The sequence below is a fragment of the Patella vulgata genome, chromosome 4 (assembly GCF_932274485.2).
Source record: "Patella vulgata chromosome 4, xgPatVulg1.2, whole genome shotgun sequence".
Lineage (NCBI taxonomy): Eukaryota > Metazoa > Mollusca > Gastropoda > Patellidae > Patella > Patella vulgata.
Window position 1 is genome coordinate 49224731 of NC_065882.2, and position 54766 is coordinate 49279496.

The 54766-nt window shown below is 35.2% G+C and overlaps 2 protein-coding genes and 1 long non-coding RNA gene across 4 annotated transcripts; 2 read left to right on the top strand and 1 right to left on the bottom strand.

The window, feature by feature from the left end:
* Window positions 1-3445: 3445 nt before the first annotated feature.
* LOC126817716 (uncharacterized) lies at window positions 3446-4709 on the bottom strand. The gene is made up of 4 exons (XR_007679113.1): window positions 4574-4709; window positions 4306-4435; window positions 3805-3979; window positions 3446-3574 (listed from the first exon to the last, which is right to left on the bottom strand). It is a non-coding gene; the product is annotated as an uncharacterized LOC126817716 (long non-coding RNA).
* A 4382-nt stretch (window positions 4710-9091) lies between these two features.
* Window positions 9092-37098, top strand: LOC126819665 (uncharacterized). Of its 2 annotated transcripts, XM_050547826.2 has the most exons (23): window positions 9092-9231; window positions 11081-11468; window positions 12123-12276; window positions 13146-13276; window positions 13734-13884; window positions 14684-14820; window positions 15864-16014; window positions 18598-18731; window positions 19310-19433; window positions 20001-20122; window positions 20339-20468; window positions 20746-20879; window positions 21435-21588; window positions 26261-26462; window positions 27166-27311; window positions 28124-28339; window positions 28531-28754; window positions 31132-31363; window positions 32294-32567; window positions 33912-34171; window positions 34588-34828; window positions 35202-35308; window positions 36094-37098. In XM_050547826.2, the coding sequence occupies exons 2-23, from the start codon at window positions 11227-11229 to the stop codon at window positions 36835-36837; spliced, it is 4410 nt and encodes a 1469-aa protein (XP_050403783.1). In that variant the 5' UTR covers window positions 9092-9231; window positions 11081-11226; the 3' UTR covers window positions 36838-37098. The 2 variants fall into 2 exon arrangements, with proteins under 2 accessions (XP_050403783.1, XP_050403784.1); XM_050547827.2 differs by lacking the exons at window positions 9092-9231; window positions 11081-11468; window positions 12123-12276; ... (8 more) ...; window positions 20746-20879; window positions 21435-21588 and having other exon boundaries at window positions 25496-26462.
* A 10115-nt stretch (window positions 37099-47213) lies between these two features.
* LOC126819666 (DNA repair protein complementing XP-A cells homolog) lies at window positions 47214-52553 on the top strand. The gene is made up of 8 exons (XM_050547829.2): window positions 47214-47306; window positions 48418-48552; window positions 49037-49175; window positions 49812-49921; window positions 50186-50291; window positions 51287-51455; window positions 51906-52023; window positions 52138-52553. The coding sequence occupies exons 2-8, from the start codon at window positions 48531-48533 to the stop codon at window positions 52287-52289; spliced, it is 816 nt and encodes a 271-aa protein (XP_050403786.1). The 5' UTR covers window positions 47214-47306; window positions 48418-48530; the 3' UTR covers window positions 52290-52553.
* The last annotated feature ends 2213 nt before the right edge of the window (window positions 52554-54766 follow it).

A 54766-nucleotide genomic window follows, 5' to 3' on the forward strand; every position in this document is an offset into this window, starting at 1 on the left:
CCCCCATAGCACACTGCGTGGCGTATGCCCGCCCTCATTAGCCCTTCGAGGCAGAACAATGAGACGTTAAACCCCGTTTCATTTCATTCCAGATTATGGTGTAGATGTATACATTTTTAATGCTGATTTCAATTTGAAATGAAAACACCCCATTCACAACAATTCACAATGATGTTTAGGGCTGTACAAATATATTTTGCTGAGGCGTTGGTACAGATGTGATACTACTCCAGGCGTCCCTATAAATATCAATTCTATATATCAATTTATTCATGATCTGTGAATCTTGTCGTAGCTAGGTCAGACACAGATGTCGGAATAGGATATCCAGTTTGTTTCTAATTTTCGACTACAATTTTGGTTTTCAGGACTATATTTACATTTATCCGTTTATACACCTGTATATCGCCATTTCTTGATATTGATATGAGTTGCCTATACCCATTATAACAAAGACGCATATTGATTTTCAATAATGCTTTCAAATTTATCCCCACCCACTCCACTTTGTAACGAATTCTTGTTACCCGATCTTTCTTAAATTTTATATTTTTGTCTATCCTATTGAAAGAAAGACCCTAGTTGCTTGTCAACGATTTTCGATAATGAATAGAGTTTCCCCCTCTTTTACAAAATATCATTGTCATCTTAGAGACTTATTTATTTTTCGAATTTTATTTAATTCATTCAAAGAAAGAATCTTTCAGATTTTCAGTTACTCCCCTTTTCTGTGACGTCTACGACCTACGTCGGTCTGTTTGTCATATATCTTCGGAAATTAAACCGGTTTGTCGGTCCTATTAAAAAATAAGAAAGCTGTGCATTTTCAATTATTCCCCTTGTTCCGACATTTTGATTGCTGTACAAGTTCAGTTATGATTCAAAATGCATATTGGTTGTCTGTTGAAAGAAAATAAACCTATCGATTTTCGATAATAACTTACACGGTTCTTTCCTTTTATAGGCTACAAATTTAAACCCCTTTCTCGTTTTTATATGTCCACATTTTCATGTGGACGTATATTGTCGTCGCCCCTGTCCTTTCGTCCACAATTTGTTTGAGGACACTCTACAGGTCACAATTTTTTTTCGAGTTTGACGAATCTCCCAAAGATCTCGGTTCCTTTCGGTATTGGCATATATCAGACCATAACTTCATGAAGTATGCACTGTAACAAAAATTTCCGTGAAAAAACGTACAAAATTCCGGAAACAAAAATTACCAGGAAAATTTTATCCGTATTTGTTTTTCCTGTAATTTACAGAAATTCCTTCAATTAACATAAATTCCATTTTCAAATTCAGAAAAAAAAATCCTGGTAAATTTTCTTTCCTGAGCATGAAGATGATAAAAATTTCATTGAATTAACCATTGACTTTATACCCGTGCGTCAAATAGGTTTATCTAACGTCCGCTTCCACCGAAGTGATATCGCAGATAATCTTTAAACATAACCTCTTTTCGCTAATTTATGAATCGAGAGCAAGGTATCACAACCCGCCACTGGTTGGAGGCTTTCAGTGGTGGACTCTGCTATAGAGACAACCTGACTTACACTGGCCAACGGGTTGTACTATCTGGATTTAAGCCTGCTTGATTACCAGATATTACAACCTTACCTCACGAGGCATTAAAACATATTTTTACATATTTATGAAAATACTTACAATCTGATTTCCGTATGATGAATAACAATACACTTTATAGATCTTATAAATAATGGAAATTAGATATACATTTCAATTAATATACCAAACGTTACAAAATATGATTCTTCATATTATGGTTAATCCATTGAAATGAATACTATAACATGATCATTATTATAAATGATTATATATGTATATGATTACTTATCGTTGTACCGCTTATCCCATAAAATAACAGAATTAAGTCCATTACAGAACGGAATAAAACATTTTATCCCTAAATTTCACGGAACTTCCTTGTCATTCCACCGTTTATTCCGTAAAATAACAGGATTAAGTCCATTATAGAAGGGAATAAAACATTTTATCCCTAAATTTCACGGAAAGTTCCTGTTAAATACTGAATATTCCACAGAAATATATAAAACACGTAATTTGAAGAAATAATTCATGCTTTTAACACAATTTTACCAAAAAAATCCTTCGATTATCGGCCACATCAAAAATGGATATTTTTTTACAGTGTGGCCCCTGATTGTACGAAAAATCACGTTTTTAGCTTGTGGACACTCTAGAGGTCACAATTTTTATCTGATTTTGATTAAACTTGAAATGCATGTTTATAACCCAAAGATCTTGGTTTCTTTCGATATCGGATCGTAACTTCCTCAATTATGACCCTTGATTGTACGAAAAATCACGTTCTTAGCTTGTGGTCCCGCTAGTGGGATTATTTCACCGTTACACCCTAATTTCGTGGAAATTGAACGAAAATGGCCGGACAAAATGGCCGCCCCTCGTACGCAAATAGTGTAAATATATGGTATATCAAGGTTGTGGACCCTCTAGAAGTCACGATGTTGATCCAATTTTGTGAAACTTGAAATATATCTTTATAACCCAAAGATCTTGGTTCCTGTCGATATTCGCACATATCAGATCGTAACTTCCTGAATTATGGCTCTTGATTGTACGAAAAATCGCGTTTTTGTTTAGCTTGTTCTCTATCCATCTCTTATTCATTGTCTGTCTGTCTTTTTAAAAGGTAGAATTCTATTGATTTTCCCCGATTTTGAACATAACTTCAATTGTTATTCTAAATTTTGTTAGATCTATTAGGCTTTAATTGTGATTTGATTGCATTGAATTGTTGTGAATTGCTTTGCTCATAACTGTCTGTATGACATTGGGCTCATGCTTCGTTGCCTGGCAACCTTTTATTTGCTTAGTTCCACTAATATTTACTGTTAAAAGATTCATAGCTGTAATGATTCTCTCACACAGTGGCGAATATGGTAGCGAATGTGCTTACGATACAATTCGCCACTAATTCGCAATGACCACAAGGTGGTCTCCAGACATTTGTAGGTGTTCGTGAGCATTCGCGTTGGTACATGGGGTGTTAGGAATATTCGCAACACCTTCGTAAGTAATTACAAGCCATTATAATTGATGGCAAGGCATTTGTAGTGATTGTAGGGATATGTAAAGATTTACCTTTCTTCCCCGTACAAAATGGCTAAATACTTTCGAAGGGAAACAAAAACAATGCACACTTCCCGGAGATGGGTAGGACGTGGGGTCGAGAGTTCTTTTAAGTGTAAGCCAGTGCATGCACGATCTATCCTTTACTTTTCGTCTCATCCGAACGACTAAAAATTAACAGAACTAAAAGAGATATTTCATGATAATATGTATGTACAAAATGATTTTATTTCAACAAATTTTACAAATGAACCAAATAAGAATTTATGCGATTTTTTTTAACCAGACTTCGTTGTGTCTGTTAGTTTTAACTGAAGGACTATCGTAGGTGGCGGTCATGAAGAAATTATCGTCGTATGATTGAGGATTGTTGATGTTGTTCACCAATGTTTGTAATTCTGTCATAAATTTCTGACCATTAGCATATCCACCAAAAGACCTGAAAAAACGTAATGATGAAAAGTAGGCTTTAAAATGTGTAATACTCAAAAATTGTTTATGTTGTTCATTTTAATTTGGGAAGTAAAAGTGAATTTTTTTACCTATTGTTTTCACTACTACAAACATTTTGCATGAAAAATGCCAACATTTCTGAGATCTTGTGCATTCATTTAACTGAAATGGTTTAGTTCAACATATAACATGTTGATAATTATGTTGATAACTTACCTGATATAGTAAGTAGCTGGTGGGATAGTCATTAAACTAACAGTTGGATCAACTGGTCCAGGGATATTACGAGAATTACTAGCAGGAATCATAAAATGCATTGTGTATTTAGTTCCAGTTTGACCCGCACTCTCAATTCTTGTTAAAACTGGTACCGTCATTGGCATTACTTGTCCTGAAATTATTTTGGATTGAATGCTATTGATAAATATTATTAGATTGTCTCTATATATATAGTACGGTTATTTCGTTGAGTAAGGAGAACTAGAAGATTCATCTAATATGTAATGCCTTGGCAAAACATAGAATGATAGGCAACAGGAAATATATACGCACTTGGAAATGAGGTAACAGCAATTTAGCTGATTTGCAATACGTCAATATATGAAAATAAATGATAAATTACCTTTAAAACGTCAGGCAGTAAAGTCAAATCTAATTTATTTCCTTTTCGATCTCTAAGTAAGATGATTGTCAAAATTTCAATAAATTAATACTTACCCAAAGTATTGTTTCCCTGGATATAATTAAACAAACGACCAAACAATTCTCCAAGAATATTAGATTTCCATTGTCCAACAAAAGATGTAGTTGCCCATGTTAATGGTCCATATTGTCTGATGGCATAGTTCTGAAAATGGTTAAATTGTTCATTAATTTATTAATTCGGTATAATAAAAGTTTTACAATAATCCCCACTGCAATGCCTCTATGTCCATTCTATGTTTTATATGCCCATATATATGAATACAAGAAAACAACGTCTTACCTGATTTGATGATAGGGTAGTAAACTGGGGACATTCAGCATTTTTACAAAAAGCCGGCGCTTGAGCAGATACATATCCTCCCGATACACACAAAACGGCAACCAGTAAATACATCATGGTTATTGGTAGAATTCTGAAATGTTAGAAATATTTTATGACAGGTATTGGCGAAGTTGATGAACTTATAAGTTTCTGTGTTTGAATTATTAAATGGTTACTGTTCAAGTTGATAGAAGTGTGCATGAGATATGACAGGATTAATACTCTTTCAAAAATCATGAAAATTTGGCCTGTCCAACTAATTCAGAAATTAAAGAATGACATACCTTCTTGTCCGAGAGTCAACGATATATACTAATCCTAAACTTTTGCCCTCTTATATATAAGTCAAGTCACGTGAGGGCGGAGTTTTGTTTATTTTGATATATTAGGTAAAATGGCATATTTTCTGTTGGTAAAATCATCGGCTGTCACTCACGTACATTTCATAATAACGACAGACTGGTCAATCCTACCTATATCGTATAGTATAAATTGTATGTTATTTTACAATAAATTAAAAATGAGAAGATAAATGGTACACTTTGTCCAATATTACCGCATCAATTTTCTTGTTTTATTAATGGGCACATCACATTACGTCATCGTCATGCTGTGATGGATTTTGTCAAGTTACCGATTATAACTCACAGTATCTCAGACGTCGCCATTACAATATACGACAATCTCCGTATATTTTTGATTAGTTTGTTTGTTGTCCTATTTGATTTGGGTAAAATATATAATTTGCAATTTACTGTATTGATTTGTGGCAATATTAAACTTTTAATAATTCAATTTAGGGTTATGGTTAAAGAGGTAAAAATGGTAAACATAATTGAAAAATTACTTTCCAAAACGAAATAAGCACCATTCAGACTTTCCCCGTTTTAAAGCTTTATTTTTATTCCTTGCACCTAACACATGAATAAATGAAACAAAAAACATTAAACATACATTATGTAAGAGCTAAATCTCCCTATTGTAGGTCTTTCTTAAAGGGCCAATGGCGATAATATTTTGGAGAATAAATTTGTGTTAAAATCCCTTAAAATCATCTCTACCTTTGGGCCAAGCAACTAACTCAATATATGTGATACGTTTTCAAGCAACTTAAATCCGTCAGTCTCCATCTGTAAATGGAGACCAGTGTCCCAAGCTGTATTATATGGTGTCTGGATAAAACCAGACTTTTATTTTATAAGAATAAGGTGTAGGTGAAATTTACCTTTCGTTATCAAGTACAGCACATGTATCATTCACGGTATAGACATCTAAAGAAACCGGAAACCGATTATCAGGTCACCCATTGAAAAAATTGACCCGAAATCTTAAAAGGGTTACGTGTCCGAATAAGCAGTTTTGACGTTCACGTCCAAACGACTCCATATTTTGAGCTGAAATTTTGAGAAAAGGTAGATACACCACTCCTCGATATTTTGGCGCTTAAATTCCATACGTACTCGGACTTTTATTTGTAAGACTCTGTTCAAATTTAAACTATTAATTAGACTTTTATTAACATGGCAAGACCATAATTAACTCTCCATGTCATCGGATATCTTCGATATTAAGTAGATCTGAAAGGTTCAGCCATATTTTGATTTAATCTAAAAAAAAATGGTGAAGCGAGGCTAAGCTTCGAACAACCAGTGCGGTGGTGGCAATCAATGCACACATCTTGTCAAACCTTCAAACGCTAATATTTTCAATAAATTCATTTTGCATAATCTATTTTCGAACTATTATAGTAAGAATGGCCAACACTTTATCTAAATATAACATAATGTATCATCTTTAATATAACAGCATAATCATTTTGCTGTTGATATTTTCAAAACAATGATAGTTGTAAAATAGATAGCGTTTTACAAAAGTTCTCCTCAAGTTTTGCGCTTTGAATTCCTCTGATAGATTTGAGTTAAAAAAAAATGAAAGGAAGCGAAATGGGGTTTAACTTCACACCTTTCAGCACAAACCGGGGTGATGACGGTGGGTATACACTATATACTATATGGTATAATTAGTCAACGTAGGGTAATAAAGAGAAATAAAAATGCATTTCAAGATTTCTTGAATCAGTATCAACAATAGCGCGAATTTCTAGTCCATATAGCTAATTAAGTGGCTGTTGTATTAATATGGTATATTTGTGGAATAATTAATATCTTCACATACATATTTAGGAAAATTTATTTTATATTTACTGTCAAATTAACAGAATAATTTCAGATTATCTCATTACCTTAATAAATTATTAAGGAAAATAGATAAATGTGCTGGAAGTATATCTGGATAAAGATATTTTAGAGGTAACAGGGTATGTTAGTAACAGGCCAATTGCCTATACATGAACATAAACAGTTCACATGCAAGGGTGGCTTATCTGACGGCCCCATTTCACTCGCAAAGAGATACACTGTCAAAAGCGATAATGGGCGTTTTTTATTTTTGTCTTAATAATGAGTAATTGCTCCACCAATCCTCAGACGTTGAGCAATTAGCCGTGGCATGCTCAACCGTCCACCGTCCAATCACGATTTGGGACAATCTGACCCACTCCTCTTGCAGTGCCACGGCCAATTCTTGCAGTGTTGTCGGTTGACGTTGACGTCGACGGACACATCTCCCGATCATGTCCCAGACATGCTCTATAGGGGAAAGGTCAGGACACTGGATTTATCATCTTGAAAGATGAAACGTCGACCTGCACGTTGAGCAAAGGGTAGAACTACCGGTGCCAGGATGTGGTCACGGTAGTACACACCAGTGACCCTTCCTTGAACAATATGCAAATCCGTTGTGCCAGTCATGGTGTTTCCTTCCCACACCATAACAGACCCACGCCCGAATCTGTCATGCTCTCTGACGTTAACGTTAGCATGACGCTCATTTACACACCTCCAAACGCGAGCACGCCTATCTGTGAAATTCAGAGTAAATCTGGACTCATCTGAGAACATTACACGCGCCCATCGACGATTACCTCAATTTCTACGCTGCATACACCATTGACGCAAAGATACGCTAAACAGTAAATCTTATGCAAGAACCGATAGGAAAGCAAACATGGATAGGATAAACCAGCACGCGGCAGTTTTCATCAACCCTTCCTTGAAGTGTCAAATTTGACAATGAACCCCTCCCACGTGTATGGCGCTATTGCGTGTCGCAGGTGCAGCTCTGTGGTTCTGTTGGGGCGATAAGTTCTTCATCTGTGAACATACTCTCAAAGCATGTCAAGTGTCCATGACTATTTATCATATCACAACCTGCATAGATATTTGCATTTCAATATCTCTTACTTTTTTTGAAGAGTATAACACAACATATTTCTATGGATAACAATCACTATACACACGACGTTTCGACAAGATTTCACTGTAGTATGCGAGGGCGAAAAATGAGTAAAAAACACCAATTATGCCCTGACTAACTTATGTTACTACGTCTGATATAAACAACGCACATGCTATCGACGCTTTTGATGTGACGAAGACCTATTCTGCACGCAAACTTAAAGGTCTTTTGCAATACGTCTGAGAAACATAGACCTAATCTATTTAAAATATAATACCGACATCTTAACAATTTGTATCTGTGGTATTATGTAATATTAGTTAAAATATTTGTCCTTCTTTTATGATTATTATTATACCCAATTTGCAGCTAATTTTAATTAACCATGTTCGACTCGTCGATTAAACAAAAGAGTTAACTGTATTATAGCACCATGGGTCGTTTGTCAGACATGGAGAGCGGTCGACGCTAAACCCGGTCGCCACATCGGCGTATAACCCATGCATCGTTTCTTACTACATATTTAGGAACAGCCCTTGATCATCTAGGTGTTGGTTGGCTCTAAGTCTGACCTGGCTACTATTGTGTTTTCTTACGATACAGAAATCAAATAATATAAATAACAGGAACAACCATAGGTTTTTGCTTTACGTTTTTATGTCACAACAGTAACACAATAGTCGACATTAAAATATTTAAAATTAACATCACTTTCTCTCAACCCCACTCTTGTAAAAGTCTAACCAGCGTGCCTAGACTCAAGAAACCACTTATACATTGTGAAATGGTCGTCTAAAGAACCCAATGCGTGTCTGATCCCTAAAGAATCCAATGCGAGTCTAAAAAATTATTCTAGCCCCGCTCTCTCTTATAGGTGCCGAATGGCGTAGACTAATTCGTAATTTTTAACTCATGTGTATTTCAAACAATAACAACTTATCCTTGAAAAATGCATATGACCAACATGTTTACTAAACTATAGCTGCGTTAACGTATCTAAATAACCAGCATACTTTCTATATTTTTGGTTATGAACTTAGAATCAGTAATATTATGAAAGATAACACTATCGTTTCCGCCATCATATTTCTCCATCCGTTGTCTTTAGACCCCATGTCCTGTTATTGTCACAATATGTCATAAACATTTATTCAGCTTCTGGCGTGATATTATAAATTCAATAGCATTACTAGCTTAATGTGCGGTTTCTTGTCTCTAATATTGTCGAGTTATGAAAAGAGCGAGATTTTACATTTCCACTATTAGCCACCATAAAAACAGCCCCATCTGTTAGCATATTTGGGAATACAATTACGAAAGTAAGTTGTCCAGTATATTCTTTAATATGTAAGTAAGATGTTGCATGCAATGTAGCAATCATATTAGCATATGCACTTAAACTGTTCGGAGTTAAAATTGTGTTCTGCATTTCGCTCCATATGTTTTAACATTTAAAAGTACATTAGTAAATTAGAATAATCATAATATAATATATTTCAAATTCGAATAAATCGCCAATTTAATTACTATTCTATGTAAGTGAGAAGTTACGTGCATTGAAGTAAACACGCATTGGCACACGCATTAATAGGTTAAGAGTTTTAATTAGGCCCTATGTCGTTAATTCTGTGTCATACATATAGATAGCTACAGCGAACACGTCTTTATTTTCAATGTATAGATGTTTATGTTGTTGCTAAGTAGTATGTGAATGCGACCGCCATTGACAAGCTAATAATTATATACTATTTGACCGCCTACAGCCCGTCTAATTGATCGGCTGCTCATAAGCGGTGTCAAGGTAAAATACACACCCACATATTACCCCCTATCTTAGCATGGTAAAATTACGAGATGTAAAATCCATATTTATATTAAAAGATGCTATTGTTTCGAAAACCAAATAACCACAGTTCGCTTTGTAACCATTTGTTATAATGAATAGGCCTTTGGTCGGACCTGCCACCTATATCGGTTAATAGGGTTGCGGTCATTTTGAACTGGGGGTAAATATTAGGTCATCATAAAGTAACAGAAAAAAATACAGGTAAGAAACCTTATGTAAACTCTTTGAGTCAATGATGTATATTTTTTAATCTATTTTGATTTCGTTTCATTGCGTCGTGGCTTTTGTACAACGTTCAATTTATACCAGTAAACTGATTGTAGCAGACCTAGGTCGATTTTTCACACCCGTTTTGTTTACATGTAACCAATGTATTTAGATAAGTACACATGGTCAGAATTAAAGCTGAACTGTGCTTGACAAGGTGTATATACTGGATGTGGGCGTGTGTGTGTAAAATTACTTTATTTAACGTCCGCTTCCACCGAAGTGATATCGCAAGCGAATAGCCTGCCTATCTTCTTATACCCGTCATCTACAGTCGATATGTTTGTTCTACAAATTGAATACAAGTATGGCGACTTTTATGATTATTTATTCAACCCATTGAAAACTGTATTAAAGGTGCGATGGTTTTACAGATATCTCAAAAATAAAACAAATATATATTATATACTGTACGAAATTATAGGTCACAATGATTATTAGTTTAACTGTATTTACCTTGATGTGCAATCAATAGAAGCAAATGTAAGCTTCAAAATGGCCATGACTAAAGTTAGAGTACCAATTTGTTTTTATTGTGTATATGTACGTAAACTCAATATATCATTTTATGAATACAAATATGTCTATGCTTAAAGATACATTATGGGAGATTAGATGAAGAGATGAAAATTCTCACTATAATAGTTCAAAACTAGATAAAGTAAAGGGAATTTGCTGAAAATTTCAGTCAAACTGATCCAATCTGAACCGAGAATTTAGCGATTGAATTTTAGGCCTAGCCTCGATCATCATTACTAAAGTCGGTACCATTAAAGTCGGTACCATAAAAAACAGTCTCGATTATCCATTTTTTAAAAAATTTAATCATCAATGAGCGTTGAGCAGCAGATCGGATTCTAATCCAGTAAATATCGTAGGCTAGCGATGACATCGAGAGTTGATTATAGTCTGGATACGTTAATTAATGTTTAATTAATAATTTAGATAACATTTCAGGCCTAAAGAAAGACCTGTAATAGGCAGATTTAGCTCTCATATAATGTATGTTTAATAAAACAGTTCAATTTAATTTTCTTGATTCATGTATTTTTCAGGTTAACGGATAGATCTAAAATTCTGATGTTAGATATTTTCTGAAACCAATCATACTATTGCTTTGACAGATATACCAACCACTTTACTTTAAATGTGTTATTATTAACCAAATACAAACCATATAAAAGAAGATAATAAAATAAAAATGGATGGTATCATACAGAAACATAATTTTATGAAAGTAAAAGATTCAGACATCGCCGATGAGTTTAATGAAACATTACAGGAATGGGTTGATGAACATGAAAACAAACTCAACACTAAAATGGTACTTGATTCCCTCAAAATCGTGCAAAACCAAGTTTGTCAGGATAGCTTTAGTCACGAAGATTCGCCACCAGGGCAAATGGCTACATACGCTTTTGAACACGTCATCTCTGCAATTGGGTAAGTCTAGTGAGTTCCTTTTCTAATTATCTCTCATTTTGCTATACAATTTTAAAGAACTGATTATAAATGCAAAATTTGAGACAAATCTGCCTATCAATAGACATTAGTTAAAATAGTTTTCAGAATCTTCGAGATCGCATTCTTCTTATTTTAACAAAACGACCATAAATTATATTTTATTTCTATATATATATACAGTGTACTCCTCTTAGGGAAACTTCTTATTTTTTTAATATATAGTCCACTTCTTGTAAACACGCTATACACTGTTTTTATCCTTTGGCCATCTCGACATGGTCATGACCAAAGGTCAAAATCGTGCATTTTCGTGACATGTATCTTCTCGTATCTTCGATTGCTATAAATTTCCAAATGACGCCCCTCCCTCAGAATTTGAGTATATTTCAGACGTTTCAGCAGTCATATCTGTTGGGTTATGCAATGCATTCGAACCAAACTTCACAGGCAGGAATATAGTAGAATATGAGTGCTACAACTTTGCGACGAAAAATCAAAAATTCTCTGTTACTAAGATGTGTTGTTTTGCAACTTTTGCTACGGGCGATCTCCATTGCATCTGTTTTTAAAAACTCTTCAGCCCCTGGACTCGTCATATTTTATGTCATATTGTCATATACTTTCTTGTTTTAGCGTATTGGTGGACAACGATAAAGCTAAATACATCAGTTTTTATGAAGCTCTATATAACTTTTTCATCAAACTTCTGTCGTGTGGCCCAGGTTCTATACATATTAAATTCATCGGAGAAATTATTGAGGCTTTTCAATTTCAAGACTATGTTAAGGTATTATTCAAGGTCTTAATCTACCTGTTGCAGGTCTTTCTTTAGGCCTTAAATTTTATATATACTATTAAAGATGCATTATTTAGGAGCTAAATCCGTTTTGTTTTTTGGGTTTTTTGGGGGGCTTCAAATGATATATAATTTAGAATTAATTAACATGACAAGTCTATAACCAACGCTCTATAGTCATCGGATGGCGCAGATGTTAACAGATTAAAATACGATCGCCATTTTAATGATTTAATTTAAAAATGGAGAAGCTAGGCTGTTTCTCGATTAACAAGTGACGTTGCTGCGATAATAAAAAATCTAAGTCAAAACTTCAAACATTGATGACTCGCCCAGAATTAAGTAATTTAAATGAAATATTTAATATATTGATTTTAAATTATCTATTTTGGAACTATTATAGCAAGAACGGCTCTTTATCTAAATCTTACATAATGCGTCTTTAAAGAAGAATACTATAGCCCGCGAACTATAATCGATTATTACACAATGATTAAAATTAAAGTCCTACTTAGTCTAATTAAGATTAGATTACAATTCTATTTTCATTATTTCATTATTTTTACACTATGATGTAGTACAGCTTAAAAATATATATGTCTGATTTTAATCAGGTCCAGTCATATTGCTTATTTATTCGCTTTCCAAAATATTTTCTTTGGACTGTTACAAGACGAGGTCACGCGTACGTAAAAGAACCATTGACGCTGACCGGGCAAAATTTCCCTCATAGCACACTGTGTGGCGTTCAACTGTCTCCATTAACCCGGTTGGGGCAGAAAAGTAGCACGTTTATTTATTCATTCACTCATTAAATCCAAATAATTACTCCTGTTTTCTATTTGATGGTGTAATAAAAGAGTCTCCCTGCTGACAAAATAAAACCTATTATAAGTGGTTTGAAACGTAAATATTCCACAGAGGACGGCACAGAAGACTATCACGATAGAGTAGACGGGATGATACGTCAGATTATAGACTATTTATTCAGGTACAGTAGACATATTATTACGCCATATAATATACCATTTATCAAAGTTACTTTATTAGACATACGACTATGTAATACTATAGACAATTCAAGATATAATTATGGATTATTTGTTTTATTAGTCTTGACAAGAAAGATTATGATAGACTCGGCTGCCAAGAACATGGTGTGATTTTGGTATATATCTCCTCGCAATTAATGTCACAGAAATGTAAAAAAACAAAAACAACTGACGCTTGAAAAATGGGTAAATTGTGATCGGCCTACACTACATCTGATCTCACCTTTATCGTATCGATTCCCCATTCCCTTTAAACTACTGTGATTGGTTAAGATCATTCTTGAGTTAGCCAAAAAGAAACAAAAGCATGGTCTAAGTTTAATTTAAATGAGGAAAGATTACATGACATCTCTTGTTTTTGATGAATACTAATTTGATAATGTATATGTTTTACAGTGAGGAACAGTTCAAAAAGTATGAAACAGAATTTGTGGAGTTATATGAATATTTTAAAGAAAATACAGACAATAAAGACCCTCAGATGAAATCAGTTTTGAGTGAAAAAGCTGATAGTATTGAATATGAATTAGGTGGAAATATATACAAGGTTTGCAAGTTTCCCTCATTCATTCTTAATGGTTTTCAAATGTTTTATTATGTAAGAGAGGTGGGTGGTGGGGTGGGACGAGTAACACGTGGTATTTTTCTATTCTCAATAACTCGAAGTGAAGCAGGCAATCATAGTCCTTATCACGTGCAAACTCGGGATCGAAGCCATGACTTGTATAATAACATGTGTTATGGTCAACACCCTACGGTTAGACCGCTTCTCACTTTGGGGCTCTGTAGTTTGAATCGAAAGGACAGCTTTGATAAAAGCCACTGCATTTTAATTCATGAATATGGGTTCTCTTTATAAATCAATCAACAAGTTTTTTACGTTAAGAAAGTTAAAGATTTAAATACAAAATAAGAATTTCCCACTAGGATATATGGTCCTTTGAAGAATAATTAGAGCTGTGGGGATATTAGCCGGTTGACTAAATTAGTTACCGATTTGGCGTAATTTTACTGCATGGTTATATTAGAAATGTTCAAGTTGAAACAAAATTTCAATGTTCCCAATCGTTGCTGAGATATAAACGTTTTAACCTTGAATGTACGCGTCATACAGGTTTAGGGCTTTTCAGTTGGTTGGTTCGTTCTTAGAATTTAACGTCTGCTTCCACCTTGGGTGATATCGCAGACAATTTTTTTTCAGTTGACTAGCTCATGGACTAAGGCATAAAAATTATAGAAACGGGATAGTTGTAAGCCATGTTAATATATTTACAACATTCTTAGGAATAGTTTTGATCTTAAAAATAATTTGGTTAACACGTTCTTCTCTGTCGTTTTATATTTAGGCCTTGAACAATCCAGATGCCATTAATAAACAGTGGGACAAGCTGTTAAAAATTGCCCTAGAGACAAATTTCCCAAAAGATGACGAAGATTTGGAAAGAGTTACCAAGCCACTGTCTAGTATTGTGGATGCTTTAAAGTAAGTATGCATATCAATGCATATCATAAATAAGAATCCTGACCCTTTTGACCGACATACTTTATTTTAACAACAATAATAAAAACCTGCATTTTGATGAAATCATTTTCTCTATATACGCCACTCTGTATGTGGTTCTCAGTAACAGTGATGCATAAAGATAAAAACTGTATACTATACAGTTTTTTTAATACTGTACATCATAACTAGCTTATTAAAGGGACAATAACACTCTTGCTGGCTTGAAAGCTCCAGAAAAAAAATAATATCTCTATCTAAGTACTAGATGTTTAAGTGTCCTACCTGTTGTGTAAATTACCCATTACATCCTATTTTACTTGTCCAGAGGGTTCGAAAATATTTTTAAATCGAAGTTTCATTTGAAAAGGTTTACGTTAGACGTTTCAAACCATTATGTTGAATTTTTCAAAATTTTTAAATAAAGTGTGTTAAGATGAAATTTGTATCATCAATTAATTGAAATATTCTAAAATAGTACAATTTGTTGACCAGAATAAAGATTAGGACATATTATTCAGTTACAACAAGAGTGGTATTGAGCATTTCTGAAACTATTATAGTGCATGACAATTCTGAATTCGGTAGACCCGTCCCTAAACCTAGAGTTAGTTCAATGTTCTATCTTCTGTATGATTAAAAGCGAAAGTTTGTTTATAGGCTCATTAAACCAAGCGATTAACCTTATAATTTTTAAAATAACTTTCCAATTAAGCGATTTGGTTTAAACAATGTTGTTTTTATTATAAATCCATCTCCACGTAAGTTAGACATATCAATACAAATAGTAACTTAATGGTGCTATTATACTTTATTTGGTGCTGTATTTATGTATGAAATTATGTAGACAATCTAGAATACTGGCCCGTTACCTTCAGTAAAACCCTTTATTTTTAAAGCAAATTCATAAGACCCCCCCCCCCACACACACACACACAAACACACCATCCTTCCTTAGTGTGATTAAGTATTCACGATTTGTCGGTGATTGTTTTACTTTTAAATAACAATATCTTTAAATTCAGGGAAAATGGTGTAACTGAAATAACGTGTGGAAAGATTATGAATTTTCTGATTGAACTGTTTAAAAAAAAAGAAGCTGAAAAGATTCATCAGATAGTTGACGATATTGGTTATTTCTTTTATCATTTAGATGAAGATAAGCACCCCATAAAGGTATGAATTATATTACAGTTATTACTAAATGGTAAGGCCAGCTCAATTTTTCGTCATATGTCACGAGATTTAAACAGGGCTAGCGCTAATCCCAACCCTAACGCTGGATCTAGCCCCAATGCTTACCCTAAACCTAACCTACAATCTCGTCAACAATCACGTGTCCTAATCTTATTTACACCTCAGCGACCTTGACAAAAATTGAGCTGGCCTTGAAAACAGCCTTATATTACAAACTATAGGCTACCATGGTTCCAATCAGGGCCGTTTTAACGCTTGGGCACTGGGGGGCAGTTATCGTGGGTTGTAACGAGAGTATGAGCTCCATGTATGTATGTTGTGACTTGCACTACGACATGTTTCTTATAATGTTTAAAAACCGATTTTGTTGGAAACATACACAATGGATATGTGTTTAACTTTATCGACCGTTTACATTTTCATTCCTATGAATGGTTGTGTACGTAGGGACCCCTGTGCACTGCTGTTAAGATGGCTGTAGTTCAAATATGGCTTATTTGAAGGCACGTGGTGGTTTGATCCCCGTTACACAAAGGCCATTATATTAAATGAGTTAAACGTTATTTCTTTAGATCAATCTAAAGTATTTAATTGAATTGTTTCGAAGAATTATATTTTTGGCTTTCTGGTTTACTCATTATATCCCAACATTAGTTTTATCTATATACGTCACAAGTAAAGGTCAATTAATCAACACACAAAAAATTCCCCAATGTAATCGATAATGACGACAGTTATATGTTTGATCCCAGAACACACGCCAAATGATCAGTAATTTCATTGTAAAGATTATCATTCCTATTTATATTACATGAAGGATAAGCTTATATTATAAAACAATTTATGACTCTGGTTAATCTCATTTTGATTTGTTACACACTGATTGATTGTTTGTTAAATCAATTAGACACATAAAATGTCACATGTTCAGTCCAGCAGAGCTTAAATAAAGAAAAACGAATAATTATAAGACTTGCGAGGTAAGATGCTAATGTGGTGTGAATGTTGCTCTGTGTTTTTTTATGGACTGGATACACCTTAACCACTTCCTTCTTTTGTCGACTATGTCATCCGTCGGTGTCGTGCAAAAATCCCAGCTTACTTTGGTTTGGATTACAATGAATGATGACATTGTCAAAAGCAATCTAAGAGGCACACGTCAGATCTCAAGAGTCAAACATATATATCATTGTATTATGTAGTTAAAAACTTCCGAGAGTACAAAAGAAAACATGTACAATGGACTGCAACAACGTAAATGACCATTTAAGTTATATTAAATTGATTGATTTGAATAATTTTGGACCTATTTATTCATGGCCCTGCTATCTTTTAAGCCCGTTCATCTGATAAAGATATATTTAACTATAATAAAGATACATTATGGGAGATTAGATAAAGAGCTGACAGTTCTCACTATAATAGTTAAAAACTAGATAATGTAAAGGGAATTTGCTGAAAATTTCAGTCAAATTGATCCACTCTGAACCGAGAATTTTTTGCGTTTGAATTTTAGGCCTAGCCTCGATCATCATTATTAAAGTCGGTACGATAAAACACATAGTATCGATTATACATTTTTTGATTTAATCATCAATGAGCATTGAGCAGCAGATCGGATTCTAATCCAGTAAGTATCCCAGGCTAGCGATAACATCGAGAGTTCATTATGGTCTGGATATGTTAACTAATGTCTAATTAATAATTTAGATAACATTTCAGGCCTAAAGAAAGACCTGTAATTTGCAGATTAAACTCTTGCATAATGTGATATAGGGGGTTAACAATTTTAATGATTCGCCAAGACCAGCATAGACAGGTTTTTGAAAGTCGTCATCCTGGGCATCCTTAATGTCAATATTATTCATATGGACGCGGTCGGTCGTGGGTGTAAAATCAAAAATAGGTTGCGATTATTTCATAGCTGAGCGGACGGTGGCTTGAAATTTGAATATTAGTTTCGTAGGCAAAATAATTATGCGGTTACGATTAAGGTTCAATTCGATCACTTTTCATGTTACTGCACCACAGTATTATTCTGAAATCCATACAACTAAATACATAGCTGTTTTAACTTGAACCAAAATGCATTTAGTCCCATTTGTAAATCCGGCAAATAGATTTATTTTCCAACTGACAACCACGTTGTTTTGGGGAAAACATGGTCGTTACTAATCAGCAATTTGAGGTCAAGGGATTTCATGTTGAATAATATATTTTAAAAGTCCTTTAACATCAGAAATGTATGTATAAATAAAAGACCGCAAGATTCCAGACTAATAGACATAAGTACTTTCAAACCATTCACAATAAAAAAAGGAGTTTTCCCAAAGGGCATACGATTGAAATCGGGCAATTCTCACGTTCCCGCTATTTTTCATTGATTTCAAACTGCCATCCCTTTTGCTCTTATACTTGTCAATTAACGATTTAAGAAGAACTATCTGAGAAACTGTTTGGGGTTGGCAGAGAACTTCTGTATTTATACATTATTACGATAACATGTGTTGATGTGTTGAAGTCTCTAGATTCGGTAATTGGTCTTTGGATTTGCATTTTTAGAAAAATGAAAAACTCTTTACTCTGGTGGCTAACAAGTTGATTGAATTATTAAAAGTCACTAAAAGCCAAGCTTATTTAGAAGTGAAACTAGTAGATGCTATAATATCTGAAGTTTTAATCAAATCTATGGGAAGGTAAGCATTTAGATAGTTGATATTACATGAAGAAATTGTATTGATTTGATTTATTTTACTGGATATTTTAATAATAGAAAGAAACCACAACTACCAATGTAACTGGTTATTTATACATATGGCGTTAGGGTTCTTCAACAAGTGTTACCACCTTCAATTATTATTTCTCGCAAAATCCTTATCAGCTTTTCCCCCGTATTGCACAATGTAATTTATTATAGCAATACATTCAGCCGTATCGTATAAATCTTGTCATGCAGAGCTTTATTTTGACCTAAATGAAAGAGAGAGAGAGAGAGAGAGAGAGAGAGAGAGAGAGAGAGAGAGAGAGAGAGAGAGAGAAATGGGGTTTAACGTCCACTCGACACAAACTAGGTCATTTCGGGACTAACATATGGTTTAATTTTATTTCAATAATTCGCTTGCGCGTAGGGGTCTTTAGCAGTGGGAGGAAACTGGAGGACCTGGAGAAAACCCACGAGGTTGGATAGGCGACCCTACTCCTTGTCACATACGACCGGGGAGACCTAAATGAAAGAGGTTTAGTTCCTTTACGCGCTGATATCTTGTTATTACAGCTCAAAAGAACATGTTGCTATAGCTATAGAAATAATGTCTATGTTGCTGAAATACCCAATAGAACAGTGTATAAATGCAGCTTTAGAATTTATTAGAGAAAAGGAAAAGATACTAAAATGGAAGGTTTGTTTTATTGATATATTATTTCCTTTCTTTCTCACTTTACCCATATTTAACAGTAAAGACCTGGACCGAATTAAAACCATAAGGGACCCAGGGCTCTGGAGATGATGGTACCCTTATTAATTCAAAGTAAAAGCGATATTGAAACATAAACTGTGACACAATGTGTACTACAATTAAAATACCCCGTTTTTTAATTTTCAACTGCTTGCAGATTAATGAAAGGAATATTATTTATTACAATACAAGTTTCCACAGAGCTTGCCATGTAGATTGCAGACATTGTGCTACTTGCAAGTACACCGTCAATATAATCAAGAATATTCGAAATTTTAGAACATTATTAGTGATATGCATGCATATGAACCATTTGTTCAAACCATTTTTTTTAAAACATTTACTTATGGCCCAAGCTTTCCTTGAAACTATCAGTTCAGTCAACATACCAGATAACAGTGAAGTTGTCAGCCAGTATGTGTTTAGAGCATTATTAGTGATACTCAGTCACGCAAATTTCTTGATGCATGCATATGAACCATTCCTTCAAACCATTTTTTTTTTAAACAGGAACATTTACCGATGGCCCAAGCTATCTTTAAAACTATCAGTTTAGTCAACATACCAGATGATGATAGTGAAGTTGTCAGCCAGTATGTGTCTTTTATGGAATATTTTCTAGCCCAGCTAAAGTAAGTATTGATATTTATAAAAATGATGTTTCCAAGTTGTTTCCCAGTTTGGAACATAAAATTATTTTAAGAGCAACAAATTAATACTTATTAGTCTATAATGGAATCCGTTTCCATACTCGGGAAAGTTATAAGGGTTTTCTGGAATTTGCTAGTCTAATTTTTCATGTTTGTTTTCAATTTTTTTTTTAAAAAGTTTGAATGTCTATACTACAGGAAATCTAAAGTTCTAGCTGACTTAAATGATGCTCTGATTAATTTTGCCATGGGTGTTCTGGTACAAAGAAATGAAAAGCTGTTCGAACTGGGCAGTGAAGCTTCAAGCTGGGGAACTTTTGATGTGAAGGTAAAACGTTTTTACATTTTTAGAAATGCCATTTAGTATATATATCCTTTTTAGATATATAGAAATAGCAAGGGAAGATTACTGAATATCTTACTCTAAATCTGATGGTTTCCTATGGTAGGTTAGTAACAATGTTTGATTATGGTTATTTATAAGGAGAATACACCATCCAACTTTTAAATGATATATTGTATGCCATTTGTCAGTGTTGAATATTATATTATACAGTTTCACTTTTAAAAACATTCTATGGAGATCGTTGTTTATATGTTCACAGAAAAACAAGAGTTTACTATTCGAGGTATTACAGAATCTTGCAAAATTATTTCAAGATGAAGAGTTCCCATGGAACACCAATTATAGTGACCAAGTAGCAAATAATTTTGTTTCAAGTTGTATGACCGCCCTTGAGTAAGCATAATTGTTTTCATCTTTAATGTAGTGTTTTTTTTCTTTATAGTTTTCAGATTTAATCGGTTTGAGATACGCATTAAGTTGTTCGTCTTAAGTCATAACAGTTACGTTTCCTTCTGTTTCTCTTACATCTGTTGTTATAAAGATTACTCTGACGTAATTAAGATTTGTGGATATCCGGAATACCATTACGTATTATGTCATAACTCATCCTAACCGCTGCAGTTCATCCACACTTTTAAAGGGATGTTTTATAATTAACTTTGTTTTATTTTTGGGGGTATTATTTGTAAGCCGGGATTAACATTCCAGAATATTTTCTTGGAATCCGGCAAACCTGTTCTTTTTCTTGCGGTGACACCAAGTTATTCAATACATTAGATGGAAATGAATCATGGACAAATTTGAAATATAGATCCATCTAATCTAGATTGCCATGTACAAAAATGGCGAGATGCTCAGATGATAGGAATAGTAAGACACTATCTTAATAATAGACCATTCTTGCTGATTAATAACTAATGCTCTGAGATATCACATTTTTTTCTACAGGAAGAATGGTAAAACTTTAACCAGCAATGAACGTGGTATTTTAATAGAGCTAGTATTAAGTATAATTGATAAAGATTTTATAGATGAAGATACGGGAGAAGTTGGCTCTGTCTACTTTTGCACTTTCTGTAGTGTATATCAGATAATTGAATTGGTAAATCTACTTTTATGGTTTTCCTATGTTTGGGATATTATATCCCTTGCTTGTAACACGACCGTTCGTTACGCTGTCTACAAAACAGCACTAAAAATAATAAGTTGCAATGTGCTGCGTCACTGGCGCTAATTCTTTGCTTCACGTTGGGTTTGGAAATGGCCTTCAACTTTTTGACTTTGGCACTGACTTCAATAGGATTTCAATATAACTAAAAAAACACCGTTCCTCTAAATTTTTATATCAAACATGATACATAGGTTCAAGCATAACTCTAATGAACTCATAACTAAAATGTCTTTCGGTGTCCCTCTCCTCCGCTCTAGCCAGAGCAGCTAACGTCTGAAACACTACATACTGTTCCTCTAAACACCTATCACAGGCACTTGAAGGTGAAGGGATTAAACTAAAACTTTTCATTACTGTTTGACTAGTATGAGGTATTAATACATAAACTCTGTCAAAATACACAATATTCTTTTGTATTAATGTTATTGTACAAATTTATGTAAATTAACATCATGATAATTTTACATGTACTCCATTTACAGATATGTGATTTTACCTTGGATGTATAATAGCTAGAGGTAAAGATACATTACAGACTGTGAAATAACATGCAATGTTAAAATACAGTTAAAACGATGGCAATATTTCTGCCGTTAATATAAATACTCACCCTGCACGTTTCAAGTCAGTAGCTTGAAGCGTATATATGGTATTAGTGTCAGTGGCTTGTGGCACGAAGTAACAGTATATTGTCGCATACATAATATATTATGTCAACGCTTGGGCGACATAATATATTGTGTTGACGCTCCAAGCGTGTTAGCATATTAGACCTGTAGACTCAGTGGAATGTACGCGTCATCAGAGCCATAGAAAGTGTCCCTGTAAATAAAAGAGGGCATCCTTATCAGAAAAAGGGCACCTGTGATGTCAGAATTTCAAAAAAGGGCACTTTTCTTTCGGATTAGGGTTAGGGTTAGGGTTAGGGTTAGGACACAGAAAAGAGAGAAAAAACAGAAAAGAAAAAAACAAGCATTCATTGGTTATCAAAGCGCCAATTAAATCTATCGTTGCAAGTTCATGCCTAGTCACCTCCATCCTAGTTCCAAGCGTTGACATAATATATTATATCGCCCAAGCGTTGACATAATATATTATGTATGCGACAATATACTGTTACTTCGTGCCACAGGCCACTGACACTAATACCATATATACGCTTCAAGCTACTGACTTGAAACGTATCGCCTGAAATACTGTTGTTTATATTGATTACATAATACAAAGAAGAATTTGTTGCCCATATAGATAAAACAAATATACTACAGCTTTTCTAACTAGAAATATTTATGACCACTGTAATCATTTACTACATTGTACATGTAGTATTTAATACAAACATATACTTTGTCTAACATTACAGTCCCTTAGGCCAATAATTCTTGCATAATATTAACCTTATGCTGGCGTATCACTTATGTTAAATGACAACTCGTTTTATTATTTACTACATTACACAACATCTTCAGGAAATGTCATTCGTAAACACGGCTTAACTACCAACTGTACACCGACCGGTTCGTTCATTCGTTCCTAGAGCTTTACGTACACTTCCACCAAGGGTGATTTCGTAGACATGAACAGCGACCGGACGACAGTCAAATTTATATAGCCTTTGAACCTTCTTCTGAACCATCTGAAATATTCAGACTTGAAGCCAGTGTTTATCAGACATTCGTAATTGGATGGACGCAAATGTCACAAATGACAAAACAGAAATAATGAAAGTCGCCAGCTGTCGGCAACTACTAAAATCAAAACTATCAAATTGGCAATATCTCTATTAAACAAAGAAATAGTACTAGAGAGCTTGGCGTTTTAGGGTTGTTTTTTGTCCACCGCCTTTCGAAGAAAGCAGGGGACTATTAAAATGGGTTCGTCCGTCTGTCTGTCTGCCTGTCCGTCCGTCCGTCTGTCTGTCAGCCTGTCTGACTGTCTGTCCGTCACACTTTTTGGGACACAATAACTCTCTTTCTAATTGAGCTAGAGAATGTTCAAACTTTGTGTAGGTGTTTATTAGGCAAATGCCTTGATGGAGTTCGAAGATGAGCATTTTCTGCTTAGGGTAAGCGGAGCGATAAGCAGTTTGATTGGCCGAGACTTTGGAACACAATAACCCTCCTAATTGAGCTAGAATGTTCACACTTGGCATAGGTGTTTATTAGGTGAATGCCTTGATGGAGTTTGGAGTTAAAAGGTGAGAATTTTCTGCTTAGGGTAAGCAGAGATAAGCAATCTGGTTGGTTGTTGCTTTGGGGCCAATAACTCCGAGTGTAGATTCATTATATCATTACCTTGACTAAGTTTGATGAGAATTTTCTGCTAAGGCTAAGGATCGATAAGCAATTTGATTGATCAAGACTTTGGAACATAACTCTGCTTTTAATTGAGGTAGAATGTTTAAACTTGATGTTGATGTTCATTAGGTGAATGTCTAATTGACTGAGTTCAATGATTAACATTTCGAGCTAAAGCTAAACAGAGCTAAGCAATTTCATTGGTCGATCCTTTGGGACAAAATAACTTTGATTCTATCTGATACAGAGTGATGTAACTTAGTGTATAGGTGATAATCAGTTTGATTGCTTGATACTTTTGAAAAATATAAATGTGTGATTAATTAATATGTGTCATCTATTTATTTTGGGATTTATGTAGCACCATGGGCCTTCTGTTAGACGCAGAGAGCGGGGGAACCAACTCCGGTCGCAACATCCTGCGTACGACCCATGCATCTTTTCTTACTACATTTATTATCTTAGTAGCCCTGTGATCGTCTAGAATTTGTCTCTAGCTGTCTTTGCTTCTGTCTCACGTTGTGTATGTTCTTCTTACTGTTTTCTTAAGACGTTTGTCTTCTCAGTAGTTATAACAATGCAACAGTTCATTTTTACATTTTATATATCATAGCTGCTTAATGGTACAATGCATAAAAGAATAAAGTCATTCTCAAACACTAGCCAGGCAGACTTGGCGAGTCTGCTGATATAGAAACTGTTACATCTTTCCCCTTCTGGAATCAAGCTGTTGTCTGACAATCGCCCACCAATATGATAGTTTTGTAGCTTTGGGCTTTGGACCTTCAATTGGTCAAATATGATGTAAATAATTACAGAGATTGGTCAAACTAAACCAAATGATGCAATAGGTAAATTTCCAGTCACATGTTTTATTTTTGACACAATCTATCCTTGAACTTAGACCCTCTTTCCTGTTATTTCCACACTATTTCATAAACAATTAATTTGCATTTTAAATAAACTCATACCATAGCTAATATACTGACAATAGAGAATAATTTGTAAAGATGAAAATATTGTTTAAACCATCTTATATCTCTATTCCTTGTCTATAAATTTAAAAACAATGTCGCAATGACGATATTACTACATTTCGGCGGGGGACATCAGCCTCACTGTTGGCTTGTTGACTATAGCCTTGATATGAATAAACAAATCTCGGTCAAGTGTAAAAGTATTAATTATCATAATTATTTATTATATTGGAAAAATTGGACAGTTTTTTTGATAGTGACGCGCCTAAAATGCTGGTACATATTATGGTTATTACTTATTACATCAGGGACCGACTACTGTCATTCACATTGGTACAAACAAAATAAAAATAAGCAACTTCAAGAAATCAGTTTTCAAATACATTTCCGCTCTGTATGACGATTCTTCACCTCAGCACACTAACAATCAGGCAACCTCTTAATTTAGCCTTTTTCAAAATTACTCCGGTTATAGATCCGTCGCAGTCAATTTTATGGAATTCGATATCAAATGAAATCAAATGAATGCGCAAATTCTACTAACAATTTCAGGCTGCCCGACGGGACTCTCATGTCCCATCATATAGTGAATACAATGTTGCAATGTATATAGTATGTGTATTATGGTCAGTATTTCATTATAAGTCAGTTTTAGGTAGGTCTAGTGCATTCTTAGTGCAAAGAAATTTGTAGAGTGCAGACATTTCATTGTCAAACACAAAATCACGGTGATGTTTTTGTAAAAAAAATCTTTGTGCATGTTTAAAGGCACAGAGAAAGTTCAAAGCAAGTAAAATGATTATGATTTTTTTTCATGAAACTTTATCCAAATCAAAACCCTTTCATAAAGTTTATATAAAAAATGGGTAATATTTGCAATTACTGCCATATTTTTTTTTTCGGTGGGACGTATCAGTCCCGTCAGGCAGATTGTACACCTATATGGGTCCTGGGACTCTGAAACTCTGAAGTACCAATGCGTTTTTTCCAAATTTATGTGACTTTTTTCTTTGCGAATTGGTTGATATTTCTGAATTTATCATTTATATAGATGATACAGAGATTTTCAATTACAGCTTGTCTGTGAAATGATATATGTTTTCAGAAAGTCGTGGTCGATGTAAGGTTTGTTCTAAGAAAAACATCGAATCTCGTCCTCAAAGTAAATGTGTTGCATGTAATGTATTCTTGTGCTGTAATAAATCAAAAAAATTGTTTTAACTATACATTTGTATTTCAAGTTAAAATTTCAAGTTATTAGTAGAAGACTCCCACGATTCAACCATGTTGGTAGTATGAATATGGACAGCCTTTTCATTTGTTTTTCAGCTTGATGCGGGTAAAGAAATAGATCGGGTGGAACCTTTTATCCCCCATCTATTTAATCTATTAGATCATGATAATGAGGATGTTGTTACTACTGCTTCTAACTGTATCCGTATTATCACCTCCAAGTCCGCCAAAGTACTTGCTCCAGTATTAGATAAACTAATACTCCTACTCTTGAAAGCTGAAAGTTTCGATTTAATGTGTAAGTATCAGATTATCAAGCCGTCATTTATCAGCATTAAAATGTTGTTTAACTTCAAATAGCCATTTTTACAAGTAATTTAATGGTGCAATTCTTTTTCGTATTTCGTGCGGTATTTTGTGATTTTATACAGCACACGCTTCCCGGGGAAAAAACGTTTTGCAAAATTAAGTCCTGGGAGTTATCCACCTTTGACAATATGTTTGCGTACATGAGATGGAAAGAACGCAAGTTTGGAATAACTTCATAATTACCATTTTACTAAATATTTGATGATGCTATTTATTTTGTATTTGGTCCAGTATTTAATGCTGAAATAGACAATTAATTCTATCGGACTCAACGGAACTTTCGCCACCGAATACGCTTATTGTTCTTCATTTCTGGTTTAATTATTAGTTTGTGGTTTAATGATTATATTTAACCATCTAATAAACTTCCATCAGTTGACGTTTATTGTGGCTGTGTTCAACGCTTGTTGTTGCCATTATTTATAAGTTACTTGTTTACAAGTCCATGCATTACGGAAGTTGAGTTTAATTATAAATTACTTATAAGTCTGTGTATGACTGAAGTTACATAAATTATAATATCACATTGTTATATGGGTTGATTTGACATGTCAAATCTATTGTCAATATCTAAGGTACAATTCTGAAGGATCTATTAAATGTTAACTCTAAAGCCTATTTTTCTATCATAGCTGCCGTTAATGATATTTATGAATATAACCAAGAACCAGTGAAGAAACGTTTCCAGGATCTGTTTAAATTAAGTGTTTCTGGTGACGAATCTGTTACTAGTATATTTTATATGTTTCTATCTAAAGTCGCCAAAAATCAACCAGAGGTAATTTTACTTTATAAACGAAAATATTATACGATGGCAAAATAAAGTGTTTGGAACTACGTTAGTGTGCATTTGTCCTTCTGCTATCCACTGAGAAGTAGCCACAGACAAACCATATTTTTTTAGATAACATAGCCTAATGACGGTTATCTTGTACCATCCATAATACTTTTATATCATTTCTACAGCTAACTTTTTCTCCATTTGAAATACAGGCTATTATATTAAGGTACTCGAGAAAGTTTACGCTTCACGAAATTGTAACCAGTCTCTACGAATATGCTGTATGCTTTGGACCTATGCATAGTCTGTACAAATTGTGGGCAAACGGAACCTGTCCAGCGGAAGTAGCTCCACACATCACCTGGGTTTTTTGGGTTTTTTTTTTTTAGTAAACTGTAATTGTAAAACAAACAAAATATCTAACGCCTACAGTCGCATTTCTAACAAATTTTTAGAATTCTTGAAAAATAGATAAAATATTATATTCAGGGCGGAGGTTCTAGCAAGGACAGTGTCTGGGCGTTCGGATGGGACGAAAAACCAAGGCACCGAGTACATATTGGAAGTTGGGATTTGTAATAAGTGTCCTCATAACACATTGTATGGCGTATGTCCGTCTTCATTAGCCCAGTTGGTGCAATGACCAATGGGGTTTAACGTCCTACTTTCTACACCGACGTAATACAAATTTGCTTAAGACCAAATAATATAGATTTATCTTGAACAGGTTTACATCATCTGGAAGGAACAAAGTTAAGCTGGATGATCGAGTCTAAAATATAAAATATATGTAAATTTTTACCTTTCAGTTGTTCACCGATAGTAATATAAAAACATTAATACAGTACAGTTCGGAGAAGAGTCCCAATGAAGCATGTATAGTATCTACTCTAGACGAAATTGCCAAACGCCTCCCCGAAAAATTAGTAAAGTATACAGACGCTATTATTAAATTAGATGGGGTTGTCCAGTATAGTACATATTATGTATATAATATATTAAAGTGGATTGCAATTAAAAATGAGGTAATTGATTTTATTTTTAATTGACAGTTCCGAACTTTAGAAAGAAGTATATACAAAATCTGAATCTGAATAATGATCAATAATTTCCAGTGTAATATCCCAAGTAATTCAATAGAAATGCATGCTTTGTGGATCATGTTGCTTTTATATAACAATAATAGCCTGTTGATATTTTGTTTTGATATATTCAGAAAAATGCAGAGCTAATTATGAAACACCTTGCTAAAAGACTAGAAGGACCCGAGGACGCATTGGTTACCTATGCCGCTCTTGATGCGGTGAAACATATAGGCGGTAAACATAAAGCTATCGTAGAGAAATATCGTGGTACTATAGAACGTCTGAAGGCGAGCTCGGTGAATCAAACAACGAAAGACCTATGTACAGGTGTTATTGACATGTTAGAAGGTAGAAGGTAAGTAAGACCTATGTACAAGTGTTACTGACATGTTAGAAGGTAGAAAGTAGGAGGTAAGAAAGTCTTTTGTACAGGTGTTATTGGCATGTTAGAAGGAAGAGGGTAAACTCGATACAGACTAGGTCATTTCGGGACTAACGCATATGGTTTAATTTTATTTAAAATTTAGTCGGGAGAAGGGTAATAAAGACCTGTTCACGGGCGGGTGTTATTGACATGACGTAAGAAAGAGGTGATGGTCTCATGTTTTAAGCTTGGTGTGTAGCCATGGTTTAGGACTTAAAGGATCATCATCACGGTCACAAAGAAAATAAATTAAATGTAACTCTGAATAATATCTCGTTCAAAATAACCTTCGATTTACCTTATTATCAAAAATTCATGCGCTGGCCTTTCTAGTATGGGGTATTTTTCTCTCGCATTCGCCTGAAAAGCACTGAAAAATATGTTTTTTGCAGATTTGTCGCAGTTGTTTTTGATATACTATTCAAAAAAAGTAGGGGATATTTGATTTTGGGGGCATAATACAAAAATATGCAAATGACTACGAAAAAAGTCACTATAGAACCTAACAGAAGAAACATTTCCAGTTACATGTGACGCCCAAACGCACCAATAGCTACCGCATGGAATGCAGGTGATGCTTGGGATCATCATGGGGGTCCAACCCAAGATTTGCACGACTCTGACTTTGAATGTTACAGTAATTGTGGCATTGAATTCCAGGGTGGAAACATCAGTTTAATTGTTTTAGTGACCAGAAAACAAATTTTGATATGCGTCGGCTTACCCAAAATGAAAGGTTACGTGCCCTTGGCATGCTACAGATCGGCACAACACAGGCGGTTGTGGCGCGGACGATGAATGTTTCTCAGTCTGTCATAAGCAGGCTATGGTCCAGATACCGTGATACACAATCTGTACAGGACAGACCACGCTCAGGTCGACCAAGGGCGACAACTCAAGCCCAGGATCGATTTATCCGTACCTTGGCCTTGAGAAATCGTGTCATCACAGCAAATCAGATCAGCGCTCGTCTTCAAACAGACACTGGTGTGAGAGTGAGTGGCCAGACGATTCGGAATCGACTGCATAGGGGTCACCTTCGCGCCCGACGTCCTCGCGTGATCCCTTGTTTGAGAGATCATCACATTCAGGCAAGACGTCGTTGGTGTAGGGATCGTCAACACTGGGATAATCGACGCTGGAGCAATGTGATGTTTTCAGATGAGTCAAGGTTCACTGTTGATTTTTTGGACAGACGTAGGAGGGTGTGGCGTCGTCGAAACGAGCGCTTCCAAGACATGATCGATTTGGGGGTGGTTCTGTTATGGTGTGGGGAGGCATCACTGTTGCTGGAAGAACGGCTTTACATGTTGTTGCAGGGCGTGTTACAGGCCAGTACTACCGGGACAACATCTTGGCAGTCCATGTTGTGCCGTTCGCACGACGTCATGGCCGCCGTTTCATCTTCCAGGATGACAACGCAAGATGTCACAGGGCCAGGATCGTTACAGGTTACCTCCAACAACAGAACATCACCACATTACCTTGGCCAGCACTGAGTCCCGACCTCTCCCCCATCGAGCATGTCTGGGACATGCTTGGACAGAGGTTACGTCAACGTCAACAACGTCCTGCCAATGTCCAAGAACTTGCTGCTGCGTTGCAACAGGAATGGGACAATCTGGACCAAAATGACCTTAGACGTCTCATTAGGAGTATGCCACGTCGGATCAATGCTTGTTTGGTAAACAGAGGAGGATTTACCCGTTACTGACTTGGTTGTGATGCTGTGGTAACTTTGCTGTTTGACCCCGGGTATCATTTTACCCTTATAATGGTCAGTCTGTGCCTTACTTAGTCTAACGATCATTTGGAATAAATCGATGAATGTGAACTTCATTTCATTTTGTCATTTGTTTCTTCGTCAGTTTCATTAGGTGACTTTAATAACACTTAAAAATCAAATATCCCCTACTTTTTTTGAATAGTATATAATCAAATCTGAATATCTCCAATTAATATAGCTGCATAATAAAAGCATGTATACCAACCATGATAAGCTAAAGGGTGCTTGTTGCTAGTTAATGACCAACATCCGAAACTGATTATAGTAATATATCCACCTAATATTTGAAAATTGTGTCGTTAATTTTTCTAAATTCTCCGTAATTGTTGTTGTGCATGATCTATACTGACCTACTCTGTATGTTAATTGACGGTTCGGTTCTGTTAATTTTTCTAAATTCTCCGTATTTGTTGTTGTGCATGATCTATACTGACCTACTCTGTATGGCATGTTAATTGACGGTTCGGTTCTGTTTAAACCCATAGCAACATCAACCAATGAAATGTATGTCGATGTTTTCAGTTTGGAGGTTTTAGCCGACGATATTGGGCAAACACAAGGCGATGTAATCAATCTCGATGGTAGAGTAACAACTAATGAGAATGATATCAACTTTGTAAAGGAAGATGTCGGCAGAAATAAAGAGGATATAAAGAACGTTAAGATAAGAGTTAATGAGCAAGGCCAACAAATAGATGAAATGGGCAGAGTTGTTGATCAAACTGTTATTAAAGTAGAAGAAATAGATAGTAAGGTTAGTACAGAGATCATTTCTAGGTTGGTATAATATAACTGGATAGGTCACTAAAATGGTTATTCTGAAATAGTTACAACAGTTTATTGCATCACATTTTATGAGCAAGAGAAAACTGTCGATTTATAAATAAATAGATAATCTGATATGAGCGTATTTGCTACAGTTCTAGGACGAGAAAATGAGTCAAAACGGAATGAGACAGTAGTCTCGGTCACTTGATTTGATATTTGTTTATTTGGTGCAATGTCTATTTTCGGTCTTGTCCGCAGGTTTATCTTGTAGATTTTTGTTTTACGTGTAGTGCGGTCCTCCTGCACTTACTACTTGTCTTCAAAAAGTACGTAGGGTCTGGGACCGTTGTCAATATTTGACGAAGTTTGCCCATGCGTAACCGGAAGTTTTGTTTTTAATGTGGTTGATTATCCAGTATCATCTTTGCATTAATGTAAACAAACATGAATCGTGACGACGAATTAGGATTAATTTAAAAAACATAGATATGGCCCATGAAGAGAGAAATTTTACAATAATAAAATAAGAGTGTTGGATATTGAACTGGCATGCAAATCAAATGGATTTTTTGAAATGCCATTCTTGAATTAATTTCATGGGCGTCAACATCTTGTTTTAGGACTAGTTACCTCCCTTAGACTTTGTTTATGATAATGTAAAAGACCGGATAATCTAGCCAATGACCTATTTTTCTCAAATGTTGACAACACATCTAGACCAATGACGTCTAACCCTTGCTACAGTTCTAGAACAAGGAAATGTGTCAAACCGGAATGGGACAGGGGGTCAAAGAAACTTTCCAAACAGTTGAGAATGAGACAAACCTTATCCCTGTTATTAGGGACGAACTTAAACTAAGACACAGAATTAAAGTCCATTTAATATAACACTTTATTATATTTTGTTTTTCTTAAGACCTTAAGTCATGCTCCATACTGGTCAAGAGATGTTTCTAAACTGCTAAATCCAAAAACAGAACATGACTGGAGACTTCTATCAAGTCGCCTGGGTTATAGTAATGATGATATTAGATCCTGGTCACAACAATCTGATCCATGCATGGCTATGTTAAATGAATGGTATGCTACACGTAAAACAAGTGAAGCTAACTATGGTGTACTCAATATATTACAAGAAATGGACAGAATGGATGCCGCCGTTATTGTAGAAAATGCCATGAAAGCTGCAGGTAATTATGGGTTACTTCAAAGCATTATGATAGAGTCTTAAGGGTTACTAAATAGTCTGCAGGACCTAAACAAGCATTATATAAGAGATGAATTTGCCTACTGCAGGTCTTTGTTTTGGCCTTAAATGTTATTTATAAATTATTACATTAGACATTTTTATTAACATGGATGCCTCTGATTTTAAATGTATTAGAACGGTTCAGCCATTTAATGATTTAATTTAAAAATGGAGAAACCAGGCTAAGACTCGAATGACCAGTACGGTAGTTACGATCAATGCACACATCTTGTCAAAACTACAACCATTGATAACTTTGCTCAAAATAAACTAATTTGAATGAAATTTTCAATATTCATTTTGCATTATCTATTTTTTTAAGTATTATAGCGAGGGCGTCCAGCTCTTTATGTAAATCTTACATAATGCTCCTTTAATTGCAATGCTCCAGGATACAGAAATAGGATCCTTATTATTCAGTTATGCGTGTAACGGATTTCATTATAATAAAATTACCAACAACAAATCGGTCTTGACAACCAAAGCTAAGGCACCGTCTCTGATTCAGTTGTCACGTATATCATGTTAAGACTTATTGTGTTTTCTCAGCAGTAGTCTTAAAATCAATGTCTGGTTCATAATAACACAACTTTCTATTTCTTGGTTTATCGCATGAAACGTTTCAGTACTCTTATAGCTTTATCAAGCAATGATCAGAGAAGGGGTACAACCATAGATATAGTAAATACATGAGTAAAATAAACTGTACAATCAAAACAACAAAATTAATTTCATTCATATTAACAATGCGCCAATTGGTATTTGTCGCTAAAATATCAAATTTCTCACGACTTAATCCACGCTAATAGTATGTCCTCATATTGATTATTTAACATTTAATTAAGAAAACAAAATCCAAATACCAACGCTAGATAATGTCCCGACTTGGATTCAATCGGATTTAAAACATGCCTATTATTAAATTTTCGTGGACAACATGGCGACGGGCTTATGCATAGCGGGAAGCATAGATCGATGGAATTTCAATTCTCCATATCTTTGTGGAACCATTATTGGACTGATATTCCTATCAGAGATTCATCTTCCATATAATATTGTAGTTTGCAAGTGATTCCTATTATTAAAAAGGTTTGGTACAGAATACATACATTATAGTTGACCAAACAATATGGGATTGACACTGAAATAATCAATCCTTTCAGCATTGAAACGCCTTTGCTTCTATTGGAATTTCGAACTGCGGGTTTCAAACAGAACACAAAGTGGTTTTAGTGAACTTTACCATTTTTAATAAATGACAAGTTGTTAATTTTCATCATCACAGAGCAAGTTGTGGAAGATGAGGACTTCGACTATCCAACACCACCTCCCATTTTCCTTAGTTACCAATGGGGTCATCAGGAAGAGGTTAAATTATTAAGGAAGCATTTAGAAATGGCTGGTTATGATTGTTGGATGGATATAGGACAGATGGGTGGAGGTGATAAGTTGTTTGAAAAGATAGATCGAGGTATCAGAGCAGCCAAAATCATCATCAGCTGTACCACTGACAAATACGCTAAATCTCCAAACTGTAACAGAGAGGTAACATCTGTTTAGTTTGAAATCATTCTCATGACTTAGATAATTACGAGAACCCTCCTGTGTAGATCAACATATACCAATAGCGTACGTAGTAGGCAAGTTTTAGATGCCACAAATACAAGGACAGATTTCGGAGGGGTGGTGAGGGAGTCAGCTGATCGAGGGTTTACTTATTTAATGAAATGGGGTTCTGTATTGACTTTGGAGTGTTTGATTGAAATTTGGTACACCGTTTTACATAGTAAATGACAGACCGCTTCAGTTAAAATTCACTTGTACAGAATTTATTCCATTATTTAAAATATATATTTAAAGAAATGTATTTGCAGTATCATCATGCATTGTAAAATTTGTAGGAGTCTGAATGGGTCATGTTTCCTCCGGGGCTTATCTCTGATTGCTTGTTATATTTTCAGGTGAATTTAGCAGTAAATTTAAAGAAACCTATTATACCACTATTACTGGAACAGTGTCCCTGGCCTCCAATGGGTTCTATGGGGCCATTATTTAGCGAATATCTGTACATTCAGTTTTTCCAGTCCGGACCCACCGAACACACCGCGGACGATCGTTATTGGCCTGTGCCAAAATTTCAGGAATTATTGATGCAACTTAGTATGAATGGAATAGTGCCTGACGAAAATAAGGTCAATAAAAGTAAGTATTATGTTAAAGTTATTTAATAAGACTATGTTTACAGTTATAGGGACATTCGGTCAGCTATAATACCTATATAATATTCCTTGGAAGCTAATTACAAAATCATTTTTAGCGACCTGAAAACTTGTTTTGAATCGAAATATATATTTAGTAAATTTAGACCTCTACCTAAAGTGATTAATAAGTTTGCAATAAATAATGTGTATTAGGATATTTGACAAGTATTATGGGTGTAAAAATGAAGACTGTGCAGGAACATGGCTCCAACAAAAGATTTCTAGCTGATGATTACTACTTCGAGCCTCGAATGACCAGTGAATTGGCCTACATGTGGATCTTTAATATAGTATCAAATAATTTATATTTGTAGTGTATAAAAACTGGTGGATGCCGTTGGTAGAAGAAATTAAAATAGATAAAAAGAAGACGGCAAACGGTGGTCAAAAGACAGCGAATTCCTCTAATGAAAATAAACAGGTTAAAGATACATTAGTTAAGAGTTTTATAATGAGTTTGGCCATTCTTGTTATAATAATTCAACAATAGATGATAAAAAAAGAAAATGTTAAAGATTTCAGTCAAATTACTTTGTTCAGAACGGAATTGTCACTGTTAGAAGTTTGGACTAGAAATAGGCATCAATTGTGCCTTCACCGTCTATGAGAATTGGCGATCGTTTGATTGACAAACGATAACTCCACCCACATATTCTCGATTATCAAATAACATGCTCAATGGCTAAGGTAGCCTCGCTTGGCAGGCTTTTCATCACCAGTTTCCGGTTGTGACATCAGCGAGTAACGGTAAACGTTAGCTTTGTCCGTCATTTATTGATTTAATTTTAAATTAAATGGACGAGGCTGTTTAAATCCAAACTGTATCCAAGCCATCCTTGGGTCTACAGAGTTGATTTTAAGCTTGTCGTGTAAATAAGGGTCTAATAAATAATTTCTATAACATCTGAAGCCTAAATAAAGACTTGCAATAATCAGATTTAGCTCTTGCATAATGTATGTTTAATAAAGTAAAAAGTACTATATCAGTGCTGCCATACGGCAGCAAAATCATGTTTATCCAGAGAAATTCATCAAAAATGTGGAATCTGAAATTATAGTTGCGAGCACAATACTACTGTGAACTGTTTGGTGAACTGACATAACGTTATTGCTAATTGATATCCAATGGGCTACTAAATTTGTATATGAAATAAATTATTGCGCCAGATGCGAAGGCGCTTCTAAAATATTTTTCTCTTTTTTCAGGATGGGAAGTCCCCCGATGTTTTTATTTCTTACCAGTGGGGAAAACAGAAGAATATTATGTTACTGTATAAAAGACTAACAGAATTAGGTTATGACTGCTGGATGGACATACATCAGATGGGTGGTGGTGACTCGCTTTATGATAAAATAGATCGTGGAGTCCGGGGGTGCAAAGTAGTCCTGTCTTGTTTGACAGAAAAGTACACCCTATCGGCCAATTGTCGAAGAGAAGTTAGTTTAGCAGACGCCTTAAAACGACCAATCATTCCCCTTCTTTTGGAAAGTATTCCTTGGCCACCAAAGGGGCCAATGAGTATGGCTTTTACAGAACTGCTTTACATCGATTTTCATTCGGATCCAAAAGTTCAGGAGCAATGGTCTGGGCCTAAATTTGCCGAAATGAGAGCTAAAATTCGCGAAATTCTTCCAGGCGAGGATGAACATAATTTTAATCAAGATAATCCCGAGCACTCTAAATCAAAAGCACAAGTTAATCAAAATAAGGGAAGTTTTGTTAAATCATCGAAACCTGGAACCAAAAGCAGAGATGCTAAACCAGCTATTAAATCTCAGGAAGAACACGCAAAAGCTGCTGAAAATAGCCAACAACTGACACCGTCACTAACTAATGAATCAAAACCAAAGACATCCGAGACGAAATCGCTAGATAAGTCAAACCCACCTTCTCCGAAACAGTCAATGAGTCCTGCTCCTGCGAAATCAAAATCTTGCCAGATCCTCTAGTATAAATATAACGCAATTTTATGATTAGTACAATGTCCATGAAACGTTATCAGTACACATATCTTTGGAGACCCTTTGTTGACAAGATATACCAGTTCACACTGATCCGCAGTGAATATTTGCTTGGCCGCGACAATCACTGATAAGGATGACATTGATGCGGCTTAATGAGCTAGAAATAATAACTTTTTTCCTGCGACAAATTAAATTCTAAAACATTTTTTGTATATATTGGAAAAATAAATAAAGGCGTTTGACGTATTTGTAGTTAAAAATTATTTCCGATTTAGTGTAAATGGGTATTAAAATGACTAAAATGCAGCATTCTCTCCGAAGCAGTTATGTCTTATGTAAACAATGCACGCGCCATTCAGCCAATGATTCACACCGCGTGCTGTGACAGCGCGTGTTAAGGCAGTCATCTATGACAGAGATATTATACGAGACTCGTAATTCTCTGTGTAACAGATTGATACCAGTTTTGTAGAGACTGCGTGCTTCGTGTTCATCACCCAATAATACATTCTACAGTAGATATCGCTTGTGTGATAAATTTCATAATCAACTGCGATATCACCGTAGGAGATATCGCTTTACATGAATTTGATTGGTCAATCTAAAAGGAACTACTTTTTTTGTTTTTAAAGAACAGTTCATTTTTTTAAAATTAAAAGTAACTTTTTTCTTATTAAAAAGGAAATATTTTTATTTAATTGGCCTTGATGGAAACACTGTGTCAATATAAAGAACTTTGCAATGGTTGAATTGCTGTCAAAAAATGATGTATCATTACACCGTAATGTAATCAGGTTCAGTAAAAGTGAAATCTATAGCAAAGAATTATATTTATTTATCTGTGCATGTAAGAAGGGGTTGGGTGATAAATAAAATCTCCTACTCGTCTTTTTGATATCAAAAAATATCAACACTCGTCGATAAAGTAAAATGGATTAACGGCCAGTGTAATATTTCTGGTGAAAATGGGGATGATATTAAAGACGTTTGTCTCCTCAAAATTTGTTTCCATTCACCTAGAGCACACTCTGGAATTTTTATTTTTTCTAAAGAATGTGGTTCTTCACATTTAATTTTCATGTTTATATCCAACAGATCAACCGGCTAATCTCAATATTGAACTCAGTCGAGGTATTACCTGATGAACACCTACACCAAGTAGAGTTCAAAAATAAAAACGAAGTTTAAAAGAATCAACTTCATTAACAAAAATTAAACAATCAAAAACTAAACAGATAAATCAAATTCAAACGAAACAAAGAAAATGAAAAGAGCAGTTCGTTACCATACTACATTAACAAAATAAAGGAAATCAACTTGTGAAAATTTTTTCAAAAAATAAGAGCAAAGTAACACTAATGTTAATAATTATCAAAAGGAACCAAGATCTTAATGATAAAAACATATATTTAAAGTTTCATCCAAATTGGATAAAAACTGTGGTCTCTAGAGGGTCCACAACCTTGATATACCATATCTATCTATTTCTTAATTAATTACAGGTATGTAAATTATTGTACCGGTAACCTAAATTTTATGAATATTGTTGTGATGTTATGACGATGTGCAATGCATATTGATATTGTGTTTACCTGTTTAAGATGAGTCAATAAAAATCTTTTCTTAAATATTTAGCACCCATGCCATTTAATTGGACGTACGGTATCCGAGACTTTGTTTAATATTATCATAGCAATCCAATAGTACATGTACCTATGCCTATTTAAAGATACATTCCTGTGTACAAACTGGGTGATTTATGGTATTATAATAGGACTAAACACATATTCAAACTAATTAATTTGTCATAATTTTGCTTCAAATCCTTCTCAAAACATTGTAATTTAGGCTAAATAAATCTTGTCAAAACATTCAAACATACGGTAGGCCTATACTGAAATGAAATAAAATGGGGTTTAACGTCCTACTGCTCCGAACTGGGCTAATGAAAACGGGCATTCCATATAGTGTGCTATGAGGGAAATTTTGCCCTGACAGCGGCACTATACGGCCGACTCCTATACATAGGCCTATCGAATTCCAACTCTCAAGGGATCTTTTACGTGCACGCCAATGTGTACACGAGACGTCAGCTTTTCATCCCATATGAACGACTAGACAGCTGTTCTTGTCACGCCCCCCGTCCTGCATCACTGACAAGAGGGAACAAATATAATATATAAAGTAATTTGAGTTTGAGATTTTCAACACATCTATCTTTAATAAATTATTTCAAGAACCAACAGCTCTTCGTTTAAATGGAATCTTACAATTTATAATATGTAAAAAATCTTATTCTTGTTTCTATTTCTATGCATGATTATATTTTTTTTTTTTTTTTTTTTACCGAAAGTCGGCATGTTTACAAATTTGAGTTTTAATTTTAACTTTATAGCCATGAAAGTTCCAGATTTAAAGAAAAAAAAAAAAAAATATTGCTAGCATTTCCGATTTAATTACGATAAATCTACAACTTTACGAATCGTGCGTTGAATTATATAGACTAGTCTAATTTCCAATTTTTTTGCCAACGTGCCAGCCATGCCAATGCATGGCTGCCATGTGAGTTTTTGTGGCTGTTGTGGCTTGAAAATCAATGATTTATTGATTCATTTTCAAACAAAACCGGCTAAAAAATTTGAATTTGTTTTCAAAACATGATACGACATAAAAGAAAATCAAACTCACCACCATAAGAGCTGAATTTTCGTTTGAAATCAAGAAATGAACAGGGAATTGAGAGAACTTGACAGCAGACGGTTCTGAATAAGTAATCGGATAATTTCCCAGATTATGTTTTTACATTTAAAAAGAGAATGTAGGTTGTAGGTACAGCAATGGGTCCAGTACAAATTAAACTAGCTAAGGCTGTTTTATTCAGCAAAGGGGGCCTTTCGGGAATCGGCTTAAAATTATTAGAACTATAATAAGCAGCAAAAGAAACGTCGGGTTGGTATGTTACTCTGAATAGACGCATTGCATAAAATTTTTTTATTGTACATTTGTGGCCACATCTCCAACTTTACCTGAGCAATAAGGCTCCTTCCCAAACACAGAATTGAGCCCAGGAAATGTTCTCAGAAACGCAACCTGACTTCTGAGATGGTAATGTGTTCTCCATGATTTTCATGTAACTCATGCAGCACGTGCTGTTTACCTGGACCAGCCCTATAAAATGCACCCTCATAGGCCTACCTATTTGAATCATTCACACTACAAGGTCAGCAGCATGCCACGACTCACGACAGCTCAGAGGAACCTGGCGCTTGGAAGACACGACGCTGGCCACACTGCCCAAGTCGTTGCCAATTACTTCCAGGTCAATGTTCGGACCATCTACAGGCTTCAGCAGAGAGAACATCCATTGCCTTAAACCTTACCGTGGACCGTACCTCACCGCTCGTCATCGACGTGAACGTTACAGTTTGCCCAACAACACCAGAACTGGCGACACAGGCAATGGGGAACTGTTCTGTTCACAGATGAGAGTCGGTATTGCGTATCAACTGCCGATGGTAGAACCATAATATGGCGTCGACGTGGCCAGCGTTATTCTGACCAATGTGTCATGGAACGAGACCCATGGGGAGGTCCAAGCATAATGGTTTGGGGTGGAATTGGCCTGAACCAGAGAGTGGGTCATGTGGTGTTCCAAAATCTTGGTCCAGGGAGAGGAGGCGGCATCACAACAGTGCGCTACATCGATCAAGCTCTCAGACCCCATACCACATTTTGCACGTCATCGAAACAACGTTTTCCAGCATGACAACACCCGTGCCCACACCGCCAGAGTTACTCGGGACTTTCTACAGCAGGACGGTGTCACCGTTATGCACTAGCCAGCCCTTGGTCTGGACTTAAACCCGATTGAACATCTTTGGGATGAAATTCAGAGGAGACTTAATAACGTCGTACCAAAATCAAACACAGCCGATGGATTGCGCCAGGCTTTTCTGAGAGTTTGGTTCCAGGTGCCAATGGCGTTCATCATTCGTCTGGTCCACTCCGTGTACAGACGCTGCGCTGCTGTTACTGACATTCGCAGTGGACACACCAGATACTGATGTATAGACTGTGTACAGACTCTAAACCTTCTCGTAATGTCTTGGAATTGTGATGAATTAATCACTAATGTGTCAACATACTGTTCACAAAAAAATGCTTTGATCCATTAATTAGTAAGTCGTTTTCTAGAATGATTTAAGTGCCTCTCTGTTTTTGAAATCGTATTGACCGTTTTTTTTTTTTTTTTTTTTTTTTTTTAGTATATTTCATTGTTGAAATTGAACGGACCTCAACTGGGTGTGACCAAGTGACCAGTACCCCACTTCTTAAAATGGTCTGAAAGAGAGAGATGGTGCAGTCAGCGCTTCTTGTACACGACTATACTTTTAATCTCTATCACATCGGCGTAGGAGCCCGATGAATTGGGTTGGGGGGGGGGGGGACAAACAGAAATGTCCGAAAATAAATGCCCGTTTAGAGGCCGGCTGCCAACAATCGCATCGAAGGCGTCAAGCGCATCACCAGGGACTTTGGTGTCCTCACACATAAAATTTTGAAAATTGGACGGCAGCAAACGCGTTTTACGGCCTGTGATAGTACAGCTTCTAAAGAATGGTGGTCCAGCCGAAATCGCACTTTATGGCCAATCAGAATATCAGGCATACTGTAATCAATCAATTACATGTAGACTGCATTCACCGAAAAGTGTCAAAAGAAAACAAAAACATATAGGCTAACTGGACCCATGTCTCGGACAGTCATCCAGAATCCGAAAACTGGAGCCGACGCGATTTATTTCGTGACAGTCTTGGTGGGTCGGAATAATTCGGACAGCGTCGACAGTCACAGGGGGGGGGGGGGGGGGGGGGGGGCAACTAAACGAAAACTATTAATGCTCTAAACATATTTACCCTTTTTTTTCTGGTTAGACTATTCTCTTTTATTTTAAAATTTGCAATTGAGCTTACTTGTTTTTGTTTTTGATTTTACTTTTTTCGGGAGGGGGTGGGTGGGTGTGTGCGTGTGTGTGTGCGGGGGGGGGGGGGGGGGGTACGTTGCCGAAGACAGAAATAAAGGGGGATGTATAGGACTTCTGTTATGTGTATGGAGTTTATATGCCGTCCTGCTACTATATATATTCCGTATAGTCCGGTCGCCAAACCCAATATTTCGAGTGAACCTGTAAATTATATACAAAGTTTTTTTTATGATTGATTTTAGTAGCCTATGGTGTCCTTTTTCAGAATCTGCCGGGTGAACCTTGGTCACTCTTGAGCGTTTTGAGAAATTCAAGATGGCGCTCAAATAGTATTTATTCTAGGATGATAATTTTGTATTATGTTGTGGAGTGATTAGATGATATTAAAACCAAACATGCCAGACAATATGGCCCTTTCACTAGTTAGCGGCGGTTGGGGGCAATTATTTCACCGAACCAAACTATATCAGGAGATAAACTATATATTTCTGGACATAAGAGCGCATGAGTGATAGGATAACACCACATACATCCCTATCAGGGCATTCAGGGCCACATGGGTCGGTCCTGAAAAGGGAGACACAAGCTGATTGTTGAAAATTTAAAAAAACAAATTCTACCCGCAAAACAGGAACATAACTTCCACAAAACTAGATAATATCCAGTTTAATACTTTAGTCGTGTTTCTGGCTGCAACCTGTGACAGCACAAGCGCAAAATATTGTATATTCCGGACCAAGTTTACCGGGTGTGATGTTTTCAATTTAGTGTCCTTCTCCCAGCAATACAGTTCCGGATCAAGTTCCGACGGATTCCGATCTTCCAGTGAAGGCCACTCAATAGCTTAGCGATGTCGTATTTTTATGTTCACTGCAAATGCAGCATTCGTTGGAGCTAGACTACATGGTTTAGGTGGGGATGTCGATACATTTCCAGTTTTAGATGCCTGATACATTCCAGCGTGTTTTAAGTCATCGATTTGCAAGTGCTCGGTCCAAAATCACCAATCCAGGAAAGAACAACCGCTGACATTGGTCAAACTACGGAGAAACACATGTCAATTATCATTTAAATCCTGACAGCACATTCTCATACTGGATGTGACACGGGTACATGCGGCTACGTCGTGTGGAAATCAACAGTTTTGAAAGTGGTTAGAGCTTGATTGTATTCTCTCACACCCCACTCGTCGGAGTAATAGACACTCCAATAGAATCATTGCTCACACAGTTACACAGGCCACTGTATTTATGTCAGCTTTTTTTATGAACAGGGTTCTAAAAATCTATGTCTGAAACAAGCTGGAGGGTGTGGACATCTTAAACTGGAAATGTATAGTCATTATTCTCCACCCAAACCATGTAATCTTGCTCAACGAATGATACATTTGCAGAGAACGTAAAAAGAGCTCATCACCAAGCTATTGTGTGGCGTTCACTGGAAGATTGGAATACATCGGAACTTGATCTGAAACAGTATTGCTGGGAGGAAGATACCAAATTAAAAACATTACAACCGGTAAACTTGCTCCGGAGTCTGCCATGTGGCTCATCAGATGTGGATGCAGTAGTGACAGCTCATGTAGTACGTGTGCTTGTAGCTGCACTAGGGATGTCTTAGAATATACAATATTTTGCGCTTGTGCTGTCACAGGTTGCAGTCAGAAACACGACTAAAGTATTAAACTGGATATTACCTAGTTTTGTGGAAGTTATGTTCCTGTTTTGCGGTTAGAAATATTTTTTTTTAAATGTTCAACAATCAGCTTGTGTCTCCATTTTCAGGACCGACCCATGTGGCCCCGGAGCCTCTGATAGGGCTGTATTTGGTGTTATCCTATCACTCATACGCTCCTATGTCCAGAAATATATAGTATGTCTCTAGATTTAGTTTGGTTCGGTGAAATAATCGCCCCCAACCGCCGATAACGAGTTAAAGGGTCATATTGTTTGGCATGTTTTATTTTAATATCATCTAATCACCCCACAACATAATAAATGATTCCAGTGTATTCCTTGACCCCAGAAACATACGGTTAGACACCAACATTATCACCCTAGACTAAATACTATGGGAGTTATAGGGGATAAATTGAAATGGCGGCCATCTTGGACGCCATCTTGAATTTCTCAAAACGCTCAAGGATGACCGAAGTTCACCCAACAGATTCTGAACGAGGACACCCTAGGCTACTAAAATCAAGCATAAAAAAAACTTTGTATACAATTTCCAGGTTCAGTCATAGGTCTGCCGGACTAGTAACACAGATGTGAATAATCGTGGTTTGTTCCCTGTTATATTAATCCAAATAAAATGAAATGAAATAGGGTTTAACGTCTTATTGTTCTGCTACGCCATACAGTGTGCTATGTGAGAGATTTTGATTGGACGGTGGAACTACATATGGCCTTCTCTTTTAAATACCGTATGCCAAATTATTTTACGTGCACGACAATGTTTGCGGATTCTCGGTTTTTCGTCCCATACGAGCGACTATACGTTGCCATTGGCAAGGATGGGGGCCATTCCGGAAAAATCCGATGAACTTTGTCGGGCGGCACCTGGATCTACTTTCTAAATTCTAAAGGTTAGCGAGTCCCACATTGATGAGCAGTGAATACTACAATACATCTGTGTGAAACGGAGAACGCTAGATCGGAGACGGCCTAGAACATAATAGCGTCATGTGGATTGTTGGTTAGGGTAAGGGTTAGGCTTGGTCCAGAGTTAGGGATATCGCTAGCCCCGTTTACATCTCGAGATCTTGGCGAAATCTGCATCTCCTTATCCTATAACCCTAAACCACAATCCACATAATATGCCGTCATGTGCACTCTGATCCCTCTTAAAAGCAGCTAGAAACCGAATTTCACTTTTTAATTGAATGTCCACACTATCAATCTCTTAGGCTAAATATTCTTTCTCCTACTTTCAGTGACAACAATTTGGCCATAACGTTTGAGTGTGTCATTATGTATATAAACCATTTCAACGTAGAAATCAAACCTCGACCTAAAAAGGTATTACAAGACAAATTTCACATCTTATTTTCATTTTTTTAACATCTATACATTTTGAAATAATGTTTCTGATATATATTTTCACTTTTAACACCAACCTGTATTTCATGTTTTTGTAAATATTATTTGTCATGTTGTTATAAATATATGTACATGTTTATATTGTATGCTGTCCTAAATGGATGTTTCGATACAATAAAAATCTTATCTTATTATTATTATTATTATTACAGCATATTTATAGTGCGCCCTTTCATATAACATATGTTCAGGGGCACTTTACAAAGTGACAATGTAATCATAAATAAACAACAAGATTATGGACATGTTAACGATTATATACAGAGTCAGTTAAAAGCCTGATTAAATAAATGTGTTTTAAGTTGTTTTTAAAAGAATATAGAGATGTTCAACATCTTAAACTAAATGGTAGATTATTCCATAAAACAGGTGCTTGATAACTAAAAGAGCGCTGTCCATAAGAGACTAGTTGAACAGTTTGGGGCTTTAAAAGTAGTTTATCTGATGTACGTAATGTTCGGCCAGATGTATAAAGTTCTAAAAGATCTGAGAGGTAAACAGGAGTTAAATTATTTAAACTTTTAAAAGTAAGTAATAAAATCTTAAAATCAATTCGATATTTAACAGGTAACCAGTGTAAATTATATAAAACAGATGTTATGTGGTCACATTTCTTAGTTAAAGTAACAAATCTAGCTGCAATATTCTGTACTTTTTGTAATTTATCTATAAGCTTTAAAGGTAAACCAACTAAAGGTGAATTACAGTTATCTAATCGAGCAGTGACCAGAGAATTAACAAGTGACTTAGTGGCCTCTACAGTTACACATTTACGTATATTACCTATATTTCTGATTTTAAAATAGCACAATTTACAAATATTATTTACTTGAGCTCCCATAAGCATAAAACTATCAAAGATTGCGCCAATATTACGAGCAGAATAAGATGAAAATATATCACAATGACCAATTACAGCAGGGGGTTATCATGTGTAAATTTACTGAATTGATGCCTTGAGCCTAATAACAAATATTCGGTTTTATCGTCATTCAATTTTAGATGTTCTTTGACATCCATTTTCTAATTTCACTAATACAGTTCTCAAGTGGCAATTTTGATAAATTGAAAGAAGATGGATAATTAGGCCTAGGTGTAAATGAAATATATAATTGGGTATCATCGGCATACAAATGAAAGCTGGGACCATATTTTCTGACAATATCACCTATTAATGGTGACGTATAGAGGGTAAATAAAATCGGACCAAGAACAGAACCTTGGGGAACCCCAGATGATAAAACAGATTCAGACGACGATTTACAATTGACTAAAATACACTGTTTTCTACCCACAAGCACTTTGAAATGCTTCATACAAACAGTTACCATCTAGATGGGCCTTTATCTGAGAAGCAATACATTTCTCCAATATTTTAGAAATAAAACTTAAGTTAGAGACATGCAGCTAGGTCTGTAATTTTTAAAAACATTAGGATCCAGTGTAGACTTTTAATTAAAGGGGTAGGACTACCGGTAACATACATAAGCTTGTTTGAAAACGTTGGGAATAGTAGAGGATGATATAGGCCTACAAGAATTAATAGGCCTAATATTGGTAAAAGCTGGATTAACTTCGTCTAGACAGGCCTTAAGAACAGGAGTCGGAACAGGATCTAATGAACAAGATTTAGGACTAGGAGCAGACGATTTAATTAGCTTTAAAACAAAAGATTCACTAACCAAGTTAAAATTTTCTAAATAAACAGAATTTTCTAACTTATCAAAATCATGAGCGTTAAAGTCAATAATTTTATTTAAATCATCAAGTTCAATTCGTATTTTCTGTATTTTTATTTGAAAGAAATCAGAGAATAAATTCGCAAGTTCAGTGTCAGTATCATTGGCATATATCTTATTAAATATATATGTAAAATATGTATATTGCTATTTATTCTGTTCCTTATGTCATGTATAGAGTGCCGCTGTCCGGGCAAAATTTCCCTCATAGCACACCGTATGGCGTATGCCCGTCTTCATTAGCCTAGGTACGAGAACGTAGCTAAAAACACGGAGGGTTGAGAGGTAAAAAAGATTTGTTATCTATCATTAGCCCAGTTCGAAGCAAAACAGTAGGACGTTAAACCCATTTCATTTCATTTCATATGAATTGTATGCGGCCTGCAATGGGTGTTATGATACAATAACTTCTTATCTTATCTATCTTAGCTATGTGCTAGACCGTGTCCGACTTTATAGCGTTCTCCGCGTAAAACAGATTGAGCGAACCCACGTTTTTCTAAATTTAAAGGGAGACTACTCTGATCTTTGTTTACACGATTACTTCCCTGCTGTAGGTGTTTTATAACTGGTCGAAAGATGTAAAGCGAATTAAATTTGACAATTATCCCTGGTGAATTAGCAACATAGGTTATTAGACTTCCACATTCAAGCATTAATTCCTTGCCAGACCCTCCAACCAACCTGCGCCACTGACAAGGAACTAGACATGTTAGACATGGTCCATTCCATCTAATATGTTATATGTTCGATGTGGACTTGGTTTGGCATACGAGAAAATAAATTGACCTGGCATCAGTCAGCATTAAAATTGTCAAAAACAAAATAAAACGAACCCCCATCCCACATGATGAATTTACTCGTGATTGTCAGTCCTCAGCTTAGTCACGAGTAAATTCATCATGTGGGGTGGGGGTTCGTTTTATTTTGTTTTTGACAATTTTAATATTGTCAGTCCTCAGCATAGTGGGAGCCACGGTGGCTATATGGTTAAGACGCTGGCTTGCTAGACTGCGGAGGTCGGGTGTTCGATCCCTGCATTGGCCGAGAAAGTTCATCTGGATTTTCCGATGTGGTTTCCCCTTGTCAGTGGTGCAGAACAGAGGGCCTGACAAGGACAGCTGTCTAGTCTTTTGGATGAGACAAAAAAACGAGGTCTCGTGTATACATTGGAGTGCAAGTAAAAGATCCCTTGGCAGTTGGAATTCGATATAAGAGTAGGCGATAGTGCCGGGCAAAATTTCCCTCATAGCACACTGTATGGCGTATGCCCGTCTTCATTAGCTCAGTATAGGAGCAGAACAGTAGGACGTTAAACCCCATTTCATTTCATTTCCTCAGCATAGTAAAAAAATACCCAGCAACAGTGTAGTAAAAATAGCCCCTGACAGGCTGACCTACATTCACATTGTACTTGTAGTGCATGGAATATTTCATGGCATGGTTGTCTTGAAATGTTGTTTAGAGTAGATGCTACAATGCATTTCTCTTTTATGGTTTGCGATTACTTCAATTAAACATTTTTCTAATTTTAAGAGTTGAAAGAGCATTTATTAAGTTCAGCAGCCAGCAAAAACCATGCTTTTAGTTTGGTTCTACAGGACATAGAAGGTCCAACATAAATTTTAGTTTAATAAATAGATAAGCTTAGACATGTAGTTGCCCCGGAGACTCAATTTTAAATTATATTTATAGTTTAATTTATTTCTCATGTACAGGTACTTACTTTATATTTTTACAGCGGCCTGAGCTCACTGAATTTATCTATGAACATAGGATTATAGTCTACAACCATATGCCCTGACCATTTCGTTTTCTAATCATTTTTGATGGCAAAACTAAATAACAAGAGAAATGTCAGACAAAATTGATACAGGTGGGTAATCTACGGATCACACATCTTTATACTTCATCATTTTGTTGTGCGTGTATTATGTCATTGCCCCTGTCAGTCCGCTTGTCAATCCATCAACATTTAGCATGTGTGTCAACTGTCCACACTAGTCTTGTCTCAAGTAAACACAATCAAAAATTGCATAAATTCAGTGAGGCATCACAGTTACAATAGACATGTCAGTAGTCATTTGTTTATTTAATAATTGATCATTTTAATTCTTTAAGAACTAATGACAGAAATGTAGAATCTGTTATATTTAAATGAAAAAGTATATTTTTAAATTTTAATATATTCCTTTAGCACTTGGTGTAAGTAACTATTGACTACCCAGGTTCCGGAAAAATTAGACAAAGGAGATGAGATCCCTAGACCGCCTCAAACCACTGTGTCATAGAACTAGTATAGTCCTAAAATAATTCATACATGTAGGTATTCATGTAACTCTGATGTAATATTTTTGTAGGAGTTGTTGAAGAAGAACCTGTTAAATTAACACCAGCCCAGAGAGCTAAAATAGAAAGAAATAGACAGAAAGCATTATTATTAAAACAAGCTAGACTTGCTAGTAAACCTTATGATAAACTTATAACAGGCAAAGACAGGTAAATATATCATCAACTGACTGTTTCATCAAGGTGGAACTCGTTAATCATGTTTTTTTTGTCAACATTGTTTTTCATACTCAAGTGTTATAAATATTCTGTGACCAAATCATCAACAATTACATTAATTTTCATTTTAATCCACTGGAATTTTGTTCATGGCAATCTGCTAGAATCCTCTGTTTCCACATGCTTTTATAGAGAATTCAAGCTAACTTATTTTTTTTTCTGTTGAAATGACCGTATATAGTGCAAAAAATACAGCACAAATTATATGGAAAACAATCACTGTGTGGCGAGATTTAACATCTTACAATTATGCAGGTAGCCATGAAATGAAAATTTGGTAAATTCATCTTAAAGGATTCAATTATTTATCTCTGCAGTAATCTTTGCCAGAATCTGATTCGTACGATTAATGTTCCTAAGTGGTTGGAACTGGTGATATTCTCCTACATGTTGCACATGCATTGCAACCATAGACAATAAAATAAAATCATGTTGTCTTTCTCCCAAAATTAGCTAAGTAAAGTATTGAGTTAACATGCTGAACTCTTATTTCATTTAAAATGATATTAGTTCATCTGGCTTTATGATTACACTGTGTAAAGCATTTGTGTTCGTTTAAATTTTAAGCCATAAAGTAAAACCATTACCTAAAGAAATTGATACAGGTGCAGGATTCTTTATTGAAGAAGAAAATACAGAAATTAAAACAGGCCAACTTGAAGTTAAACATCAACCAGGTAGAATTTACATTTTATAATGATAAAAAGCATCCTGTATGTGCTTTAAACAGTAATTTGAGCAGCGTTTCATTTTATCAGAAAGAAAAAAAATTAATCAGTCGTAAAAGTGAGTATAGTATGTTACTATTCGACCAACTGATCTGTAAAGACATCAAATTATTATTTGTGTAAATTTGATATTAGATTTTTAGAGAAGGATTAATGTAACATGATATGTGGTCATTATTTATTATTCTAATGTAATTATATTATTTGTTACAGCTCCTGTATTAGCTGTTGATAATTTATTATGTGAATCATGTGATAAAGAATTTATGGACTCATATTTATATACTCATTTTACCATAGCAGCATGTGATAGTTGTAGGTATGTCTTATTTAATAACGGTCAATTCTCTTGATTTTATACTTACAGCCAACTCCTCATAGTTTGCATATCCATTAAAAGTATCACAGAGATAGTTGCACATGACTATCTTAAAGGTTTTGCCTCCCAAATTGACCAATTTTAGTCACAAATTGGGCGACCTTCGGTTATAATTTTTTCACGACTAGTGGTCAGAACTAGAAACCGATCGCGGATGGTCTGAACCATAACCCTTAAAAAACCCTTTCAACTCAAGAAAGGTATATATCTCTCTCCATGGAGGATAATGAATCGTTATGCTATATGATATATGATGTTATATAGTTTAATAACCAAATAATACTTTCATGAAATTAAACTTGGGCGACTCAAATTAATTTTTAGAGATGAAAAAATTCCTTGTAATTTGACTTTAATATTTGCATAGTGCAAATATTGAAATAATGCGTAATTTTTAGACTTATATAGATTCAGACATAACATACGAGAGAAAAATTATCTGTTCATAGCAGTAGCAACCATTTAAAATTCTTTCAAGCTTTCCTAAAGTCATATACTAAACAAAAATAGATTCTTTCTAAATATTCTACACTTACGTTTCATCGACACCTGCCATCTTGGAGCTACTCCGACCATGCCACAATTGCATGGTTCAGTATTTTTGGACTATTGTCCGGACAAAATGAAATTCGGATTCAGTTAGTTCGACCATAGTCAAGAAATCACGATAACCGAAGGTCACCCTGGCAGTCCGCCATAACTAGATTTACATTTAGTGGTGGCAATCCCTGAACTGTCGCTGGCAAATCGATTGTATAGCCCTGATTCCAGCAGCATAGCTGGTCGGCTAAAAATTGCTAGTATCTAAATAACTTCTATTATAAATATGTAAGTAGGTGAGTAAATAGTGCCAAAAGATATGATAATTTAATTTACTAAAAAAGTTATCTTTCTTTATTTATTGTCGAGAAGTCTTTCTTTATATATCTTTCTAGAGAGAAGAATAAAGATACATACAATCTCACCACAAAGACAGATGCTAAAAATAGATATTTACTTAAAGATGAAGATTTTGATAAAAGAGAACCACCACTTAAATTTATTGTCAAGAAAAATCCAAACAATAATAGATGGGGTGATATGAAACTGTTTCTAGAATCTCAGGTATATATTCTCTAATTAAAGAATATGAAATATATTCTCATCTAACGGGACAACAATTCAAATCGTTACTAAATTTGTTTTATCCTTTGGAGAAAGCGGTGAACTAATCAAATGGATGCATCTGTCTGACGTGTCTATCCAACACACTTTTGGCTTTGGGACCCCATAAAATGTTCAAAATTGGTGTAGATGTTCATAGCATGAAGGTCTTTAATGACTTCGGCTAAGAGAGAGATAAACAAATTGATATGTTTATAACTTTGATTTTAATTGAGTGAGAGCAATGAAACTTGGTGTATAGTTTTATTCCATCAATACCATGACTAAGTTCGATAGTGAGGTTGATGCTGTATAAAAAGATAAATGTGCCGGTAATCAGTCCTTGTCATCTATTTATTTTGAGATTGACGAGTGGAACATTGCCCTCACACTGTTCGCTTGATTTTACAGGTCTATTATAGAGCTATAGAGGTATGGGGTAGTGAGGAGGCTATAGAAGAAGAAAGGGAAACCCGGTCAGAGAAAAAAGATAAAGCTAAACAAAAAAAGTTTGATAAAAGAGTAAAAGGTGAATAGTACACATATTTATTACATACCGGAATCAAATTTGACAATTGATGTAGAGATTATGTGGTTTTTTTTTTAAATATTTGCCCTAATATCAATGATTTCTTGATTGTAGAATTACGTAATGCTGTAAGAAGTAGTTTATGGAGAAAAGGAACAACAGTACATGAACATGAATATGGAGAAGAATCTTATGATGAAGAAGAAGATATGTACTCTAAAAAATGCAAGACATGTGAACATTTAATGACTTATGAGAAAATGTGATAGACAAAAGATTAAAGTCATTCTGAATAATGATTTTTTGAATCATTTAATATCATTGACATATTGAATACAAAAGCACAGCAATATATAGTTCATTGACATTATTCAACTTGTACAATCCATACAATTTTACTTTTTTTATGAATGAAATTTATTTGGATCATTTAATTTGTTATATATTGATACATTGATACATGTAGATGAAATTGTACATACTTTATAGGAGGTACACATTGCATGAAATATTAAATACTTTATGAAGATTGTGGTCTATATTCATCAGAGAAATTTTTTATGATAATGAAAAAAGTCTGATAAGTAGAAATTTATTTAAGTTAAATAGGACAAAATTCAAAAGAAAATAAAAGATAAATGTTTGATTTGTAATTGAAAATTTATGAATTTCGATGTAATTTTTCTTGTGACCCAATGTCTAATCTCTGATAAATTCAGTCGAGTTTGGGAGAGTCTATATACAGCCTTTACATTGAGCAAGTTTTAATTTGACTATAACAGTGACTAGTAAACACCTGTATACACATTGGCGTGCACTGACATAAAAGAACATTTGACAGGTGGAATTTGATCAAGAGTAGACGGGAATTTTCTTCATAATGTTCCGCACAAAGTTGTTTATCTTAATCGGTTACAATATGGTTGGTAAACTTTTAAAAGAACCGACTAAGATATATTATAGTGAATAAAATGGGTCTGTCTGGCCGCCTGTCTGTCAGTCACACTTTTTGGGACAAAATATCTCTCCTTTGAATTGAGCTAGAATATTCAAACTTGGTGTAGGTGTTCATTATATATACATGTAAGTGAATTTGCCTTGATGGAGTTCGAAGATAAGCATTTTCTGCTTAGGCTAAGCAGAGATAAGCAATTTGATTGGTTGATGCTTTGGAACACGATAAATGTAGTTCTAATTAAGTGAGGGTAAGCAGAGCGATAAGCAATTTGATTGGTTGAGACTTTGCAGCTTATAATGACTTGAAGAGTTGTGAAGCTTCATTACATTAAAATCTTGATTAAGCACACACTTCAATCTGATTGGTCAAGGCTTTGGATCAAAATAACTCTCCTAATTGAGGTAGAATGTTCAAACTTGGTGTAGGTGTTTATTAGGTGAATGCCTTGACAGTGTACGATCATGCGCATTTCCCACTAAGGCTAAGCAGAGGTAAGCAATTTGATTGTTTGAGACTTTGGAACACGATAACTTTCGTTCTAATTGGGTGAGAGTGATGAAACTCGAGTATAGATTCATTGTATACCTTGACTAAGTTCGATGATGAGAATTTTCTGTTTAGTCAAAGTATCGATAAGCAATTTAATTGATTGGTCAAGACTTGGGAACATAACGACTCTGCTTTTAATTGGGGTAGAATGTGTAAACTTGGTGTAGATGTTCATTAGGTGAATGTCTAGAGTTCAATGATTAACATTTTCTGCTAAAGCTAAGAAGAGCTAAGCAATTTCATTGGTCGATGCTTTGAGACAAGATAACTTTTCTTCTAACTGATGGAGAGTGATGTATAGTTTCACTACCAGGTACTTCAATATGGTACCTTGAAATGAATCAGTTTGATTGGGAAAATTTTCTGCTTAGACTATAGATAATCAGTTTGATTGCTCAATAATTTTCAAAAAGATAAATGTGCAATTAATTAATATGTGTCATCTATTTATTTTGGGATTGCGGAAGGGGGCATCAGCCTCAATGTTAGATAGTTAACTCTGTCTGAAACCCCCATAGTGCCTGCAGAAATAGTCTAGGCCTACCCTGCCTGACTGCATGTGCCAGCCAAAAATCAATTTTTGAGTTAGATATATGAAACTTTGCACACATATAGAACAAAACTGTGGAACCATTTATCCCATTCTCAACCCTCTAAACCCACGGATGGCAGAATTTCAAATTGAATGGAACGCCTGTGATATTATAAAATTTAACAATAAAATGGATAATCAAGACTTGAGACGATAATACAATATACGCTACATCTTCAAACACTCATAACTTCATTCATATGGAATTCACTGAAATTTTCAAAATAAAATATTCATTTTTCATTATATTTTAACTCAAGAACAATCAGCTCTTTATCTAAATCTAAGCATGTTTTATAACCTGAAAGTAGCTAAGTATCTAACTCAATATCATCCAAAATCTTCGACATTGAAAACACGAATTACTTGTCATTTCAAATCAACATTGGTCTTGTGATCTTTCACGGAAAAAGTTGGGCTTCTGATATCCAATATTCAAGACAAAATAAACATTTTACCACCATGGTAGCCTACATCGCACGAATCGTGTACCATAATGCGTTTCAGCGCCATTTAGAACAAGGGACCCAAAGAACGCGGCTAGACATATTCCACAAGTCATGTCAAATGGTGACGCTATATAATATTCTTATTTGAAGAGCATGCACAATAAATACCATCGGTATAGACTGGAATAACCAGAC

Coding starts and splice junctions, on each gene's coding strand:
- LOC126819666 (XM_050547829.2), top strand. CDS start 48,531: ATGTCAGACAAAATTGATACAG. Junction 48,553..49,036: donor GTCAGACAAAATTGATACAG/GTGGGTAATCTA, acceptor ATATTTTTGTAG/GAGTTGTTGAAGAAGAACCT. Junction 49,922..50,185: donor TGAAGTTAAACATCAACCAG/GTAGAATTTACA, acceptor TATTTGTTACAG/CTCCTGTATTAGCTGTTGAT.
- LOC126819665 (XM_050547826.2), top strand. CDS start 11,227: ATGGATGGTATCATACAGAAACATAATTTTATGAAAGTAAAAGATTCA. Junction 13,885..14,683: donor TAGGTGGAAATATATACAAG/GTTTGCAAGTTT, acceptor TTTTATATTTAG/GCCTTGAACAATCCAGATGC. Junction 21,589..26,260: donor TATATCAGATAATTGAATTG/GTAAATCTACTT, acceptor TTTGTTTTTCAG/CTTGATGCGGGTAAAGAAAT.